This window comes from Biomphalaria glabrata, chromosome 2 (assembly GCF_947242115.1).
Source record: "Biomphalaria glabrata chromosome 2, xgBioGlab47.1, whole genome shotgun sequence".
NCBI classification, from domain to species: domain Eukaryota; kingdom Metazoa; phylum Mollusca; class Gastropoda; family Planorbidae; genus Biomphalaria; species Biomphalaria glabrata.
The window spans coordinates 12,408,789-12,480,877 of NC_074712.1; the positions used below are offsets into that span (position 1 = coordinate 12,408,789).

Here is a 72,089-nt window from a genome sequence, read left to right on the forward strand (position 1 = left end):
CAATTAAGAGTACTATATATATATATATGCGGCCCCCTGGTACTCACATTTTTTTAATGCGGCCCTCAGTAGAAAAAGGTTGCCCACCCCTGGTTTACATAGAAATTAGACGCTTTTGGCTTTATTTAGACATTTCTTTTTACTTTTTTTTACGATGTAAAAAAAACGTCGCCATGACTACGCTAGTCCAAGACACACCCACAATGCTTACTACTTAAGAAACTTTATAATTATTCTAAAATTTATCGCAAATAAATAGTAATAATGAAGAATTTGATGTATATATATCTAGATAAGATTGATTAGATCCAGGTAGGTCTAAATTTAGCGTATTTATATCTATATTATTAGTATTTAGATCTAAATCTATTATTGTCAGTAGGCTAGGTGTAGTGTAGATCGAGATTGACTAGATCTAAGCTTTCATCTCTAGATTTAGACTCTAGATCTAGATATATCTCTAGATCTAAGCTTATGATAAATAAAAAGAAAGGAAATGGTAGATCTACATGAAATAATCATCCACTGTGGGCATTATTTGCCCATTTTCTTTTTTTTTTTTTTTTTTTTTTATTATTGTTTATCTGTAAAAATCTACAACATCATGGCTATGCTTGTCCAAGACACACCCACAATGTTTACTACTGAAGAAGCTTTATTATTGTTTTATTTATACTTCTATGAATTGTAATAATGAAGATCTTGATCAAGATTTAGCATAGGATGAAGCAGACTTGGACATTATTAGCATTTAGATTTAGATCTAGTATTGTCCTTAGGCTTAGGCTAGGTCTGGAATGTAGATAAAGGTTGACTAGATCTATGCTTTTATCTTTACACCTGGGTAGATCCCTAAAGATATCCCTATAGAAGCCTAAGATAAATGAAAACAACAGAAATGGTAGATCTAAATCCAATATTCATCCGCCATGCTGGGCTTTTTCTTGGTCTATTTTGTAGCAATTGTTATTTAGTATTGTTTATCAGTAAAAATCATCACCATGACTATAGGCCTACAGGTTCAAGTTGCACTCAGTCTTGTAAGTACTCCAAACGGTTTACTACTAAATAAAAGTGAAATATAGAACTATTCTAGATCCATCATTTATTACAAAGGAATAGTAATAATGATCTAGGTCTAGATCTTAGGTATAATGAATTAGAATTTTTATTGTCCTTCATCTAGTTAGAGATTTATGCCTTGATCTCTCGCTAGCCTATGTCTTGCACTAGTCTAGTATTAGAATGAAAGATGTTCTAGGCAAATAAAAAGAAGATAAATCTAGATCTATATCCCATTGATTCAAATGTACATAATATTTGAGTACATTTGATTGATAGATTTAGTACTGGTATCTATTGTTATTGGTAGAAATAGTGCAATATTTTTTCCCTTTTCTGACTAAAAAGCCATGTAAAAATAATAATATAATCTGTGATTCATCATCTTTTATTGACTGTTTTATCACATTTCTTTTTGAAAAAGATGTCAATAGTCTAATATGATGTTTCAACAGTAATGAAAAGATCAAAATCTATATTTAGGTCTCAGAAGTTCTAAAGCTGGCATCCTTTTTTTTGAGGGTCTTATTATTTAGATTATAATTTGTATCTTATATTTAACTAGAAAGATGATTACATTTTCACATTCTCCATGTATTTACCTTTACTTTGATACCAAATATGTTACTATAGCTTCATTGGTACTTGAATAATAAATTTTTGTTTTAGGCATGTTTGGAACATTTTCTTTTTTTAAAAAAAAAAAGTAGCATTTTAAACACCGCACTCACTGAGTTTTAATTTAAAAAAGAATGTTACAAAATGACATCTACTTTAGTAAACACAAGTCACAGTTGGCTTCCTTCAGTCGTAGAACGATTCTGGTTCATCTGGTAGAACACTTTTTTCATGTGACTGTGGAGCCCTATTTTTGGAGAGACAGTCCCGTCCATATGAATAACAGGTTAAGTATTTTTTCTTCTAATTATCCCACATTAAGTATTCTTACTTCTAATTATCCTACAAATGAGACTTGAGTTTAAATTATCCTTATCCTGCATCAAAATCGTCACTTTGGCTGTTGAATTGGTTACGTCACGTGGTTCAGGCATTAAATCTAAAGGGTTTATCAGCTGTAATAATAAAACAGAAATTATAAGCAATTTTTGTTCCTTATTATGTATTAACAACATGATCTATATAACTTGAGAAACTCTTAAACAAATTAGACAATTAAACAAATAAAAAATACCACATCGAAACCAGAAGAAGTTAAAAAAAAAATTATCAGCTTCTCTTTTTGTCATGGTCTTACTGGTATGTCAATAGGTGAAAAACTTTGCATGTAACAACAAGGCCGGCCTTAGGCCACTGCAACCTATGCGACCGCAGTGGGCCCCGCGCTAATTCTAGGTGTAAATTATTAAAATAAAACCATTCTATAACTTATAACAGATTTCCCGCGGCCTACTGATTTACCAGTAGCTCCTGGAAATCACCTGAAATTGCAAAATATACGAAAAAGTCATGGAAATCTCCGGAAATTATTAAAATCTTTGAAAACTCATAAAAATCTCCTGAAATATAGACAAAATTGTCATTTTGGGATTTCATTCAATATGGAAAACTCCAATCCTACTCGAGATACAAAAATGGGATTCTACAATACCCGTAATTGTGGAATCTGCTGAAAGAAGCTTCTCGCGCCTCAAACTTATGAAGAATTACTTGAGGTCAACAATTCTCAAAGATAGATTGAAACATTTGGTAATTAATGCTATTGAGCGTGATCTATGTAGGAAATAAAACTGATATACTGTATGACTTCGCTATAACCAAGGCTCGTAAAGTAATTCTGTATGTAGTAACGAAGGAATAAAATGCAAAAACGAATTTATTTTCTAATACAAACTCTTAATTTTCACATTATCCCTACCCAAACTAGGCCCCGCGCAAACCGTTTCGCATTGGACCCCACATTGGTTAAGTCCGGCACTGTGTAACAGTAAAAGTTAGATCATTCCATTGGAAATTTTCTCCAGCTAGAAAGTGTCTTTGTCTTCGTTCCGTCTACAAGTCTACTTCTGTTTTGAAGACAATCATCAACTGCTCTGAAATCTCCGACGTCCATTCATCTTCTGAGTTACTTGAGAAAGTTGGTGCTATTATTCTTTTCAATTATTCACTACACTTACTGACGCTTCTTTATGCTCAAATAATAAACTCAACATTTCATATTTTATTTGTCATTGAAAAATAAATAGAAAAGAAAATCTGACCAGTATAGGGGATCGAATCCACTACTTTCGCGTTATCAGCGCGACCCTATATAAATTGAGCTATCCGGCCTTACGCCTATGTTTGAAATTTTAGCCAGAAATAATTTAGAAGTATTCAATTTTTGGCTTGAGTTTTTGACTTATGATTTCTCACCTTCCTTTCATCTGTAGGGAAAGTAGGAACTCTTCAAAGAAATCAAAGAACAAAAACAAACAAAAACAAAAAAACACAATCTTTGATTGGTAAATTGTATCATCTCACCGAGGCAATGCCCGAAGTGATTGAAGTGGAATACTTGGCCCTAACACAGGAGTTGCTGTTGGACCATTTGTTTTGGATACAACTAGGATACACGAATTCTGGACCTTGATCATCGCTGTCTGTAATAAGTATTTTAATTGATGTTTGGGTGGATTTCTGAGCTGATGGTGGGCTGGCATTGTCCTAAGGAGATACATAAAGATTTTAAATTAAAATTCTGTTATAGCCATACATTCGTGGTCATAAGAAATTGATTATATTGAATATAGCTATATCTAGATTGGTTCCATTGAAGACAGTTATATTGAGCTATTGTTCTGTTATTATATATGGAGTTTCAATTTGTATTGCACTCGGCTATTTGAGATATTTGTTCTAAATGTTTGGATAATCTTTAGCAAATAAGTTCTTCAATATATGAAAACTCTAGCTCTATCTTTATAATATAAAGCAGAAAGTAAGGCGTATGTATATATGTATGTATGTATGTATGTATGTATGTATGTATGTATGTATGTATCTATGTATGTATCTATGTATCTATGTATCTATGTATCTATGTATCTATGTATTATGTATGTATCTATGTTTGTATCTATGTTTGTATGTATGTATGTGTCTATTGTTTGCAGTCATTCTATTATATTTCAGATTTTTTTCGCGACATCCTCTTCCATATCCAGCAAAATATCTTTGTGAAACATGTTTTTTTCTGCCTGTTAGTTATCAAGCCTAAATTCAGAAATAAACTTGATGCAGATGATGTGAATTCCTAATCTAGTGAAATAAAAACAAGCTCAACCTTTGCACTAACTTTGGTGTGTTTGAAAATACTATCGCAACAATTGTCTAGCTTAAGTTTACTGTGTCAAAGACATTCGGTTTTCCAAGCTAAGCATAATTTTAAAAATTTTCATTTATGTATGCAACATCAGGGGCGGACTGACTATATGGGCATTTGGGCAAATGCCCGGTGGGCCGGTACTCAAATGGGCCGGTAGGGCCACCTAAAGGGTCTCATGAATGCCATAATGGCATGCATTAAATTGTTAAAAGTTTTATATTCTCATATATAACGGGCTATATAAGCGTCATGTTAAAAAACATCTTTTACAGACTACAGTGTAATGCTAAATTAATCTAACACATTTTCAAAAATAATGTAATAGCCTACATCCGTAGTCAGTGCTATTAGTAGGCTTCATCTTTTTAGGGCCTACAAATATAGCGATTAAAAAGCAACATAAGGCCTTTACTTCTTATAAATAAATGCATGCATACAGTTATCGATACATTAAAAAAAAATATAATGATTTTGAGAACTGATAGGCCTATAATTGGAGGCCCATCATATGATATACAATTTATGGGCCGTACTGTATAGGAATTCCTGGGCAAATTTGGACATCCAGTCCGCCCCTGTGCAACATGATTATAATTATAATGTGCAACAATATTATAAGCACGCAATAAAAAAGTAAATAAATGAAAATGATAAGAGATACATTTATTTTGTAATTGAAGCGTAAATCTATTTGACACAAACTAAAGCTCTTGCTAGGTTCAGACTCTAACAATGGAAGTAACATCAGTGATCTGCAGTTTGATAAAGATTTTATAACATTAGCTAAATCACATTTACCTAAGCTTACGAATGAAAATTTATGGGTCACCGCCTCTTGAAAAATTGTATTAGCGGGTCGCGGAGCTAAAAAGGTTGAGAACCGCTGGGTTAGACTGTACAATCTTTTAAAATCTATTGAATTAAATAAATGCATCCTCAAGTTTGTGTAAACGCATTCAATCATTCAATCAATTACTTTTATGAAGCTGTAGTGAATGCGGTTTACACTTACAGGAGATATGGATATGGTCCTACTTACTCTAGCAGTAATAGTTAGGTTGAAGTAAGTCAGTGAAGCATCTCAAGTTACTCTATACATGCTTTCAAAATCTATCGCATTCAACACAGCCAGAATACCATCTTGTTCTGATGGAAGATTGAAGTAAGCTGTCCCGTTAAAGTTAAACTGAAAAAAACAACAACAAAAAAAAAGTGATTCTAGTCTAAGTCAAGATCATTTCACTCAGTATTGACATGCCCCCCTTTTTTTTCTGACCTTGCGATCCACAGGGCAAATGATGCAAAGGTCATCTGTTTCAGCGACACACGGTTAACGAAGGTGTCCTGTAGACAGCACAACGACCAACTGCCTTTACTTTTACCCAACTAACGTCAGGAACCCATTAGGGCTGGTGGACTCGGAGGTGCCCTCAAGTTCCCGAAATTTAAAAAAAAACAGTCTTCATAAGGATTCGAACCCGGGATCCCTCGGTTCGGAAGCCAAGCGCTTTACCACTCAGCTACTGCGTAAAGATATGGTCGAGCATTGTAAACTATCACTTGGATTTGAACCTATGTGGTGTGACGTAGACGAATGGCAGTACACCAGCTTCGGGATGAAGTTCTGGTATTTTCTGTCTTCAGTCATTCTACGCCTACCGCCCTACAGACTGTTATGGTTTGAATTAACTTTATTCTAAACTTTCATTTGTAAACCAAATGAAGTCTAGTGACATAGAGGTCCTTTACATTTACTTCGGACAAAGTTGTATAGGACCAATACAAATCAATATTAAGTTACCAGTTTCGTAACAGCATGAATAAAGAACAACCCAGCAAACACTACTACCCCGCAGTCAATGAACAAAGGGAAAAAGGCTGCAATGGCCACTGGGAAGAACATAAGAAAAGTTTGCAAAGCTGGCTCTGGTTCGAACCTCTGGGGGAAGAGAAAAGCTGAGAGAGCTAACAAACTCGGAGGAGATCGTCTAAAATATCATGATGTCGTATTTTCACTATCTTTTCTATTATGCGAGATTTAAACGGGACGGGCGGACAGACAGACCACATAAAACAAAACTAAGATGTTCAATATTCTGTTGCGGCCCTATGCTCCACTTGGAATCATAAGTATAGTTACGTGAACTCGGGAAATGTGCTACAGTTATGAATGAAAACACCACTCGTAGCCTGGAGCTCGATACCTCCAGCTACATTCACCACTCGCCCTTTACATAGCTTATACTAGAATCCTATAAAAACAGCTAATCACCTGGGATGTGCCAACACTTAGGCTGTAAAAGATTTGCTTATTGGGACCTTCATCTAGGTCAGTGGCGCTGATTCCTCGAAACACAGTCATTCCTACGGGTGTGAGCTAAAAAAAAAAAGAAAAAAAAAGCAGATATAAAAACTACAATTTTATGAAAACTTGTAACTTTCGGTCTTTTGTATAACATAAGAACAAAACTATGATTACTTTATCAAAGGCTAAATTATGAAGAATAGAAAAACTTACTATCTTTATGAAGAAACATTGAACTTTTAAAATAACTTTGATCATATAAAGCTTTAAAGTGCGGCTAGTGTGGTAATCAATGTGTGAAAGAGTCAACACTGGCGACCTTTTTAAATGCAATGTTTACACTTACCTCATTAACTGATATAGAGTACGGAGCATTGATAAATATTGGTGCGTTGTCATTCACATCAACTATTTGAATCTTTAATACTTTAAAAATTGCCTGAGATAAAATAATTAAAAATGAATGTGTAAAATCAGAATTGAGTGTTTGGTAGACTGTGGTCTGATCATTTCTGTACCAATGGAAGAACGATTATGACTTACTGAATTAGAAGCGACGGAGCTGACATCTGGATAACAAACCAATTGGTATTGGAGAATATTGACATCGTCTTCTGTAGAAGAGGTAGTGCCCTACACAATGTAAAATATAAGGTCAGATTCTTCTGTAAGAACTATATATTTCTGAATGCTATTAAACAAGCCAACACTCTATCTAACATATACTTAATTGGCTCATGGAAGTTGTCTTTTAAAAATGTATCTATTTAATATAAAGGACTTTTCAAAAATAATTTTAAACAAGTAATAAAAAAAATTCCTACTTAATAATTAACTAATATAGTAAAATAAACATTCAAAATATTCAATTTTGTATCGTTATGTTACCATTCTAATCAATATATGATCTTATCATAGAGGCGGCCATATGTAAGGGGATTAATACAGATAATCAGAAATAAGAAAAATTTAAATATAAAAAAAGGTTTATTTTTAAAAAGTCCAACGATAAAGGAGACTAATTCAGCTTATGCCACCACTTCAGTCTAGTACACTTTCTTTTCTTTGTTCGATATAAGCTTTTTTTTTTAAATAAAAAGGATGTATCGCACTCAAGTTGAATAGTACATATAAATAATATTCCTTATAATTACTGTCCTCTATGTATTTTATAATATTGTATACATTGTTGTAAAATCAAAAAAACAACTCACATCTCGGTCGATCCCTTTGATCATTCTAATCTGCATCGCCTTCACTATAGTATTGTAGCTGATGGTGAAGTAATCATTGAATGGATAAAACTGCGTTGTAAATCTATCGTTAGGTTCGGAATTAACAACCACGTTAGCGGGTTGTCCATTCAACAAGGTCTGGATGAAGTCAACTGCAAAACAGAACATGCACCTACAGACAAGTGTTCATATTATCATCATTACCTGTCTTGAGTGTCGGGCGGGGCCTATTATGTTAATTGTATTGTTAGCGCTGTAATTAGTGTCACGTGATGAGCTGATTCCGTTATCATCTGGTCACGTTCTTTCGGACGTCGAATTGGTTAGTTGAGCTCTGGGCAAGCCACACCTCAAGCACCAAGTCTTGTCTCTAATCGTTGTCTATCAATTGATCGTTGAACCCTTTCATGCAGTGTATTTTCAAACATCGCCTCTATCCCTCACCTTTTCTTTCCGTATGTATGTGCATATAGGAGATTTTCATCCATTGCAAATAACTATAAATAGCCAACTATTAGGCGTATCCGGTGGACAGAAAAAAGTACTGATTAGCCATGTAATTTAGAAGGTTACAGAAAGGGCCCTACAGTTACAGGAGGGGGCCCACCGTTATGTTCTTGAACCGGAGCCACAGGTAGCTGGCTACGCCACTGGATGTACTTATCTTTCGTTTTGAACTCTCTGGCTACTAGTGTATAGCGTACAGTGTATAGTGTACAGTGTATAGTGTACAGTGTACAGTGTATAGTGTATAGTCCAGCTTTTCAACGAATGTAAGAAAGTAGAAATGTAAACAAATAATAAAAATAATAATAAAAGCCTTGACATGAATTCGACTTTTAAGAATTGTGCTTCCCTTTTCACAAAATTTGAGAACCCTTACTCTTGGGTGGGGAGGGGGGGAGCCGCATCTGGCCTGAATAATACGTCCTCATTCAGTTCTGCCTCTCTTCCCTTTCTTGCCTTTCCCCTTCCCCCATCGTTATACTTGCATTTAACAAAGATACAGGGTTTTTTTTTATCCTTATTTAAATTTGTTGTGATTACAAGGATTCTATTTTTTTTCCATTAAAAACAATAGCAACATTTAATAGAACCGACACAACACAAAGTGTTCATTGAGGGACGACACAGATACGCCTGGATTCTTTTCACGTTTTCTAGTCAAGGACTAGGAGGGCTGATATTGTCTGATAGACTCTACTAACAAACGAGTTGTTTTATTTATTTATTTATTTTACATTAAAGGTTTAAATGTTTGATTACCAGAAAAGGGTGTCGCCTGGGATGACAAGGACTCTGGAAATCTCACCACTATAGTTGATTCTGTACCACAGGCTGAAGATATATTAGACAGAATAATATAAATACATACATATTTATAAAAGATAAACACAATACAACAAAAAAAAAGTTTGGCGCAATTGCGGCGTTTTTGGGTGGCGAGTGGGGCAACCAGGTATACAGAGAAACTTTTGTCGCCTTCTGTTCATTGTACAAATTTTAGAAGGCCCTGTTAAGGCACTCGGCCAGGGCCCCTCACATTGATAAGGCCGCTTCTGTTACCTAGGTGGCAAGAAGTTCTGTTAGTGTATGTTATATTTTATGAATGTGTTAGATAATGTCCACAATGCTTTTTTTTTTTTTTTAAAGTTGATTCTTTTGCTGAAGCCAAGTACCCGTGTAGAGTTTAGTAAACTCAGGAACTTTGGTCCAGAATTCAAATTAGGAATAAACACCCAGGACCAAAAACCTGAGTGCTAAACTACTTAACCATCCCCTCCACGATCCAGCCCGTCCACGATCCAACACCTCCACGATCCAACACCTCCACGATCCAGCCCGTCCACGATCCAACACCTCCACGATCCAACACCTCCACGATCCAGCTAGTCCACGATCCAGCCCGTCCACGATCCAACATCTCCACGATCCAACACCTCCACGATCCAACACCTCCACGATCCAACACCTCCACGATCCAACATCTCCACGATCCAACACCTCCACGATCCAACACCTCCACGATCCAACACCTCCACGATCCAACACCTCCACGATCCAACACGTCCACGATCCAACACCTCCACGATCCAACACGTCCACGATCCAACACCTCCACGATCCAACACCTCCACGATCCAACACCTCCACGATCCAACACGTCCACATCCAACACCTCCACGATCCAACACCTCCACGATCCAGCACGTCCACATCCAAAACCTCCACGATCCAACACGTCCACATCCAACACCTCCACGATCCAACACCTCCACGATCCAACACCTCCACGATCCAACACGTCCAAGATCCAACACGTCCACATCCAAAACCTCCACGATCCAACACCTCCACGATCCAACACCTCCACGATCCAACACCTCCACGATCCAACACCTCCACGATCCAACACGTCCACATCCAACACCTCCACGATCCAACACCTCCACGATCCAACACGTCCACATCCAACACCTCCACGATCCAACACCTCCACGATCCAACACGTCCACATCCAACACCTCCACGATCCAACACCTCCACGATCCAACACCTCCACGATCCAACACGTCCAAGATCCAACACGTCCACATCCAAAACCTCCACGATCCAACACCTCCACGATCCAACACCTCCACGATCCAACACGTCCAAGATCCAACACGTCCACATCCAAAACCTCCACGATCCAACACCTCCACGATCCAACACCTCCACGATCCAACACCTCCACGATCCAACACCTCCACGATCCAACACGTCCACATCCAACACCTCCACGATCCAACACCTCCACGATCCAACACGTCCACATCCAACACCTCCACGATCCAACACCTCCACGATCCAACACGTCCACATCCAACACCTCCACGATCCAACACCTCCACGATCCAACACCTCCACGATCCAACACGTCCAAGATCCAACACGTCCACATCCAAAACCTCCACGATCCAACACCTCCACGATCCAACACCTCCACATCCAACACCTCCACGATCCAACACGTCCACATCCAACACCTCCACGATCCAACACGTCCACATCCAACACGTCTACGATCCAACACGTCCACATCCAACACGTCCACGATCCAACACGTCCACATCCAGGCCAAGGCCAATCATATTTTCATTTATCTGATGGCCCGGGCAATGTTTCTCAGCCTCAGCGTGGCGCTCTATTGAAAATGGTCGTTAGAGAATCATGTCATTATCTACACGCCGTTCCTCTAAGGGCCGTTTTATGGCGGACGCTTGCACGGCTAATGTGGTGCAGAGAAGAAATATGGGAGAGTTTTCCCGGTGTGCTTGGTCTTTGGCCTCGCTTCTGACCCAAGCGTCCAAGGATACCAAGAGAACAAATAATATTTTTTTTTTGTAATTTGTTTTATCATTTTTAAGGACAACAAAACGATTTTAAAAAGTAATATTTAAAAAAAAGCAAATATCTATTCCTAGTTTGTGTTCAAATATTGACATGCATATTTTATTTGTCATTGAAAATTTAAAAAAAAAAAAGAAATTGGCTAGTGTGGGAATCAAACCTTTGCCATTTGTGTTATTAGCACGACGGTTTAAACAACTGAACTAACCGGCAATACAATAAACACTCAAACAAAAAAAAAAAAAAGATCTAGATCTATAAAGGAGAAAAGTAAAAACAAACAAAAAAAACTTTTTTTTACAAAAATCGATATCTACTTTGTACAACTTTGGAGGGATTGTTTTGCTCTTAAAAATTAAAGAAAGTTCGGAACTTTTTTTTACCCCGGCCACATTTTCGACTTCCTCACCCCCACCCCCAACCCTTAAGAAAAAAAAACATTTATAGTCGAATGAATAAATGTACTCGACTTTAGAATAGTGTGGCTACTTAAGGGAGGCAACTCAACGCTATAGATGTTTATCCACGGGACATCACCACTACAGAGAACAACGTCTGAATTGAGCACAGCCTATTCATAAGTTCTAGACTGGGTCGGAACACTGTTCTCTTCTCCCTAATGTCAACATCCTTCTCACTCTAGTCTCTAACAGCGCGCACCTTCTCAGTCCAGTCTCTAATAGTGTGCACCTTCTCAGTCTAGTAGTCTCTAACAGGGCGCACCTTCTCAGTCAAGTCTCTAACAGTGTGCACCTTCTCAGTCCAGTCTCTAACAGTGTGCACCTTCTCAGTCCAGTCTCTAACAGTGCGCACCTTCTCAGTCCAGTCTCTAATAGTGCGCACCTTCTCAGTCCAGTCTCTAACAGTGTGCACCTTCTCAGTCCAGTCTCTAACAGTGTGCACCTTCTCAGTCTAGTCTCTAGCAGTGCGCACTTTCTCAGTCTAGTCTATAACAGTGCGCACCTTCTCAGTCTAGTCTCTAGCAGTGCGCACTTTCTCAGTCCAGTCTTTAATAGTGCGCACCTTCTCAGTCCAATCTCTAATAGTGCGCACCTTCTCAGTCCAGTCTCTAACAGTGCGCACCTTCTCAGTCATGTCTCTAACAGTGTGCACCTTCTCAGTCAAGTCTCTAACAGTGTGCACCTTCTCAGTCCAGTCTCTAACAGTGCGCACCTTCTCAATCTAGTCTCTAACAGTGCGCACCTTCTCAGTCCAGTCTCTAATAGTGCGCACCTTCTCAGTCTAGTCTCTAACAGGGCGCACCTTCTCAGTCCAGTCTCTAATAGTGTGCACCTTCTCAGTCTAGTCTCTAACAGTGCCCACCTTCTCAGTCAAGTCTCTAACAGTGTGCACCTTCTCAGTCCAGTCTCTAACAGTGTGCACCTTCTCAGTCCAGTCTCTAACAGTGTGCACCTTCTCAGTCCAGTCTCTAACAGTGCGCACCTTCTCAGTCCAGTCTCTAACAGTGTGCACCTTCTCAGTCCAGTCTCTAACAGTGTGCACCTTCTCAGTCTAGTCTCTAACAGTGCGCACCTTCTCAGTCCAGTCTCTAACAGTGCGCACCTTCTCAGTCCAGTTTCTAACAGTGCGCACCTTCTCAGTCCAGTCTCTAACAGTGTGCACCTTCTCAGTCCAGTCTCTAACAGTGCACCTTCTCAGTCTAGTCTCTAACAGTGTGCACCTTCTCAGTCCAGTCTCTAACAGTGTGCACCTTCTCAGTCCAGTCTCTAACAGTGTGCACCTTCTCAGTCCAGTCTCTAACAGTGCGCACCTTCTGCAATAGCTTGGATTGCTGTGTGCAGGGCAGGGTTATAACAATATTCTAACGAGAAGCTTTAAGATCTAGACTTCAAAATAAGTTAAAAGGCGATGCGCAAAATGTTCCTGTATATTAATATATCAAACTCTTGAATTAAAAAGGCCTACATTTGGTAGTACCCTAAGACGTATGGTCTGTGCAAGAAAAATATAAATTTAAATTAATTTCTTTTTAGACCTTGAAATACTATAACTGTCAAACTAAAGATATCCCAGCATTGCTAACGAGCTGTTAATTCTTTTCCCAGCGATTTATATAAAACCTCATGGTGATCTAGAAAGTCGTGAAACTGTTTTTGAGAAGCGTGTCCACCTTTTGCCCATAAGGTTTTGGACCACTCTGAATATGCGACTGAATAGAAGATAAAATGGCCGAAAATGTGATACTTCTTTTCACACAATGTCAAGCATTTATTTCCATTAATTCTGAAATTTAAACAAAATGTGACGTCACGACGCTCGAGTTTGTGGTAAGCTTCAACTCGATAGGGCAGTGTAAAGGTTGTCAGATTAAACCATTCGAATTTCTTACCAAGACTAAAATGTGAGAGTTGGCAGTTTAAACAAGCTAAAACAAAATATTTTTTTTAAAAGTAAGAAAAATCGTTCAATTACTGTCATATCTCTCAATACTGGAAAGTTTATTGACTTTTTTCTATCTTATATTACCAATAATCAATTAACTAATTGGTTAACTTTTTTGATTCATTCATGTGTTGTCATTGACAATGAATAATTGTGAAAAGTTTCGTTTAGATCAAAGAATTGGAAGTGGGAGAAAAAAAAGTGTAAAAGAGTCCTGGCAGACAGACAGACAGACAGACAAATTAGTTTTATAAAAAAAATTACCATTGCTTTGTGAAAGCACTGTAGTACTTCTCAGGATCAACAGTGTTATGCTGGCCAGTAGAAACATCTTTGAAATGAAGGTCAGTTGATATTACCAGTCACAGTGATGGCTGTAGAGTTTCAGTGCTGGCTGTAGAGGTACACTACTTTAAAACTGAAAATACATTGTTAAAAACATATGAGACCAGAAGGTATAAGGTGAGAGCAGAGAGCGTGTTATAGTATAAACCTGTTATTGTTGGAAGTGGTAATGAATATAAGCGATTCACTACCTCTAAAATACTTCCAATGACATGCCTCTCGAATAATCTCTGGCAGCCTGCCCAACACCTGACCTGTGGCTCAGATATTGGGCCCAGCAGAACTGTTATCATCTACAGGATTAGGAGTAAAGGTCAACAATCAGTAAGCTTCGAGCAGGATAGTTTCTTAAGCCTTAGCTGGCTACCCGCCTATAAGAAGAAAAACACTCAACTCAAACTTCTTGGACCTTATGGCTATATCCAAACATTGAAAAAGTCTTGGGAGTAAAACCTGAGGAAAAATCAGGAGCTGGCTACCCTTCCAACTTACAGCACACATTGGGAGAATCCGAGACGCAGCTGATCCCAACATTTTTCAGCACCATTTGTAAGCCTCCATGCACTAAGGCTCCGTGCTGGGATTAATCCCTTACAGCACGGTCCAGGTATCTGGTAGCCTTCTGTAGGGTTTGCCTGTCTCCTTACAGGGCGAGACCCCCGCATGCACCAGTTCTATCTGTTTTAAGACTAGTTGTATGTTCTACTGAGCAGTAAAATACATTGTGAACCTACCTCGCCCTCACAGGCTCTCTTTCATTCCCCACACTTCTAACCCATAAGACTTTTATCGTAAACTCTTTCAAGGGTCTACACGTTGCTCTGGGCATTCGACCCCCCCTTGCGTCTACCCGACCATTATACCATGAATAAAACTATGTCTTTACAATTGTTGCACATAAACACGCCCAAAACTAAAAAGAAAAGGGCAGGGAATTCTGATATATGAAGAATTCAAGTAGCACAATACCCTGACTTGAAGATCTCAAAACTATATATTCATGCTTTTCATTTATGGTTTTTAAAAATGTATTTTAACAAAGAGATTTTCTTCTTAAGATCTCAACTTTCAGATACTATTACTCAACTTTCAGATACTATTACTCAACTTTCAGATACTATTACTCAACTTTCAGATACTATTACTCAACTTTCAGATACTATTACTCAACATTTAGATACTATTACTAAACTTTCAGATATTATTACTCAACATTCAGATACTATTACTCAAAGTCATGTGGTGTCAGTTTTCTGTAAGTCTCAAACTTTATATAACTACATCATCTTATCATCTTATCTTATAGGTTACAGATGTTACTTCCAAATCGTTCCAAGTCGTCGGTTTTACTGGCTGATTCAGACAACCCGCTCCATGCACTAGCTACTAGTATCACTTGGAAAGAAGGAGCATTTGTAAAAAGTTTTCCTAGCATACGGAATACGAAATGAGCTTTGTGTCTTTCTAAGTATTTCTTGTTAGGTTTTGTTTTTCTATTTGTAAAGAATGATGCAGCAAATACAGCGAATACAAAGCCAACATGGAGGAGATCGGTAGACTAAAAAACTGAGGTGGCAAGAGATAGGTAGACTAAAAAACTGAGGTGGCAGGAGACCGGTAGACTAAAAAACTGAGGTGGCAGGAGACCGGTAGACTAAAAAACTGAGGTGGCAGGAGACCGGTAGACTAAAAAACTGAGGTGGCAGGAGACCGGTAGAATAAAAAACTGAGGTGGCAGGAGATCGGTAGACTAAAAAACTGAGGTGGCAGGAGATCGGTAGACTAAAAAACTGAGGTGGCAGGATAGACATGGACCCAACTGAGGGGAATAGTTCGATGGGAGTCCAACTTTTTCGGCCCTAAGCTCCAGTGGGAGTCAAAAGAACTAAGTTAAGAGACTTTACATGCGAACAAAACACACACACGCCATGGGCGCAGTCAGGGGGGAGTGTTGGGGGTTCAACCCCCCCCCCCACCGGGGGGGGGGAGACTGACTTTGGTGACTGATTTTTTGCTTTGATTTTGTTTATTTTAGGTGAGATTTTAATACTAAACCATCACTTGCCCCAGCACAGTCTAAGGGGTTTTAAGTTTAAAACCCCTACCAGCGGGTTTTGAGTTTTAAACTTCCTACTGTGGGGTTTTAAGTTTAAAACCCCTACCAGGAGTTTTTGTAGTTAAATCCCCCTCTTCTATAAAACAAAACAAAACAAAATACAAACGACAATTCCCAAATTCCAAGAGCACAGTTAAGGAAGATTTTGATTTTAAAACCCCTCCAAAATTTACGATAAACCCCTTGTTCAATATAAAAAAAAAAGCAAATTATGCACTCAAAATGTTATGAGCGTAGTTAAATGGGTTTTGACTCAGTTTTAAGTTTTAACTCCCCTCCAGTGGAGTTTGAAGCTAAAAAATATATCTTCAATTTTAAAAAAAAGCAACTTACACACTCTAAAATCTATGAGCGTAGCCAAAGGGGTTTTGAGTTTAAACCCCCGCCAGCGGGGTTTGAAGCTAAAAATACATCTTTAATGTAAAAAAAAAAAGCAAATTACGCACTCAAAATGCTATGAGCGTTGCCAAAAGGGGTTTTGAGTTTAAATCCCCCTTCAGAAGAGTTAGATACTAAAAAATACCTCTTCAATACATACAAAAAGCAAGCTACACACTAAAACTATTTGAGCGTAGCCAAGCCAATTGGGGGTTTTGAGTTTAAACTCCTTTCCTCTAGATGGTTTTGAGTTTAAATCCCCCTCTATCTTCAATATTATTCTAAAGCAAACTACAGTTACCAAATGTTATGATCGTAGCTAAATGGGGCTTTGAATTAAAAAAAAACAACAACAAAGTCCTGAGATTTTTTAGTTTAAAACCCCCAACAAATGATTTTGACGATAAACTTCCCTTTTCGATATAAAATCTAAAGCAAACTACAGTCACCTAATTCCAAGAGCGTGTTCAAGAGAGGGTACTGTTATGACATGATTAGGAATTAGTTATTTGTTTCGGGAATAGGGTAAAGTTTTACTTAGCGACGATGACGTAAAGTTGGTTAAAAAACAAGAACGCTCTAAGTGACGCTAAAAAGAAGACGCATCTTGTAGAGCAGTAGAATAGATACGGATTTACGGACATAGCTGACATCGGACGATTCCCTTCTTGATTATTAAATATATTTGTAGAACAACATCAGCGTCGACTACATATTTGATTGTTTCGGCCTTTCGCCGGTGTTACTGAAGTAGTTTGAGTTTGGCATTACTTCCAGTCAGACGTAGATCTACACTAGATATATTTCCAAGAATCAACACCGCGCGGAAGCCTTAACAGTACACATTTCTACCAGTGACGGGGCTAAATTAATAAAGTGCAGTGAATAGTCATCTGCGGAAATTGAAAAACACTAAATGTGGCTCAACAAAGATGGCTAAGACAGATTTTAGGAGTCAGGTATAAAGATCGGGTCTAAATCAAGGAATTCCTATGCCGAACTGGGAGTCGACTCCTTAGTAAGATTATGACAGAGCGTCGCATGAGGTTTGTGGAAAAATTGAAAAATTGACAAAATGAATTACGCATAATAAGAGTTGCGATGACATCCTAGTACAACTTGACGCCACACATTCGTGGAGGTCCTCAGAGCAGGTGGAAAGAGGCTTCAGACATTACCAGTGACAGATTTTTGTGGAAATAGCTTGACGGCAAATGCGCCGAACGGCTCGGGAGGGTCTAAGTCAGTAAGATTAGCACATTAATTTTTTAAATAAGACTTTTTAATTGCAGGAAAATGCACTGTAGATACCTCAGAATATGCATTTTGTTGGCATTCAATACCAGAAATAGTGTTTGGCGGCGGGGCTCCGCCCCGCGCTGGGGGATCTCCTAGCGCTACTCCAGACCCTCTTGCTGGCAATGGTTGGGAGTCAACAATTTTTCAAGTAACTACAGGAAGAACCTATTTTAGGGCACAATAAACGTGTTACAAAAGAATGAAGGGTCAGAATGTAATAAAAATTATGTACACATACATACATATATACAAATATTTTTTTTCGCAAGGGGGGCGGGGGGGGGGAGGGGGCTAACCCTCCCCCCCCCCCGAAGAAAATCCTGGCTACGCCCATGACACACACACACACTCAGCACACCTACCAACGTGAATTCATACAAAGAAATAGCCTGGAAGGTAAATGTGAAATGTAGGCCGAGCGGGAATTTGTTCGATGCTGTTAAAATCCCCCACTTTTTTTTTTTTTTTGGATTGAACTTTGGCTGAATCAATCTTTTGTTGTTTTGGGGTTTGGTCAAAGTGAAATAACCTAGCCGGAAGATTTCTAAAGATTGTTTCATAACTTCTTTTTTTCAAAACGTTGTATGCCCCCAAATCCCTCTCCTGTTTCTTTTTTTTTTGTGTGTGTGGAAACTACAAACACTTGAACAAGGGCGTTTATAGATCAGACATATCATATTTTACACTCGTCATAGCATAAAGAAGTTCAAAGCGTCGAGGACAGTCTGCTATTTGCATTACATTTTATCTTTACCCCCCCCCCCCCCCCACCCCATTCACCTTAAAAAAATTTCAATATTTGATTTGAGCTAAACATCTACCCTGAAGAAATGGAAAGTGAAATGAAAAGTACGGATTGCTTAGAAAATGTGACAGTTCTTTTGACCTTGTCAACAAAAGTAGCGTGCTCGAATTTTTTTTAAACTCTTTTTCTCGTTTATGGACTAGCTTCTGTACCCGGCATTGCTCCGGGAAGGAGAGACTATGAAGTGTTATGTGCTATGTTTATCTTTCTTTTTTTTTATCTTTATAGATAGCTATAATAGTTTAGTTACCTAGACACGGTATACTCTACCAACTCTACCTATGTACAGATAAAACATTAATAATGCTATAGGCATCTTAAAAAGAAAACCATCATTTATTACCTATAATGTTTTCTACTATAATTTTGATTACGCATCTATCTTTATATATAATTCTCTTCTTCCCTAATCAGGTCAGACGAGAAGTAAATGGGAAGATCACTCTCTTATTTCTGCGGATAGTCAGCCCACGAAAAAAAAAACAAGAAAGGGGGGGGGGGGAGAACACGTGGGTATTCACACGTCGCTTCGGATGGCTGCGCGATGGTATGTCAAACGCTGCCCGCTCCCATCCCCCTTCGTCTTTCGGGAGCTTTGGACTAAAAAGTAAACTATCTTCAACTCTGAAGGAACATCCGAAACATGTTAAACATTTTACAAACAAACATTTTACAAACACTAAATATAAGGGCCGGACTTAAACATTGTGGGGCCCTATTCAAAACGGATTTCGCGGGGCCAGGTTTGGGTAGGGAAGCCGACAATAATTAAAATTTAAGAGTTTGTATTAGAAAATAAATTCGTCTATGCATTTTATTCATTTTTTACTACGTACAGAATTACTTTACGAGCCTTGCGTGTAGCAAAGTCATACAGTATATCATAATAATTATGTTTCCTACATAGATCCCGCTCAATAGCATGAATTAACGTTTCATTTATCTTTGAGAATTGTTGACCTCAAGTAATTGTTCATTAGTTTGAGGCACGAGAAGCTTCTTTCACCTGATTACACAATTACGGCTGATGCATAATGCCGTTATTATTAATGGCGAGTAAGATTGGCGTTTTCCATATTGAATGACAACCCAAAATGACATTTTGTTTCTATATATTTCCGTATATTTTAACGACTTTTTCGTATATTTTGCAATTTCGGGAGATTTCCAGGAGCTCCTGGTAAATCGACAGGAGGGCGCGGGAAATCTGTTTTAAGTTATAAAATGGTTTAATTTAATAATTTATACACCTTGAATTATCGCGGGTCCCATGAAAGTGCGGATCCTTCGGTCTCTAAGGATGCAGTGGCCTAAGACCGGCCCTGCAAAATAGCGGCGTATGCTACGCCGCCGGTTGACTAGTGGCTTATAATTTTGGCCTTCTTGAATTTAGTCTTTAGGTCATTATTTTAGCCACAAAATTTTTAGACATGCTTTCACCGTGCTTTATATAAAAAAAAAAAGTCCAAACTAGCATTAGTATTAGTTCTCAATGAAACAGCTGCATACTTGAGTTATAGTCTAGTACCAAAATAGTATTCTTCTTCTTCTAGCCAGCTTTATTGCTGCTGAGCTGTGAGCTCTTTTGCAGACTGTGCCAAGGAAAAAAAGTGTGCTGTTTTCTTCAGTTGTTCAGCACTGCCGTACAGGGTGTTGGTTATGTTGGGCTGTAGTGGTAGTAGGGTCTGGCCTAAGGTGGATTAGGGAGGGGCATTCAAAGAGAATATGGTTTACGATTTCAAAGGGGTGGGCGCAGTGTCTGCAGAGGGGGAGTTGTGTGGAGTTTATTTTGTTCAGGTGGTAATTTAATAGTGGTGTGTGTCCTGTTCTTAGTTGGAAAATTGTAAATTGTTAAGAAGTTAATACTGTCCAGTTTGTTAAAGGCGTAGTCATTTCTCTGTACATGGCTCTGCCTGTGTTTCCTGAAGCCCATTGGTTGAGCCACTCCTCTTTGTGATTGTTGACTAACATTGACCTAAAAATAGTATTCAAAATAGCAACACGCTTTTCTATATATTCTACATGGAATCATTCTGCCACATCTGCGAGAAGACACCATTGACGGAATATCATTTTCAGAGATGTGTATGGTTTTAAGAACTTCCTATTCTGTTTCCATTGTTTGCTGTTTTTGTGGGATCTGAGAGTCTACCCAGAAGGTTGATCATGACGCAGCAAAAATAGATAACATATTTAACCGTAGTATAGAAAAAGAAAACGACCTTCTAAAATACTCACAAAAATACAAGGATAATAGACACATTTCTTATTTCATACTGTAGCACATAGTAAGGACAGAGTGATATTTTAAACATTAAAAAAAGCAAACAAAATATAAAAAATATAAAAAAAAGGCTTATCTAAAAGGGAAGAACTCCACCCTTAAAACTATATCTATCAATAATGTACGCGTTATTTACCTTATTTGATATCAAACATAATAATTAATTACCAGTAATTGATTAACTAATGAGTTACTTTTTTTTATTGATTCATGTCTTGTCTATGCCAATGAATAATTGTGTGAAGTTTCAACTTGATCAGAGATTGGGTGTTTGAGGAATGACGTATACAGACTTTTTACTAGACAGACAGACAGACAGAGTAAGTTGATATAAGCTTTGTTATTTAAAAAAATACCTTTCTTTCCTAGTTCTAAGTCTCAAAAACAAAGATTTACTGCTGCAGGGGTAAACCACTGTATAGAAAATATGAAAAGCGTGCACATATGTAGCCCTGGTCTGGCAGGGTTACATATATGCATGTTTTTCGTACTTTCCTAGTTCTGCCGTAAGTGTTTGAATCAGATCTAAAATCAAAAGAATTCAGGAAATCTAATGGAACAGATCATCGGTGCACAACTTGTTTCGAACTGAAAAAGGGGAAGGGGGCTAGTTCTGCCGTAAGTGTTTGAATCAGATCTAAAATCAAAAGAATTCAGGAAATCTAATGGAACAGATCATCGGTGCACAACTTGTTTCGAACTGAAAAAGGGGAAGGGGGGGGGGGAGTCATATAATATTTTCAATAGTGGCTGATTGGTAAAGCGCCTAGCTTCCAGACCGAGGGGTCCCTGTTTCAAATCTTGATAAAAATTGGGACTGGGATTTTAATTTTGGGGATTTTTAGTTTCGATATCTTAAGGGCGCCTCTGATTCCACCAAACTCTAATGGCTTCCTGACATTCGTTTAGGAAAAGGAAAGGCGGTTGGTCGTTGTCTACATGTCACCCTCACAGCTGTGTGCCACAGACCTTCACATCATCCGCGCAATTGATGTAGCTAATGGCTACCTGACATTCGTTTGAGAAAAGGAAAGGCGGTTAGTCGTTGTCTACATGTCACCCTCATAGCTGTGTGCCACAGACCTTCACGCCATCCGCGCCATTGATGGCAAGGTCTGAAAGTGGACCTTGACTGTCTCAAGCCATATCACCACAAGAAAGTCCAATAGAATCCAGCATCTCATAATTCAATATGCATTGAAATTAGTAAGCGGTCGGGTAGCGTCACAGGTCGGATGTAACCCGCGGGCCGTTGTTTAGGGAGAGTCACTTTAGATTGAGTACACAAAAACAAAAAAAAAGCTTGTTATTTGTAATGATGCAGAGAATTACAGGACTATGTGAATAGATTAATGTATTTTTTAAAGTCTGTAATGTAGGATAAAAAAGATAATAGTGTTCTCACCTGTTATACACAGAGTAGTGCAGCCGTTGTAGACCAAACCCGTTTCACACACACAAAAGTAAACTATAAAAAAAAGTAAAGTTACCTTAACAGCATGTAGGCGTATAAGTCTCCTTTCTTTAAACGTCACGTGTTTGAATCGCTGCAGCCAATCAGATGTAAGACCTGAACATGAAGATCTGCTTTTATGTACCCAAACTTTTAAATTTTAAGACATCATAATGCTCTCTCTCTCTCTCTCACTGTCTCTCTCTCTCTCTCTCTATCTCTCTCTCACACACACACACACTTTCTGTCTGTTTCTCTCTGCGTCACTTTTCTCTCTCCCTCTCTCTCTCTCTTTCTCTTTATCTCTGTCTATCCCATCTATCTCTCCCTGTCTCTCTTTCGTTGTATGTCTATTCCTTTCTATCTTCCCCTTTCTCCCACTTTCTCTCTCTCTTTCTGTCAATCTCTCTTTCCCCTCTCTTCCTTAACTGTACCCTTTACAACCTTCAATCAGTCACAAATCTCTGTTGAACTCTTTCAGTCTTTTAGTAATATTTCTTTAAAATCTTAGTCTCTCGGTATCTCTTACTCTTTTTTGTTACTCTCTCTCCATCTCTCATTTTCTCTCTCTCTCTTTCTTTCTCCCTTTATCTCACTCTCTCTCTCTCTCTGCCTTTCTTTCTCTCTCTCTCTCTCTCTGCCTTTCTCTCTCTCTCTCCCTCTCTCTCTCTCTCTCTCTCTCTCTTTTTTCATGTGTAAACATGTGGAGCTTAAAGGGACAGACATCTTGACGAAATATATCGTTATAACCTAAAAAGCTGTTTGTTTGATGCATAAGCCGCTTGGATACCTGTACAGAAAGCCCCAGACATATGTTTGCTGACAGCCTTAGGCAGCTCGGAGACCTCTCAGATACTCCCTTCCCCACAGGACCACAAAATAGATCTGAACATAGCGCAGGACCACAAAACAGATTTGACCATGGTGCTGGACCACAAAACAGATTTGACCATAGCGCAGGACCTCAAAACAGATTTGACCATAGCGTAGGACCACAAAACAGATTTGACCATAGCGCAGGACCACAAAACAGATTTGAACATAGCGCAGGACCACGAAACAGATCTGAACATAGCGCTGGACCACAAAATAGATTTGAACATAGCGCAGTACCAAAAAAACAGATTTCAAACATAGCACAGGACCACAAAACAGACTTGACCGTAGCGCAGAACCACAAAACAGATTTGAACATAGTGTAGGAATTTTTTTTCCATGTTTTCAAAAAGAGTAGGGCCCTCAACAAAAAATTCTGTCCCGGTGCCTCCCCCTACTTCAATCCGGCCCTGTTACTAATGGAGGTAGAGAGTGAGTAGGCAGCTAATCTACTGCATAACAAGCTTCGTTGGTTCGTCTTGTGAAGAATGTTCACTTCGCAGAGCTAACGAAAATCTGTTTCAGAGGTATTATTTCATGGTGAATGTTACTTTTCACATAAATGAGCCTAATTTTCAGTTACAAGGAAAATTAACCAATTTTTTTCGATGTTAGAAAAATAAATTTCCTTTGAGAAGTCGCTTTTTGCCAGAGTTGTGAAAGAGAAACTCTGATTCACTTTCCAAGCCGATCAAAATATTGTCGAGAAAATAATTCTAGAATTGATATTTGCTATTAGCTGATAACTATGAAGTACTAGATCTACAAGCTTTTCTGGACAGAATGAAATACTTCAGAAACAGCAAAAACTTTGTTAAAGAAAAACACTTTAAATGTGTCTCTTAAGTTTACGGATTTTACTAAAGGTGTTACTCTAATAAAATGTATTTTGTATTGGTTCTAGTTGCTTAATGTTTTCTTGAGTTGAGGAATCCCAAACGGAGGAGACCTATTCTAATATTGGCCTAATCATCATCATCAAACTCCATTTCAGTGAGGGTTTGAGAGGCTCTAATCCTCTCTTGCAAAAGCCCTGGACAGAAACCCTGCTGTTTTGCGTACTGCTTACATGTCACCATACAGGTCGAGAATTTTTTGGTTTCCCAGACCTGTCGAGACGGAGATCAGCAAGTCTGGGGCAGTCAAACAGAATATGAGACACGGTTTCTTCTTCTTCCCCACAGCGGGGGCACCGTGAATCCAAATATTGGCTTAACAAGGGTTAAAATAATTTAAGTTTTTGTTCTTGTTTGATTTGTATTAACTCTAATATTTTTCTTGATGTTTACAATATCTCCTATTCATCGCCACTCCATCATGGAAGAGCCTGATACCTTCTCTCTATTAGAAAATCCCAAATCTATTGATGTAATGTAAAACAAGGCTAGAACAAGTCCTGGAAGCCCCTACTACCCGAGAGTAACTGGTTTCGGTGCCAGTTCCTCGCTTTGGCTCCTTGTCTGATCAATTACAAGTTCAAATTGACCCAAAATCACTTGGTACATCCAGGAGTTAGACTTGTTGTCCGAGGCCAGACGAGACACATATATGTAATTGAAAGTATTTTCTAGGTACTGGAGTGCTTTTATTCATTACCATCATAAAACTAAATTTTTCTTCAAGATCAGATACTGAATAAGAATGTTTTTCATCATTGAAATGATTTGCTTTTGCTTTGTGGAGTAGGTAGACCACCTATAAAGTAAATAAATAGGCCTACTTATTGAATAATTCACTCTATTAGATTTATAGTTTTTAATGTACAAATTAAAATTGCAATAGATAATTGTTTTAAAAACTTCACCATGCAAAGTGGATGATTATTTATTCCGTGTCATAAAATATGTTCCATATCAATATGTGTGGTTTAAAAATGTCAAAATCACTAAGTATTTTAACTTTCTAGTATTGTAGAGCAGTTCAGGGGGGGGGGTAAATAACCGTGGGATAAAGTTGATGTTGTTATTGTGAATTTCGCTAATCTATAGCGTTTGCTAGATACGAAAAATAATCCAGAAATTCATGACTAATTTTTTATTTTGCCAGCCTGTAGTAGTTCACAAAAGAGGAACAACATATTTTTTTAAAATTAAGACAAAATTGATGGAAGAGAACAATCTTGATTACGGTAGATGTGTTGGGACAAGCTTAAATGGAGTCCAATAGTATTGTCAGAATTAAAAAGTGAATTAGTTGCATGAATTCCAAATAGCCTAAATGGCAAATCCACACCTTTTTGCCTACACAGAGAGGATCTGGCAACACGTAAGATGTTCACTGATCTATAGAAAGTTCTGGGTGAAAGCGTGAAATTGTTCACTACATATAAAACCGTTCTTTGAATGCACGACTTTTTCCTCAAGTATATAATTGGAAGTTGTCACACTCAACTTATAGTCCATACTGATGTTCGTTGGCTATCTCGAGGAGAAATTCGAAATCAATCATTTGATAGTCCATACTGATGTTCGTTGGCTATCTCGAGGAGAAATTCGAAATCAATCATTTGATAGTCCATACTGATGTTCGTTGGCTATCTCGAGGAGAAATTCGAAATCAATCATTTGATAGTCCATACTGATGTTCGTTGGCTATCTCGAGGAGAAATTCGAAATCAATCATTTGATTGTCCATACTGATGTTCGTTGGCTATCTCGAGGAGAAATTCGAAATCAATCATTTGATTGTCCATACTGATGTTCGTTGGCTATCTCGAGGAGAAATTCGAAATCAATCATTTGATAGTCCATACTGATGTTCGTTGGCTATCTCGAGGAGAAATTCGAAATCAATCATTTGATAGTCCATACTGATGTTCGTTGGCTATCTCGAGGAGAAATTCGAAATCAATCATTTGATTGTCCATACTGATGTTCGTTGGCTATCTCGAGGAGAAATTCGAAATCAATCATTTTATTGTCCATACTGATGTTCGTTGGCTATCTCGAGGAGAAATTCGAAATCAATCATTTGATAGTCCATACTGATGTTCGTTGGCTATCTCGAGGAGAAATTCGAAATCAATCATTTGATAGTCCATACTGATGTTCGTTGGCTATCTCGAGGAGAAATTCGAAATCAATCATTTGATAGTCCATACCGATGTTCGTTGGCTATCTCGAGGAGAAATTCGAAATCAATCATTTGATAGTCCATACTGATGTTCGTTGGCTATCTCGAGGAGAAATTCGAAATCAATCATTTGATTGTCCATACTGATGTTCGTTGGCTATCTCGAGGAGAAATTCGAAATCAATCATTTGATAGTCCATACTGATGTTCGTTGGCAATCTCGAGAAGAAATTCGAAATCAATCATTTGAATATAGACATGAACTTCAATGTTTTATGATTGATAGATTTTAGTTGCGAAATTGTTGGCCAGACTGAAAATGACTTTGTAAAAAAAGCAAATGTATCCGATATATTCTCTGTTTTAGATTGCCTGTGCTATAAGGAGATGAACAATTCATTGTGTTCATGTTCAAGATAAAAGTGAACGCTGAGAGTTGGTAATGGAGAATTAAAGCCTGCTCCCCTCATTTCCGTGAGCTATCTTATCTTCTCATCTCATATGAGCTATCTTATCTTCTCATCTCATATGAGCTATCTTATCTCATATAATACAGACGTTACTTCAAAAAAAAAAAGATGATTACGTCCTACGCATCATGCTTTTAGTCACGCATATTAACCAATGACCTAAATTCTGCCAAGTCACTGGTTTTCCTGACTGGCTCATGCAACCCATTCCATGCTCTAATAGCACTAGGAAAGAAGAAGCATCTGTACAGATTTGTCCTAGCATATGGGACGAAGAGTGTGGCTTTATCTTTGTGTCTTTCTGTGTATCTTATTAAATTTTATTTTTGTATTTGAAGATTTTGATTCAGTGTTTTATATATAGTTGCTACTTTACTTTTAAGTCTTCTGTCCTGAAGGCTTTCTAAATTTAGTGATTTTACTAAAGGTGTTACTCTAGTCAAATGTGAATATTCGTTTGTTATGAATCTCACTGCTCTATTTTGTGTCTGTTCTAGTTTCGTGATGTTTGTTTTCTTGAGTTGAGGGGTACCAAACAGAGGATGCATATTCTATTATTGGCCTAACCAAGGTTAAATAACATTTTAGTGTTATATTCTTATCTGATTTATAGAAATTTCTTTTAATAAACCCTTATGCTTTGTTTGATTTTTTTTATAGTTTCATCAATATGGGGATTCCATGACAGTTTTTCATTTATTATAACACCTAGGTATTTTGCGTTTTTAGTCTGTGTTACTGGTTTATCATGAATAAAATAAGTGGAATTTATTTGTTTTAGTTTTTTTTTTTTTGTTACTCTTAATAACTGACATTTTCCTAGGTAGAAAGCTATTCTCCAATTTGATTCCCATTTCTGTAATTCATCTAATTTTTTTGTAAGGATTCTGTATCTTGTGTTGTTTTTGTCGTGCCATATAGTATGTTGTTGTTTGCAACCTATAAGGTGCATAGGGAGTATGTTCAGGAGATAGGATTTATATTTAGAAATAATGATACATTTGTGATTGAACAGTTATTAAATGTATTCTAGGATCAAAAATTGATTATTTACACACAAAAAATATTTGACATAGTTGATTACATTATTTTTTTATCTAAACATCTTAGAATGCCGATGACAAAATTTTAGAATATGTCAAGGGGAGACAAATTAGAAAACAGAGTATTGACTAAGAATTATCTTATTATCTCCCTTTGTGGTACCATGTATATTTAATGTCAAGGGAGATAACATAATGAGAGGCAAGTTTTTTTTTTTATTCCAAAAATTTGTTCTTTAAATTTGTTTACATAATAAGTGTATTAAATTTAATTAAATGAATTTTTTTTAATGCACCGTAAAATTTGATTTTTATTACAAGTAATCTGTCAACATGAGTTAAATATAAATAATATAATTGTTTTATCATTAATACTATCAGACACCATAATGTAGTTACCAAAAGTTATACGAACTATATAAAGCTTCTGTAACCTTCTTGATTCTGTACTGTTAACGCAGTACATATACTAAAATTGGAACGATACAGAGAAGATTAGCATGGCCCCTGCGCAAGGATGACACGCAAATTCGTGAAGCGTTCCATATTTTTTTTTTGTTTACCGAAAAATTCAATTGGCTGCTTAGGATGAAGCCCGTTTATTGTTGTTTTTTATGTTTTAAGAACTGTGAATAAAAATTAAATTTATGTAAGAAATTATTAAAAGTACTTGTGTTTTGTAGGCATGTCTAAGTTTTTGCAATAAATACTTAGGTTTTAGATAACATTAGGTAGTCAATATTCCTTTATAGTGTTCGCAAAAAAAAAAAAAAAAACCTACATAAAAAGCTTAGATACAGTTCCATAAACATGGGTTGGTATCTTTTCAATCAATCTAAATCAAACAAAGACACTATATAAACCAAATATTTTATAAATAACTTGGTTTATATTTGATATGCATCTGGATATTTCCTGGATATTTCCTGTTATAATATTCTATTAATTACAGTATTAAATGTTAAAAAAAGAACTTTTAGAAAATGTTATAACATATTTTTAAGTACGTTTATCTCCGGCAGAGAAACACTCATCTGCACAATTAATACATTAGCTATAGACAGGGACAGGACAAATCATTTGGTCGTGCGGTTTGCGCGCTGGACTGTCGTTCGGACTAATGTCTTCCTGCGGAAGGTTTGGACTAGGAAGTAAATTATCTTCAACTCTGAAGGAACATCCGAAACATGTAAAACATTTAAGAAACAAACATTTTACAAATCGTGCAAGACTATTAATTCACCCGACAATTCGTTCACCCTACGTATAGCTCACCGAAAAGTGGCTCACAGACAACTTTTTCACCGACAGTCGGTGAATGATTTGTCTTGGAACCGCTGTAGACAGAAAGAGTGAGAAAGGGAGACAGATGGTACATAACTCTTACCTAAACAAATCGTACAACTTAATTTACTTGATCACGTCCCTTCAATTGTAGATTTTTTTTTTCCAACAGCTACACGACTCGTATTTGACGTACTTATTGGCGTAGGTAGGGGGTGGGTCCTAATTCGAAAGTCCCCTCTCCCGGGCCCCAACTTGAAGGGGGGCCCACAAATGAATTTTTGAACTTTTTGTTTTACATTAAATATTAAATATTGCGCCACTGCCATGTAATCTTGCTGTTCACTTGGAGTAAAAAATTCTAAACAGTATTGATCTAGATCAGGGGTTCTCAACCTGTGGATCGCGAGCCCCTCGGGGGTCGACTAACAAATTATCAGGGGTCGCATAAGACCATCAAAAATATGGATTTTATTTTTAGTCTATTTTAACGCAAAACTTGACACAAAAGTTTTTTTTCATTGGAATGTACAATTTTTATTGTTATTTGAGGATAGATGTTGCAGACAGCTGAATCATTAATTAATTTTAAACATTTTTATAGTGACAGCAGAAACAATGTTAACAGTCCAAACGTCACAAGACGCTAGCAGTGTGCTGGCGCCTGCTTCAACTGGTCGTTATCTAGCCGACTGTTGACGCTGGAACTGTGTATTTGGTGATTTAGCCCTGTCGCGATTGAGGTGTTTGTGTAGACAACTCACATATAACTTTGTGTAGGCAACTCACATATAACACTGAACACCAGAATAATAGTTAAAAGCACGTAGCGTATACCTTTATTGATATAGAATATAGAATCATCCACAACGTTTCAAATATAGATACATCAATGAAACTGATAACAACTTAAAGGGAAACTCCGATGGTTTTGACAATTTTTGATATAATATGTGTTTTGATTTACAGATAATGAATATATTTGCAATAATAACTTAGTAATTGATGTTTTTCCGACGTAATTTTCCTGCGCATCCAAAACACTCAGACTTTCACCGGGTTTCTATGTGACGTCACAAAGGTGTTTACATTCTCGTAAAAGAAATATATCTTTGTCTATGCAGTTAGATCTAGGATCTTGTAAGCAAAGAAAAAATGCGTATTAAAAGTAGATTTACATGCTTGACTAACCACGGCAGTGTGTATTTTCTCGCCAGACCACTCAACACACAACAAACACTATCGCTTGGTTTTCTTGTCATGACCGACTACACGTTGTCTCGACTAGCCTTACACTGACCAGCTATTTACTTCTTGGGATAGGGAGAGGCTTAGATGAAAATGTTAGTTTTTTTTCTAGAGTTCGTTATCCTAATGCTTTTGGATCTATCTATACATGCTTATGTATATAACTGTATCATAGCTCTGGACTAGGACGTCACTAAGCCTAACAGCCTAACAGCTAGTGTAAGAATGAAGCGATACGATTGGTTAAATCAAGTTTCTCTTTCAGTATTGTTTAGGGAAGTGACGCATGAAATAACTTAAAACAAAATCTCAAGGAATCCCGTTTTTTTTTTTGAGATTTCAAGAATTTACCGACTAATTTATTAAATATAAAATTTTCTAAGCATTTAAATAAAAAATGATATAATGTTTACTATTACAATTTTTTACGCAGAATTTAAATATGTCAATAACTCAAATTTGAAAAACTATCGGAGTTTCCCTTTAAGTTGTCCAAAATGACTGTACCCACGCCAAGTGCCGCTTTGTCCCCACAGTACCCAGGTCACCCTGCCTCGATCAAGACCAGGTCGCCTGGTCACGTGACAGTAAAATAAAAGGGAAAAATATACAGGTGCTTATTTCTTTTCCCAATAATAAACTAAGTCCAATGTAATTAAATAAAATAGATTAGAACCACAAATAATTAAATAAAAATAGAAATAACAATAACAAAATAAAACATTCCACAATAACTAAGGCCATGATGGCGGGTAAGGGGTCAGTTGGGTCAACATTCCATAGCCAGGCCCTTCTTATCTTATCTTATATAATACAGACGTTACTTCAAAAAAGAAGATGATTACGTCCTACGCGTCATGCATTTAGTTATGTATATTAACCAATGACTTAAATTCTGCCAAGTCACTGGTTTTCCTGGCTAGCTCAGGCAACCCATTCCATGTTCTAATAGCACTAGGGAAGAAGGAGCATTTGTACAAATTTGTCCTAGCATATGGAACTAGGAATGTGCCTTTATCTTTGTGTCTTTCAGAGTATTTTATTAAATTTTGTTTTTGTATTTGAAGATTATGGTTCAGTGTTTTATGTATAATTGCTACTTTACTTTTGAGTCTTCTGTCCTGAAGGCTTTCTAAATTTAGTGATTTTACTAAAGGTGTTACTCTAGTCAAATGTGAATATTCGTTTGTTATGAATCTCACTGCTCTATTTTGTATCTGTTCTAGTTTCTTAATGTTTTCTTGAGTTGAGGGGTCCCAAACGGAGGATGCATATTCCATTATTGGCCTAACCAAGGTTAAATAACATTTTAGTTTTATGTTCTTATTTGATTTATAGAAATTTCTTTTAATAAACCCTAATGCTTTGTTGGATTTTTTTAATAGTTTCATCAATATGTGGATTCCATGACAGTTTTTTATTTATTATAACACCTAGGTATTTTGGGTTTTTAGTCTGTGTTACTGGTTTGCCATGAATAAGATAAGTGGAATTTATTTGTTTTAGTTTTTTTGTTACTCTTAACAACTGACATTTTTCTGGGTGGAAAGACATGCTCCAATTTGATTCCCATTTCTGTAATTCATCTAATTCTCTTTGTAAAATATCTGTGTCTTGTGTTGTTTTTATTGTTCTATATATTATGCAATCGTCTGCAAATAATCTGACTTTTGTTCCTGAAGTAATGCAATTTGGTAAATCATTTATGTAAATTAAAATTAGTAGTGGACCCAAGACTGTTCCTTGAGGTACACCTGAGTTTACTGTTATTGGTGTTGATTTAAAGCCATTTATTATTACAGTTTGTTCTCTCCCTATCAGAACATCTTTAATCCACTGATGCAGTGGACGGTATAGACAGTTTCGTTTTGGAGCTTGCTTTTGGACAGCATGTTTAATGTATCTGGGCCAAGGCGTTGCCGACTTGAATTGTTTCTCAAACCATTAGCGTGACACAATGTTAACTTTAGTTGCGATTATTAGCCAGCATGGGGGCATTATTAATGGCTTGAGTAATTAACATTGTTGATTTAAATATTTGTATGTTTCATACCAGCGTAATTCACAAGTGAAAGTGAATCTAAATTGACCACCGGCTGACAATGGTTATGTCTGCGCTGGTTGTGGCACAATATGTGGGTCATTAATCTTCAGACTCGAAGACAAGCCTTACATTATTCCCCATATTGTATTTATTTCTCAATAAACATTTTAAACTGCTACGCTTTTACCTTTCATTGTTAGAGGACAAAAAAAGTCAGAAGACTGTCAGGAAACAGACTCATCCCCTACATCATATTACATACAAACGCCAAAGTCAGAACTTAACTCACTAACGAGTCGAAAATAAATTATCAAGCGAGATGAGAAAGCGGTTAACTGAATAGAAAGGTAGAAGTCAGAACGTAGAAGATGTAACCAAGGGGTTGTTCCTTTGGGATTTGATCCAGACCTATCACTGATTCTTCAGCTTGTTTTCTCCCACTCCAGTTACTAGCGGCCAATGAAATAGTCGAAAGACAAATTGACACTTCTCGATCTTTCCCAACGCGATTCATCTGTTTCTGTGGCCTACGGTTAACAAGGGTGTCAAATCCCAGTATTCAGGATTCGAATACGGGACCCCGGTACGGAAGCCAAGCGCTTTGCCACTGGGCCAGCGCTTTTGCTTTGTGGTACTAGTATACCTCCGAGTATGTATTTATCCTACATAATGAAACACTGATACACTAGTGATTGAACTGTTAGTAAATGTATTCTAAGATCAATAATTGATTATTTAGAAATAAATAATATTTGACATAGTTGATTACATTATTTTGTTTTAATCTAAACATCTTTCCTTTCTTTTTTAGCATAACATTGACAAAAACCTGAGAATATATCAAGGAGAGACTAAATGTACAAAACAGAGAATTGACTAAGAATTTGTCTTATTATCTCCCTTTGTGGTACAATGTATTTTTTTTATATCAGGGGAGACGATGCCTGAGAGGCAAGGTTTTTTTCTACTTCAAAAATCACTTTTATTTTTTCTTTAAATTTGTTTACATAATAAATATATCTAATTTAATTTAATGCATCTTACAAAATATTTCGTTTGTTAACTGTAATCCGTCAATATGAATTAAATATAAATAAATATTTTATCGTTAACACTACTAAACACCATAATGTAGTTACCAAAAGTTATACGAACTATATAAGGCTTCTGTAACCTTCTTGTTGTTGTACTGTTAACGCAGTACATATACTAAAATTGGAACGATACAGAGAAGATTAGCATGGCCCCTGCGCAAGGATGACACGCAAATTCGTGAAGCGTTCCATATTTTTTTTTATGTTTACCAATATTTCATAGGTCGGTGAGGATGTTTGTTGTTTTTTGTCTATTATTATTATTTAAGATCAATATATTATCTGTGGCCCGCTAACTTTTATCTGCGTACCACCGATATGGTGTATTAGAAACAATAAAAATAATGATGTTATAAGTAAGGCGTCAAGACGGATAAAGTCGCAGCATTAGGGAACGAATTTATGATTAAATGCTTTTAAAACACAGATTTGAAGTTAATTTGATTTAATAAAGATATGAATGGACTAGATATGAAATGTTCATGTGTTAAAGTAAACAAAAACAAAAAAAAAACTATCATTGCGAAGAGTAGGTCTATCATCTTAGAATTAGGTAGATCTAGATCTATCTTAGATTTAGCCTTCAAGAGATTTTCTGATGTGCACATTTTGGCTCTATGACCTAGATTCATATAACCAACTAGCGTTTGTGTTTGGCCATCTGTCTTTTGACGGTCTTCAGTTTGATTTGATGTTACTTTACATGAGTTAGTTTTCCAGTTGGTATCTATTGAACATGTATGTCACGTTTTATAAAGATTGGTCAAATGGTTTTTATTTTCATACATTTATTCATTCACACATACAAGCATACATACATATATACATATGTGCGCCTTACTTTCTGCTTTATAGTATAGATAATTGTTCTTCTTTTTTTTTTTCTTTTTTACATAAGAAGTTTAAAAATATAAGAACTTTAAAAATATAGAGATATAGATGGTGGGTTTATTTATTTTGACCTACGGGATATACCGTATATAAAAAATGTATGTTCAAGCTTTTACTATGAAGTCATGAGTTTTACTAAATCTACTCTTCTATCATATGTCCAATTTTTTTTTAATTCTTAAAGATTTTTATCTTTGACTGATAAAGAGCTAGACTTTTTTTGTGCATCAGGCGTATAGGAGTGTTGATAAGTTGTGCTGTACTTTTAAAGCGAGAGAGAGAGAGAAACCTTACATACAAATACTTACAATTTAATTTACTGGGTTATGTCCCTTTGGCCTTCCTCGGTAGTGTCTTATTTTGGTGTTATCTTATAAATACAGAAGTTATTTTTAAATAAAAAGATTATTACGTAGAGTACTATATATTTTAAATTTACAGACGACAGATTTTAAAACTGACTTCCTATATAGAGTGCATGTCTCCATTAGTCTGTTATCTGACTGCTTATGTGTCAAGCTGTGTTAATACTATTCCTTTATTTTTCTCTTCATTTGACTCAGTCACAGTCAATGTAAAAAACTGCCATTTCTACCCGTGGCTTCTTTTGCATTTTGTATTATTGAAAAAGTTTAAATCAATTCTGTCTATCTGTCTGTCTGTCCGGTACAAATTTTGAACAAGTTATTTCTCCCACTTCCTATTCTCGGATGAGGTTGAAATGTTGCACAATTGTTCATTGTCAAGTACAATACATGAATTCATCAAAACGTTAACCATTTGCTTAATTTTTTTGTGGTTATTAATTTATTTTGTTTTATATACAAAAGGGAGATAAATCTTGCAGTATCGTTACATATGACAGTACTTGTGCGGTTCTTTCCTTTATGTAAGCTTTGCTTTTTTTTTTTTAATTTGTTTATTTGAATCTTTTCAACACATGTGTATTTACAAGACTCTCCGTTAATTGTTGTATTTATTTATCTCAATAAATAAGCTCTATGCCTAGATGACATAAGATTCACTATCAACTGACCATTATCAACCTACTTAAAACTAACGTGATTTAAATGCCCACCACTGATACATTCATTTCAATGAATTTAGGCATCGCAGAATTTGTCGATGTTTTATAAAAGGGGTGGGGATAATAGTATTCCATATGTTTTCTAATATCATTTCTAATCCAACAAAGATCTCTAAAAAATGATACAAGTGATTCATTGGCATTATACTGTATTACATTTGAATAGATATTTGAATCAGTGTATCCATATCTAGGCCTATATTAGCAAGTCAAATTCCTCCTTCAGATCTTCCGATCTATTTTGCAGATGATGTAAGGGTCATCGGTTTCTGTTAAAGGTTAACGATGGTGTCATGTGGCCAGCACAACGATCAACCGACTTTACTTTTCCCAAGTAATCTCAAGTACCCATAAGAGATGGGTGAGCTCTGGGGCGCCATAAAGATGCCGAAATTAAAAAGTCCAGACTTGACTGGGACCCGTCGGTTCGGAAGCCAAGCGCTTTACAATTCAGCCTTTGCGGCTCCCAAATATTTATACTAGGACCTTTTTTTGGGCCATTTCTAAATCTTTAAGGGTCACAGTGGAAAGCAGACACCATAGACATTATCTGTCTGTTCGTCTATCCCCTTTATATCTCATCAATGAATTTTTGTTTTAAATTGGCTTTGCGGTGGGGTGAGCCTACAAAGTCCCTTCTTAACAAACTGCCTTTTCTTTATGATGTTATGAGTAATTACTGTTTTGAACGGGATATAGATCGGAGGTTGGATATGATGTAATGTTTGAATGCGACTGTCCCGCGGGGGCCGACTACGAGTTTGTGTAACACAAACACACTTAATCACTCCATTGTAATATGTCAGGTGTGTGTGCACAACGACAACATCTTTGTATTTTGTACTTCATGCCCGCTTCTCTGTTTTCGTCAAATAAAAGCGTGGAACAGCTTTAAGTGTACAAACTTTAACCTTGATCCTAACCCGAAGTCGATTGTAACATTGCCAACACATTCTATTGAATATTGTTTTTAAAGCACAAAGGAAATGTTTACACCCGATTCTTGGTGGACTCGGTACAATTAGATAATGCAGTCAACCAACTGTCCCGCCTCCCCGGGTCCATCACCCACTATAGACTTTCCCAATAAAAACAATTCCTGGACCTCATTTACCCAACGTAAACATCTTCGAGCCACGTGCTTACCTTTCTATTCGAAACAATTTACGACATAATTTGAATCAAACGTGGATATCACGTGTTTTTATAAAATTTAATCACGTGACAGTTCGTTTTGGTGAATGAGGTCCAAAGTTTAGCCGCCTGCCTGGTCGTGTGGTATACGCTCTGCCCCTGCCAACACCCACCATCCTGGTGGAGGCCCGGAAGAAGGGGTTTCGCAGTCTACCCCCCACCCCCTCCCCCATCATAGCTACGCCACTGCAAACAAACAAACAAACATACAAAGAAACAAACTTGGACTGGTACACGTTTGTAGCACGAACTCATTAGTTGATTCTGACATTTTGATTAATTGTGTGTCCCATCTCAATGGTGTCCACCGCTGCGGTTCGAACCCTTCGCACCTCTTTAGCGACGCCATGCATTTTGGAGCTGTTAAAATTACTATTGTATAGATTTTCTTTGTTTCGGCTCTGTAATCTACATGATTAAATCATTTAGACTAAAACAAAACTATCTTCATCCTTTGTACAAATGAGTATCTACCGTCTGTTTAAGTGTGTGTACAGAACAAAGTCTTTCTCTACGTCTCGTATTTGTGTTGTGTTTGTGTTTGTGTGCGAATGTTTGCCCTGCATTATTCAGAGGGATACCTTGTCAGTCAAAGGACGTGACCACTGACCAGTGGCCAAAGATGACAGAAATCTTGCCCCTGTGATATCCACTGGGCGAGAAATCTCTCGTGTCAACACCAGATCGTGTAGCACCTTAAGCCACAATAAAAACAAAACTGAGAGAGATGGAGAGAGAGAGAAGAGAGAATGGGAGACTGAGATCTAGAAGCCAACTGTCGCTTCAGCGTGGATAGCTCGGGAGACTGGTCAACACCAGGTGGACAATGACCAACAGCTCGAAATGTCGGAAGTGAAGTCATTAATATGTTGGGAAGTCTCCTAATTCAAAGACGGGGAGCCAGGTATAATTACTCTGGAGGTGGGGGGGGGGGAGAAGGGGGAAAAGGCGAGATAATAAACGTCCGCCTGAGAGCCTGTCATTGCAGGATATAAAGAGAGTCACTGGCTTGGTATTAACTTTTACTAACAGACATTTTGTTGTCGCCACTGAACAAATGACCTGTTTCCTCTTTCACAGCAAGCACACGTGGTCAGTAGAGGGAGAAACGGGGAGGCGATAGCATGGACAAACTAACTACGAGCATAAACATTTGATCCACCGAAGTCCATTGTCCTTTTTTTTTTTATCCCCCGAATCTTTTCCTGTCTTAGGGCCACTCACAAATACGCAGTTTATCTGATTTCAAGCCTGGAAGATTAAAGGGAACAAACTGTGGAAAATGTGTTATCTAGATTGTGTCCCTTGAGTAGTGATACGAAATGAAGCACATTTACATAGTTTTAAGACCAGGACACCCTTCCCCTCCCTCTGTTTACTGCCATTTCCCCAGGCTGGGACATACAAAGAAGACCCTGTCCGAACGATCTTTTAACGAGCTATTAACCTCATTTTTCATAGTTTCGTCATCTATTCCCACTGCGGCACAGAATGACCGTTGGACAGTAATGGTCAGTTCTCGTAAATGAAGGTCTGATCTGTCAATCTGATACGAATAAAGAAGAGGGATGAGTCTTCTCTTTTTACCCCACCCCCACCCCCTCCCCACACACAACCACACATACAAACGTTCATTTCTGCCACCACCCCATATAAATCATATTCGGGTTTTTTTCTTTCGCGCCTTTATTTTCTTCCAAACGATCATACTGGTGCACTTTAACTCTTTCTCTCCTAATCGACCATACCATCGTTGATTTGACCTCATTAAATTAAATATTAATTTTATAAGCTTGAATTTATGTTATATAAAAAGAGCATGCATTTCAATTTAATTCTATACCAAAAAAACATTTTCTGATAACAAACAACAAAGCTATTGAAGCCCAATCATAACAGGGGAGTGAAATAGTAATTAGCAAAATGAAGAATTCTTTCGAAACGTGGACAAAAAATAACGGAGAGAAAGAGTTAAACAGCTGTTAAAACAGTTATCGAAGTAGTGAAAAATACGAAATAGATTGTTTTAAAGTAAATTTTACAACAAACAAATTGAAATTTAAATAGACGTATAATGAAAGCGGCTTATTTTCATTTCCTGGCTATAAATGTATTAACATGTTTAAAACCAAACCAATTTATGATACATAGTTATCACTTTAGAAGGACTCAATTTGAATTCTTCACTAATTCAAAATATTAAGAATAATGTTGTGCTTTATTTTTTTTTTTAATGTAAGGTACACAACCTAATACAGAAATGTGTATTTATAATTTATGTAGTTATTTCCCTTACAATAACCCTACAAATAAATGTCGAGTTCCTTTATTTTTTTTTAAATAAAGCTTCTTTCCCTTACACATTGAGTCTGTGTGAAACAACGAACACATCAACACAGTCCTATCAGGCTATACACCAGCACACTGATGCATTCGAGATAAGTCTTACATCATACGTCTGCACTTCACGCGGAGACACGTGGTATCTTCACCAAATGATATCCAAGTAAAAAAAAAAACAACTTCAAAGCAATTAGTGCGTTCACATACACTTACTGAGACACACACACACGAACACACCCACACACATACGCGCGCCAAAATTACAGGGCATAAACACTAACTGCTAAAAAGAAAACCGAGATAACTGCTGATCGTCTGCAAGGCGAGTACTTGCGATTGTATCGCAGTAAACTCCCCTTGCATTTCAAAAGAATTTTTTAACTTCTTCCACCAGATGCGCTACATCTGTAGCCATAAAATGTGCAGCGCTAAAAAAAAAAGCTTTATGCAGAGTTTAGGTTTTAATTTTGTAGTAGCGTGTGTGTAACATGATCTTCTCCGATAACACCGGCGTGGTGAATACGTTTTCATGTATAGTCCACTGTTACATTGGGCAAAGTTACAACAGCTAGTTGACTTTGTAACATGGCTAAATATTTGTAACTTATATACTAGTCCTCTTTTACCCGTACCTCGTGGCTAAAGGACTAGGAATATATAATATTAACAAAATGTTACTATCCAGTGAACGATTTGTCGGTGAACGAATTGTCAGTGAACGATATGTCGGGTGAACGAATAGCCGTGTGAACGAATTGTCGGGTGAACGAATTGTCGTGTGAACGAATTGTCGGGTGAACGAATAGCCGTGTGAACGAATTGTCGGGTGAACGAATTGTCGTGTCCCCAACCAAAGGGGGATTCAAAGAAGTTTGAACATAGAATATAAGCTAACATTGAAGATCAGCTTTTTTTATGACAACTCCAAGAGGAAAAGTTATTGGGCTAAGAAGAGGCCAATCGTTATAGAAGCCCTGAACACTGACTTGCAACGTCACAACATATGGGCAGTCTAGACCAATTGCTCGTTGCCATCTCACAGGTCTGTACGACATGGCGATGAGCTATTGATCTAAACTGCCCACAGTTTGGGACGTTGCAGGTCAGTGGTCAAGCCTCCTATAACAAATGGTTTCGGGCTAAGCCCCAATCCCTAGGTATCTGCTCTTTGACAACTGAATTATATGAACCATACAGTGATTGTAAACAATAAACATTTTAAGTAGAACCAATACAGTTGAATCAAGAAGAAGGACCTAATAGAGACACATCTCGTAATGTAGTGTCGGTAAACGTACTAACCCTATGACTTAGTTTACATGGTTTTGCTAATATCAGCATCGTATTGTGATTGATAATTTTATATCACTATGTTTTGTCATTGTTGCTCTACCTGGTGTATACCTGGTGTATACCTGCTGCTACTTGTGTAAGGCAAGGGAAAGAATTGAAGCTACGGCTGTGCCTCCAGAAATAAAGACGAGGACGTTCAAGCCAAAACTTTCTACGGGGCTGCTGGGAATGATAGAGAGACGGGTTCGAAAAATGGACCATAGCGTCTTCAGTTCAATAAAGCATAACAAAAGCTGTCACAACACCTGGTAGATCTGCTACGACAAGGAAGGGGGGGGGGGAGGCAAGAGCTTCTTCTTTTCTTCCTCATAGTTCCCATTTTACATGTGGTAGGGTTCAGATCAGTAATCTTATACCTGAGATGATCTGTGCAGTGGTTTACAGATCAGCCAGTTTAGATCAGTAATCTTATACCTGAGATGATCTGTGCAGTGGTTTCCAGATCAGCCAGTTCAGATCAGTAATCTTATACCTGAGATGATCTGAGCAGTGGTTTTCAGATAGCCAATTCAGATCAGTAATCTTATACCTGAGATGATCTGTGCAGTAATTTTCAGATCAGCCAGTTCAGATCAGTAATCTTATACCTGAGATGATCTGTGCAGTGGTTTTCAGATAGCCAGTTCAGATCAGTAATCTTATACCTGAGATGATATGTGCAGTGGTTTCCAGATCAGCCAGTTCAGATCAGTAATCTTGTACCTGAGATGATCTGTGCAGTGGTTTTCAGATCAGCCAGTTCAGATCAGTAATCTTATACCTGAGATGATCTGAGCAGTGGTTTTCAGATAGCCAATTCAGATCAGTAATCTTATACCTGAGATGATCTGTGCAGTAGTTTTCAGATAGCCAGTTCAGATCAGTAATCTTATACCTGAGATGATCTGTGCAGTGGTTTTCAGATCAGTCAGTTCAGATCAGTAATCTTATACCTGAGATGATCTGTGCAGTGGTTTTCAGATAGCCAATTCAGATCAGTAATCTTATACCTGAGATGATCTGTGCAGTAGTTTTCAGATAGCCAGTTCAGATCAGTAATCTTATACCTGAGATGATCTGTGCAGTGGTTTTCAGATCAGCCAGTTCAGATCAGTAATCTTATACCTGAGATGATCTGTGCAGTGGTTTTCAGATAGCCAGTTCAGATCAGTAATCTTATACCTGAGATGATCTGTGCAGTGGTTTCCAGATCAGCCAGTTCAGATCAGTAATCTTATACCTGAGATGATATGTGCAGTGGTTTCCAGATCAGCCAGTTTAGATCAGTAATCTTATACCTGAGATGATATGTGCAGTGGTTTCCAGATAGCCAGTTTTCCGTATAGTTTTAGTTCTATAGGAAGGTTTTAGGGCCAGAGTCTTGTTCGGGCCTCTTAATAAAGTATACAGCTTTGAAGGACATGGTCAGCATTCTCTGGTGATGCTCCACAAGGGCAAGTTTCGCTTGTCTTCTGTAACATATGTTGTCTCATTCTGTTGTGTCCGGCTGAGAGTCGAATAATTATGCATTGGTCATGTCGAAATAGCTTATAATAGGCGTCCTTGTAATTGAGATGTGAGCTAGTCCGAATCTCAATTATTCTACACTCTATCATTTTCATCATTTATTCTGGGTAGGAATTTTCATTTGTTTGTTCATTCTCCCATCTTTGACCAGCTTTTCATTGCCTTCTAATTGAATGTGTGCTGGAGTCCATTGTTTCCTTGCTGTTGATGTGAAGGTTTACAAGAGCTCTTCGATATTAGAAGTATCCGAGTTTTTCAAGCTTTGAAGGACTGTTTTGGCATTTGTGAGTAAGACAATTTGACTGTCTTTGTGTACATGGGTAGTTTATTAGTGTAGTTAGTAGTTACAGTGTAGTAACTGATGGTTCACGTGCTTGTCTTTGGCTGTTCTATGCCTGGGGACAAGAGCAAGTTGCCCTATTATTTCAATAAGCGCCCAAAACAAAAAGGGTATTTAATTTTAAGGGAGATAAAAAGAGAGTTTCTGAAGCTCCACCCAAAACGAAGATTATTACGCCATAGACCAAACTTCCCGAAGGACGACAGGGGATGGAAGTGTCTAGGCTTCGAACTCGCGACCATTGTGACCACAGACCAAAGCGCATTCCGCACGACCCAGCAGCAATTTTTGGGGGGCTCTTTTATACAAAAATCGACCTGAGATTTAGCGGACAGACCGTGTAATTTTGTTGACAAGTTATTACTTTCTGTGGTGAACTTTTTATTTGAAATATGCAATTTGATAAGCAAGATGGCCTTTTGACTTGGATATACATCTCATGAAATAAATAAATAAAACTATATAGAAATATATATATATATAGATCTAGAAATCTATGTTCTTGGAAGAGAAGGACTGCAATGATTGGCAATACTGAATTGAAAAGGGAAATGTTGGCGCCACATCCCGGGTGCATCTCGCCCTCTCTTTTGCAGTTAATTATTTGACTTCTCACAAAAGTATACATTCTCAAAGTTGCCGCTCAGTATAAATCAAGATTGATTGACACCCACGCCGTCAGGGTGATTGATGGGTTGGGCCGAGAGGTGACGGTTGGGTGACTGCCAGATAATTACCTTGTCGCCTTCCCATTGGCCAGATCCAGCCCTCGACAGCCGTCAATCAAGGCGCGCCAAATTTATTACGAGCAGACTACAACCTGCGCGACAGCGAGCCAATCGCTGAGAGCGGATTCGCCTAATTTGCTATTTCATTGGCTTGTCCGGAAAGCGGCGTTTTTTTTTTCTTCTCCCCCCCCCCCCTCTCTCTCGCTTCATCTTCCTTTTCGTCATCTGTTTCCCCCCCTCGTCTCCCACCAAATCCCATTGTGTTGTCGGCCCGTGTTATCCGTCTTGTCGACTAGGGTGGCTTTATTCACTACAGCTTTGCACTGCGGCGAGCGAGGGCTGAAAAAAAAAGAGCGAGAGAGCGGGGGGAGCAAAGCTGATTGACAGCGGCCGCAAGAAGGTTGTACACCGCGTCGCGCACTCATCACCTCTTGCTACTCCGAGAGAAACGTGAAAGGAACACACAAAACCCCCCCTCCTCTTGTCTCGACATCGGCTGGGAAGTCAGTTGTATAGCAGACGTTGAGCCTCGCGCATGTTGGGAAAACTTGTTGGCGCTCTGAGTGTTACTTCTGCTTCGACCACGGACAGACTCGGTTACAAGTAGGCCTACATCGGTTGTTGTTGGGTTTTTTTTTACAAGTTGTGGCTGTCATTGGATAAACAGTCTACGGCTTTATTTTTGTATGGATATAATGATTCTTTTGGATTATCACATTTAAATGACGTGCTATTTTCATCAGTATTAAATCGAAATTGGATACAGTGTCTATCTTGGAATATTATCTATTTCATAAGATCTAGATTCTAGATCCACTTCTAGAGTTTACTAAAATCTTCCAACACTGTGCGTGGATTGTTATTACCTAACGGATGCTACTCAATACATTGGACGTCTGATTACTTTTTGTGTTTTTCTAAAAAGTTTGAACTTATCTGGAATAAATGACGTCCTCATCTTCAGGATTGACCATGCTGACCTCGGGTGTTAGTCAGTACCTGCACCCGGACTATCTTCAACCACTGCCAACAACAGTAAGTCTTCCCGTTTGAAAACTTTTCTTTTATAAAGACATTTTCAAAGACTCATTAGATTTAGAGACATTTGGATTTGGAAAGATCTAGATCTAATTCATCAGCATTTTAGACTAAAGATTTAATTCTCTCAAGACATAAAGTAGATCTACAATATATTCTAGTATAGATCTCATTGTAATTTAGATGTAGATTTGTTGTGGTAACTAAACTCTTCAAATGTAAACTTCAAGTCAACAATTTCGTTTCGTTTTTTCCTGACAATCCGAGAGAAACGATCTCGACACTTGGCTTGAATAGCATCAGAGCCCGCCATGTGTACTCTTAATGTCGTCTGCTGCGCGGGGGCTTCCATTTGTCCTCTGTATCGACTGTTATGGCTTCCTTGCGCTTAGAAAAGTTTTAAACATCTTTAACAACAATTGTTTCGTGGGGTTCTAAATATTTTCTGAATACTTTTTAGAATTTGTTTTTAATCAGCGAAATACCAAAATGAATGTTTGTTTTACATTCTATAATTAAATATTGAAGTTGCATCTGTTCTAGTAGGAATAGGAACCGTTCTAATGAATGCCTATTTCTAGATCTTGATCTAAATCAAGATATCTGTAAGCATGAGTGAATTAAATCTTTTTTTTTTCTCCCTATGAAGTGGTTAATTAATTCTTTTAAAGTAGAATAAAACCTAAATCGACATTTTATCTTTCTCTCTGAAGCTTTCACTACAAAGATTCTGGATTGAGATATGTAGATCTAAAAAGATGTGTTATTGTGTATATTTAGGTACGCTTACAATAACCACTCTACTATTATTAGGTCTAGTGGCCAGTGCTGTACAGTTTAAAGATCTTGAAATGTGAACAGAGAGTATGGCCCATGTCTAGTTGACTTCGCTTGAACGCCGTAGTTCGACTCGGCTTTAAAAATAGTTAGGAAATATCTTTAATATCTTGCGAATAATACTTAGAACTTAAAGGCCAATATATAGACTACGTCGTGCTATGGGATGGAGGGGGGCACTGTCTATGGGAGAAGCTTTATCCTGCTTTTATACATCCAACATTTAGATGAAAAGTTTTGATCCGTCTCTAAGTTGTTAACCCATCTCTGTAATGAGTTAAATCTATTGGAAATGATATATTTCTCATATATGCTCCAAGAAGGAAGTTTAACATAATGGAATTATTGTGCTAAAAGTTGAGCTTAAAATGACAAATTTAGATTGAATGATGTTGACTTGAAATACAATTTATGTGTTGGTGATTAGTCTTGCTATTCACATTCTTCATAGTTTAGATGGCTCAAGCATTCTGTCGATCTTGCTGACCCTAGAGTATGAGAGATCTCCATTCTCTGGTTTTCTCGCCATTTATTTGAAACCTGCCCTGCTACTTCGTCCTTATTATCCACGGACCCAGTTGCGCTTAGATTTAGAAGGACCGTGGATTTGTTCAACTTTGGCTTCCGTTCAGATCTCCCTAGAAAAACTTTGTGGCCAGGAGCTTCAAATAGCAGCTCATCGCCCACAAGCATTAATCCTACTCTGTCCTTGTAGGAATTCAGGTTGTTTTTTTTTTATTTTGTTAGACGGCACATGATTAGTACATGTTGATTTCATTCAAGCATTAACACAAAATACGTTTCAACTGGTAGATCAACACAGTATTATCAACTTCACTTGCCAGTCACTGCAGCTAGTGTTAGTTTGTAAAGGAAGTCACGTGAGCTGTAGTAGATATAGACAAAAGTGTCTGTTTCATTTAGCAAGAACTTCAAACGTATCGTAGTCGAGTTTTTTGTTGTTGTTGTTGTTGTTTTTCCTGTTCCTCTAACCTTAATACTTCTTCCTCTTTATTCTTTCCTTTGCTCGAGAGACGCATCTGAGGGTCTTGGGTAGCATAAGGACAACGTAGTCTCGGGAATCTCCTTCAGAGTCTCTCAGACCCAATGGCTTTGCACCGCACTTCTTCTTCCCCATCCACTTTAACCTCAACAGTAAGTCCGAGTTGGACAATAAACATTCTTGTCCTGCAATGTATGTAGCACATTTTTAGCAAATAGTCATTTCACTTCTTCGTATCTCGACTTCTTGCACGTGATAGCCTCAATGCGTAGAAACGTTTTCGAAAAAAACGGAAAATATTGTAATGGTCCCTATGAGTCTTGGCCTTCTGCGCCACCGAGTGAAAGCGCCATAATATGCCCACAAGCCCCTAAACTCTAGCTGACAAAAGTTCCCTAAACTCTAGCTGACACAAGTTCCCTGCACTTTAACTGACAAGAAGACAACCACTTATTAGTCTATTGGCTTATGCATTATGTCTCATTTGTGCGAGGCAGATTCGCGCTGTCAGTTCCAGCAGAGATAAAAGCCTGCACACAAAATATTGCCGGAGTGTGTGTGTGTGGGGGGGGGGGGGGGAGGAGAGGGTCGCAAATGGAGACAGACAGACAATTATATTATATGAACAGAAAGGGGTGGGGGGGGGGTAAATGCTATTGGCATGTCACTGCCGTCGCTGCCAATATACAGTGTCAACATGACAGGCTGTTTGATAGTTAAACTTGTCATGACCGAAAAAAAAAACATAACAGGGCGGAGGGGAGACGATTTTGTTTTGGCGTGAGAATAAAAAGGCAAGGGGCGGGGGGAGATATTTTTCGGCGTTGTGTATGTGTGTATATTGGTGGCGATGGTGTGGAGGCGCAATGAAGAGACCATGTTAACAGGGGAAAGGGGAGGGGAGCAGTGAGCCAGGAGACTGGAATGGTGTTGTCCATTTATCGATTACCAGAACAGAGCACTCGGGAGGCTATTGAGTTTCTGTCAAGCCTAACAGGGGGGAAGGGTGCCTGGAGTTCGCGCCATATGTTATCTGACCACAGGCCTGTCACTTCGGCATTTGGGTTCCTGAAGGCCTTCTTTATGAAATGGAAATAATTTTCATAGCACAAAACAAAGTAATCGCATTGTTGAAAGTAAAACATAAAACTAGTCAGAAGAACAACATTTGAATGTAGTCCTTACACAATCAAAGTCACGAGTTGATGTTTACAATATTTACTTATAGTAGAGTTTCTTCCCTTTTAACGCATTAACTACACTACAAGGGTGTTATGTCGTCAATGAAAGCAGTAAATACATCGACTGCCACCCCCCCCCCCCCTTTTATTTTTCAACTGACGTTTATAGAAATATATCTTTGCATGTTTTTGTTTTTATATAAGTTTGAGTCACAGCTCAAACCTCCGGAACGCGCAATGAAATGACAACAGGCATGGTTAGATCACAAGCCCATTTTCCTCTGTCCCGCGTACATATTGTGTTTTTAAAAAATAAAGCAGCTTTAACCCACGTCATTCCTTTCCCTGCTATACCAGTCTTCCCTCAAAGAAAAGATCTGTACTAGGCCAAGTAGGGTATATAAGAGGTTCAGAAGAGGGGGACAAGAAGGTATAACCTGTTGACAATGTTTTGTCTACATTATTGACTAGGGCAATAAAGTTCATGGCTAGACATGTCATGTGTCATTTAATTATCCATTTGACATCACATAAGAAAACATCTTGTACTAGTGTGTACACATAGAACTGTCACATACATTGTAAGACATACACGTACACTTTGTTCCACGCGAAGCTGTTGTTCCCGTTTTGTAAAGCGAAAAAAAAAAAATAGAAGGAACATGTAATTTCATTTTACACAAAGCTTGTGTCGAACGGAGACAGTTAAAGAGCACGAGGTTCAAAGCTAATCACAAGGCTGACACTCCCGTAATATGGCACGATCCGATTTCCAGTAATGGTCGATGCCATCATAAAACTAGGAGTGAAGAGCTCCTGGTCCAAGCCTGTCTACTTTGAGAAATCCTTTTTGGTGGTCAAGTGGAAAATGGGGCTGTCTGGCCTCTCTAACTGGACACTTTTTAAGGTTCTAAGCTATAAGGTCTGCTTTATAAAAAGATTTAGAAGTTTTTCTAGATGGTCGATAACTTCGGCTTAATGTTTTCACTAACAACAGTGTTGACATCTTAAACGACGTTTCTTATTCTTGCTTCAGTCAGTGAATGATATTATTCGAAGCCTGCGTTGTTTTCTTTGAGAGCACTCGATCATTGGACAACAATACCAGATAGTCCAGGGACTAGAATTTTAGTCTTTTGTAAAAATGAGATTATCAGACTTCAAGTGGCCAACTGGCATGTTTATCTGATTCATTCCGAATGAAGAAGTGCGCCTCGTGAAACGTCATAAGTGCCAGATTTTTGTTTTTCTTTTTTCTGTGTGTGTTTTATTTCATTTCTGAGCGCTAACGCTGGCCTGTCAAGGATGACACTTTGAGCTTATCTTAAACAGTTTATCTATTTTTTTTTTTTTGGGCTGTAAATTGTGGGACAATGTAAGAAGAAATTGCCTTGGGGGCTAATAGTGTCACTTTCGTCTTCTTACACCTCGGCGCCACACCACCCCCCTCTCTTTTCCCACACGTGCATTTACAACTAAGTCTATATATAGATCAAGTATTATCTGCGGAATAACTTTAACCTGTTTCCGTTTCTTACTAATATTACTTTTCCTCAATAACATTTACTTTACTTTATGTTGTTGTTTTTTTCTTCTTTCCAGTTGGATGCAAAGAAAAGTCCCTTGGCTCTTCTGGCACAAACATGCAGCGCCATCGGGAAAGACACATCGCCCTCCAAGCCTATCATACCCCCACTGGACAGGAAAGACGTGGAGAAATCTGACAGAGATTGTGATTCGTCTGCCAACAAAAGACCTGGCTCTCATGGAGCCAAAGATTCGGGTAGAGACTCCAAACCAGGGTTCAGAACATTTCCGCCCAAAGAAATCCCTCCGTTGGTTCCCATCAGTTCCAGCGAGAAAAGATCAGCATCCAGCATCGAGCCAAAATCCTCAACCTCTCCCAATGGAAACAACGGTATGAATCTATCGAGCTCATCATCGTCTTCGTCTTCCAGGCCCGTCTCAGCAGGAGGTCATCACTCCATGGGTGGGCAAAGGTCAAGCTCCAGGAGCAGTAATGGAAAGTCTGAAATGTCTTTGGGTAGTGACCACCATCAGCACAGTAGCAGCGGAAGTCATCACCACTCACATCACAAGAACCGGGACTCACCAGCGTCCTCGGGATCTAATTCTCACACTAACACGTCCTCGCCATCTTTCTCAAAGCCTATTAGCTCTCACTCAACATCTGTGATGCAGTCATCCCCCTTGAGCAGTTCGTCCAAGCTCTCTTCATCGCACCAGTCCATGCTCGGGGCTCTTCCCTCCGCCGCCCATCTGGCTGGCTACCCGAGTCACCTGGCGCTGATGACACATGGGCTGGACGCAGCGAGCTCCAGCTACCACAGTGCATTAGCCGCCCATTCCAGCTTGTCCAGCTACACTGCTGCCGCCGCAGCCGCACAGTCATCTGCCCTGAAGGCAGCTGCCGCCGGCAACCCCTCTGCGTTGTCTTCCTTTGTCACCTACGCCAGAGTAAGGACGCCGTCGGGAGCGACGACACTTGTACCCGTCTGTCGCGACCCGTACTGCACAAACTGTCAGCTCACCTTGCAAAACTCACACTTATCTTCCACGTGCAATGCGCCTGGATGTGCACAGTGCGCCCATGAGAAGTCCTTAACCAGCCTTTCAGCATTAGGCCTCCACGGAGCTGGAGCTTCATCCATGCTCATGCCATCATTGTCTTCAGCAAGCTCCTTGTCCTCAATGTCAGCCCTGTCCTCTCTCCATTCTCTGTACCCCCACAGCGCACTAGCTGCTGCGGCAGCAGCTCACCAAGGACTTCCCTATATATGCAATTGGGTATCCGGCAATGACTACTGTGGTAAAAGGTTCACTTCTTCTGAAGAGCTCCTCCAGCATCTGAGAACCCATACATCATCCATGGACGTTTCTACGCTAGCGGCTTCCTACGCTGGGCTGGGCCTTCCCTCCTTGGCTGCAGCCTACCCTCACCTTTCTGCCCCTCTGAGCCCTAACTCCCTCCGCAGGTCTTATCCAACGAGCTTAAGCCCAGTGTCCAGCATTCTAGGGGCCAGTAGGTACCACCCTTACAAGAACCCTTTGTCTGCTGTGGGTGGCACTCCCCCGACGCCACAGTCCTTCCCAGTGGGGCCATATTACTCCCCGTACACACTTTACGGACAAAGACTCGGGGCTGCTGTTGTGCCGTGACTATACTCAGACGGGGATAGGTCTCAGGATCCACCCTCTGCTTCATTGTGATCTACTAACTGTGTTTGGTGACTTATTTCTATGTTTTAGCGTTTTATTACCCCCCTCACTGGATGAAGACTCTGTTCTCACACAATCATCACTGGACACTTCGGACACATTTTATTTATTTCTTATATCTTATGCTTCGATCATTTTATCTTCACGCCAACATTAGCAAACATAAATTATGGTTTTAGTTCATTACATGGAAGAGAATTCTCACGCTGCAAGAGCAGGCTGCTCACCTTTAACATCTATCTCCTTTTTCTCTTCCCCCCCCCCTCCTTCATCAAGAGTTAAACTTTTCAGTTCTTATTTGTTTTTGTCCTCAAGGGGAAGTGAATTTAGTGGCTTCCAAAATGAAATTGAAAAATAAACATGGAAACAATAAAGGACGCACTTTATTTAAAACTTATGACTCCGACTGTAACACAAGGCACAAGTTTTGCTATTTCTTCTCTAACAAATGTTTTGAGTCCTGTGCAATGTTGCCAACGATATACATTGTTAGCCAGATCATGTCTTTTAACTCAATATCCTGTTAGCAAGATTATGGCTTAACATAAACCCTAACCTTGGCAGAATGACACATCTAGTTAACAAAGTCCTGATTCTGGTTTTATGTCACACATGACATAACACACCTTGTAACACACTCTGCTAGGTGGGGGAGGGGGGGGGGTAACCCAATACCCAAAATACTTTAAAAAGCCCATTTTTATATCACTGATCTTTTATTTAATACTAACAAAGCTATGTTTATTTATCTTGTTCAAATTGCGAATACTTACTTCTTGATTTAAAATTTGACAATTTTAATGACTGCTACATTATGTTGACCAATCAAAAGCTGTTCAATTGTTTTGAAGTTTAAATTAGATCTTGTTTGAACCTGTTGAGAGTCAGAGGGTCTAAATAACGCAGTCTCATTGCATTCATTAGCCCACTTGTGTTTGTTCGGGTTGGATTTTTTTATATTTTTTTTTTTGAATTTCCTGCCAACTATCAAAACAAACTTCCAAGTTATTCAGATGCAATTTTTTTAAAACATGAAATGACTGCAATCATATTTGACTTGTGTGAAATGACTGCAATCATATTTGGTTTGTGTGAAATGACTGCGATTATGTTTTTATTACAATGTTCATAAATTGCCGCCATGTCTGACTTGTGAATATGAATGAAGGGTATTTTGTATTTAAAATAAAACAGCTCTTTGTTTCATGTATATATTTGTTCTTCTTCTTACAGAGCTGTTTAGAAATACTATGTTATACTTGAACTTTATTATTTATATCTTACGTCTTTTAAGGCCCGAATTATTGTGTGAGATTCAATCTCATTGAGCCCCACATGATTGGGACAGATGAAACGTCTCTGGGACACAATGCTTGTGTGAATTTAAAGTCTCTGAGACCCAATGATTGAGACAGATTTAAAGTCCCAATGATTGTGTGAATTTAATGTCCCTGAGACCCAATGATTGTGTGAAAAATTACTTCGAAGCTGTGAATTTATTTTTTTTCCCTTACTTTATTTTAAGTATTCAAATTGGAGTAATTCTTTATGTTTGGAGTGCGTTCTGCTATCTACAATGTATTTGATTAGTTGAATGAGCTGCTGAGTGACGTCATAAAGACGGTAAAAAAAAAAGGAAATTTTTAATTAAATAAAATTATCATATAAATTATTCATTCGTTCCTAGTGATTATTTCACCATTGTATTGGTAACTGTTTGTGTATATGTTTGTTATTGTCCTGTAAGGTATCTGTGCTATAGAGACAGGGTTGGTGTCTTTCTTTCAGTCTTAACTATGAGGATGAATCAGGGACATGCATGTGAGAACTGCTGGCTAAGATTCGCTATTCATAGATAATGTTAATTTTTATCAATTTCAAGCAGTATTGGAAAATGTAGTTCCTAAACTGAAGGAAGATGTTCAAGGCTCAAAAGGGTTAATGAAACGGAGTATTTCGATACCAATGTACTGCACAACTAGGACTGATCATTTTAACTCTTTAAATACAGAATGGTGTTCTGTCTTTTATTTAAAATGTTTTTCTGTAGTGTTGCCATTGGGCAGTCTACATTCTGTAAGCCGGCGTTGCTTAAAGCAGATAATGATCAAGGACCATGCAGTGACACAGGAAGTACTTACATCTATTTTTAGACACTGCAAGGTCAAGGGGGATCATTTAACCTCTTGTTAACTGAGCAAAAAAAAAAAGTTTCAAATAATACAGGTAATGATTCCAAAAAAAAAAAAAGCTTAGAACAAAACAATTGTGCCAAGATGTGCTACTTTATTATATACTATTTAATATACTAGAGCAGAGGTTCTCTTTTGTTTTACCCGGGGACCTCATTATATAATGAAAACTTGCCCATGGAATTCTAACTGAAAAAGCTACTTAAATGCATAGTATACCAAATTATAGACAGAGCCATATCTCATACAAAAAGAGTATTAACGAGAATGGAATCTATGTCCAGCTACATGCTTGTAAGTAGCAACCACACACCCACGATCTCCACGAGCACACATTTCTTGTCGATTTCTGTTTTTTGTGATGAGGCTCACTACGGCAACGAATGCCCACTGTACCAAAGAAGAATTCGGGAAAGCAGTCAACAACTTCTGTACAATCAATGACAAATAAAGAAGGATATAGAGTTGGAATCTGTTTATGTAACCAGACTTTGGGGTCTCCTTGTCCAATAGTTGGTTGAAGTTCCTTGTTTGTGGATATTTCAATAAGCTGCTTCTTTATTATGGATTGATCTGTGATTGTGATCTGGGTTAATCCATGCGCAAAAGGGTACAGCAGACAGTCAGTAATATCTAATGGAAGAATGTCTTGAATCTTGGTTTGGGTCGCGACATAGAATAGTAACAGTAAAGAAGGGACAATGGATTGAAATAAACTTTATTAAAATTATACAATTAAATAATATGACATTTAGAGAAAAGTTATTTTTTAATTTTATACCATTTTCATCTTTCTTTATTATAAGAACCCGTGGGGTTCGCGGACCACATTCTGAGTACCTCTGTAGGAGAGAACCTAAACCGATCACCAGCAGACTACGGTTATGTCTGCGCTGGATGTGTCAAAATATTTAAATCACAGCTAGGACAGCTAAGCCACGAGAACTACTAGGTGGTCGGACACGAGAGGAGCATTGTTAATAATCCAATATACTTGGAGGCAACCTGTTATTAGTCGACTTTCTACTGTAAGCGCCTATTGAATCTGGACAGCGGATTACTTACGATCTTATAGAAGACATCCAGAGACTGTCAAAGAACCTATTAACAGCTAAATACATATTTAAGTGTACGCTGTGATAAGCTCTCTCTCTCTCTCTCTCTCTCTCAGCTATGATGTATACGTCAAACATACATTTTAAGACATATATGCATTCTAAGTCAACTATGATTTCTAAGTCAACAGTCTTAGAAACAGAAACGTGTATAGGAAGAACTAGAAACAACTTTTAATAGTAAGAGAATTTAAAAAAAAAAAAGAACTTTAAACAGTAACCGGGGCTTAAAACTATCCTATGTACAGTGATGGTCTTGTAATATTGTTGTAGCGGGTCTTATATCTAATTTATAAGAATATGTATTTCTCATAACGGTTGTGTAAATGAAACTGCAACATGTGACAAGGACTTCAGTGGAAGAAGTCTGGGAAAGAAAGTGACAAGAGTCTTTGTTTAGAGCAGCGATACACCATGACCTTCGTGATTGATGCGGCCTTGGAGATACACAGTAGATAGTACGCATGGTATGTGCTACAGAGGATGGTACATTGTGTAGGTGTATTATATATCATATATGTATTACACAGTACATTTAGGTAAACAGTGTGTCAAGACCAACACAGTACATATAGGTAAACAGTGTGTCTACATCAACACAGTACATATAGGTAAACAGTGTGTCTACACGAACACAGTACATTTAGGTAAACAGTGTGTCAACACCAACACAGTACGTATAGGTAAACAGTGTGTCTACATCAACACAGTACATATAGGTAAACAGTGCGTCTACACCAACACAGTAAATATAGATAAGCAGTGTGTCTATACCAACACAGTAAATATAGATAAGCAGTGTGTCTACACCAACACAGTACATATAGATAAGCAGTGTGTCTACACCAACACAGTACATATAGGTAAACTCTTAGGCAGGGTGTCTACAATAACACAGGATATATATAGGCAAGCTGTTACACATTGTGTCTTCACTATCAAAGTGCACATTCTACTTCAAGGATTTCCAATGGTTCCAAGATTTCGTTTTTTTTTTTGTTTGTTTTTTTTCAATTTCTCATTTGTTCATAAGTACCTGCGTACCTACCAATTTTAGCCCCTTTCCCAATCTTCCCCCCTCCCTTTCCGCAAAGATTTATAGAAGCTATTGAGGCCGAACGAAATCATTCGTTAACTTTGTAGGAGGCCTCTACCCTGACCTGCAACATCACTACATGTGGGCAATTTAAACCAATAGCTGGTTTCCACGTCGTACAGACCTGTGACATGGCAACGAGCTATACGTTTAAACTCCCCCAGGTCTATAACGATTGGTCTCTGGCCGAATGACGTTATGGCCCCGCTCGCCAGTTTCCTCTAGTTCGGGAGCCCTACCTCTTTGAAATTGTTCATAACCCGAGTGACGAGCCTTTGTCCTCTCCAGGGGCGTGTCGACAACTCACCAAGACGTGGGAGAGGAGACGATAATATAAACTAACTAGGAGAGGAAGAGGGGTAGAACAACAAGATGACGTTTTGTTACACCGTGTTGTCCACTTTTGTTTGATATCCTCGCCCTTAATCCTTGCAAAGACTCGGGTTATCTCCTTTCTAGATCTCCCACTCACCCCCCCCCCTAAATTGTACACACACACACACACACCTCGCGTCAGAAATAATAGCCCCCCCCCCCCATCCAGCTCTAAATGATGTTCGCCATCGTTCTGCTTCTAAATGGGAAAGGATTCGTTAAAGCCTTTTGTTTAGTGTTGTTGTTGTTGTTGTTGTTGTTGTTGTTGTTTGAACTTTGTCTGGCTTGCAACTATTACAAGTGATGGACGAGGAGGAGGACACAGGGAGGGGAGGGGGGGAGAGAAAAGAGGAAAAGCTGAGTACTTAACCTCTTGTCACCAGGCTATTCCATAAGGGACTTATTTAACAGACTCGGTCAGAGACGATGGCTTCAAGCTTCAATCGCGGTGGATGTGTGTAGTATGGGGTGGTGGGGGGTCGAAACGCCACTGTAACATCCCATTAAGTTAAATCGTGAGTTTTTAACATCTTTTCCTCTTCCCCCCCCCCACCTCTCCTATATTGTTGATGTCTTTTCTCTTTTGTTAAGCTTGTATGTGAGTCTGCGGACAAATGTAGGCGACAGACATCAGAGCCGTACAATATGTGAGTCTGCGGACAAATGTAGGCGACAGACATCAGAGCTGTACAATATGTGAGTCTGCGGACAAATGTAGGCGACAGACATCAGAGCTGTACAATATGTGAGTCTGCGGACAAATGTAGGAGACAGACATCAGAGCTGTACAATATGTGAGTCTGCGGACAAATGTAGGCGACAGACATCAGAGCCGTACAGGTCATTTACCAAAAGTGATCAACGTTCGAGAGCTTAAACTTAAAGAACGTCAGGGCTGGTCCACGTGACTATGTCTCTACTCACACCTCTCTCAGTTAATCCGTTTGAATTTTGTCTGACGTAATTACAAGCAATTTAATGTTGGTGTTTTCTGACTCTTTTTTTTTTCAATACCCCTCTTTCTCTCTTCACTCCGCCCCCCTCTCCTCATTGTCTAGCTTTGCATCCATCAACATCTCCTCCCTCTTTTTCTCCTTCTCCCTCTTTCTCTCCCTCCCTCTTTCTTCCTCTCCCTTTCTCCCTTTCTCTCTCTCTCACTCTCTAGCTACCTGCTCCCCTCTATCCCCCTCCATCCCTTGCTCTCTATTTCTATCTCTCTCTGAATAAATACAGATATAAATGTAATGTATAACTAAAAAGAGAGAGAGAGATTAGAGACGTAGTCAGAACACGCATGAGGACTTGGGCTTCTCATTGAAGACCTAATGATTACATCAGTAAGACCTAAAGTTTACATCAGCAAGACCTAATGTTTACATCAATAAGGCCCTAAAGTTTACATCAGTAAGACCTAAAGTTTACATCAATAAAACCTAATGTTTACATCAGTAAGGCCCTAAAGTTTACATCAGTAAGACCTAAAGGTTACATCAGTAAGACCTAATATTTACATCAGTAAGACCTAAAGTTTACATCAATAAGACCTAATGTTTACATCAGTAAGACCTAATGTCTACATCAGTAAGGCCCTAAAGTTTACATCAGTAAGACCTCAAGCTTACATCAGTAAGACCTAATGTTTACATCAGTAAGACCTAATGTTTACATCAGTAAGACCTAATGTTTACATCAGTAAGACCTAAAGTTTACATCAATAAGACCTAAAGTTTACATGAGTAAGACCTAAAGTTTACATCAGTAAGACCTAAAGTTTACATCAATAAGACCTAATGTTTACTTCAGTAAGACCTAATGTTTACATCAGTAAGACCTAATGTCTACATTAGTAAGACCTAATGTTTACATCAGTAAGACCTTAAGTTTACATCAGTAAGACCTAATGTTTACATCAGTAAGACCTAAAGTTTACATCAGTAAGACTTAAAGTTTACATCAGTAAGACCTAAAGTTTACATCAATAAGACCTAATGTTTACATCAGTAAGACCTAAAGTTTACATCAATAAGACCTAATGTTTACATCAGTAAGACCTAAAGTTTACATCAATAAGACCTAATGTTTACATCAGTTAGACCTAAAGTTTACATCAATAAGACCTAAAGGTTACATCAGTAAGACTTAAAGTTTACATCAGTAAGACCTAAAGTTTACATCAATAAGACCTAATGTTTACATCAGTAAGACCTAAAGTTTACGTCAATAAGACCTAAAGTTTACATTAATAAGACCTAATGTTTACATCAGTAAGACCTAATGTTTACATCAATAAGACATAATGTTTACATCAGTAAGACCTAAAGTTTACATCAATAAGACCTAATGTTTACATCAGTTAGACCTAAAGTTTACATCAATAAGACCTAAAGTTTACATCAATAAGACCTAAAGTTTACATCAATAAGACCTAAAGTTTACATCAGTAAGACCTATTTCCGATACTTTCAACAAATCTAATATTCTTAAACGTTATTCTTTTTTTTTTTCAGTACATATTAGAGCTACATGGATACAGACGTGGCAATAACACCAAAAAACGAGACATTCAAAGCTCACACTGAGCTTCAACCTAGGACGCTTGGCTTCAAGACGTAAATGAGGCTCAGTGTAAATTGATCAACAGGTACTTTCATGCGCTGAAGCAGACATAGAAATAAGCACCCAAACCCATCTTAAGAGAAGGAAGTATATAACCGTTCTACACAATATAAAGCAGGAGAAGAGGGAAGTCTAGCGATTTCATTGGCATGACATTTCCCAAAGCAGCGATTTCACGTCCTCCACTCCCACCCCCTACACACACTTTTCTCTTCTTCCCAGTACCCAGTATGATTTACTGACGCAGCTGTGCGCAATGGCGTTTTACACTCGCTTGACTCACGTTCAGAGAATTATGGCTTGCCATTTAATTCTTCTCCAGACAGCTATTAACAGTTGACTGTTTGGTCCTCGTGTTCTGTTGGCCAGATCACCTCTCTCCATTGACATGCCAAATAGGCTCGCTATTTTATGGACAAGGCAGCTGTCACAAATTGAAAATCCATCTTCTGATAGTTCTGGGGAGGCCAAATCGAATACCGCCGCCATGAGCCTCTCGCACGATACCTATTGAGCCGCTATTGCTAAGGATTATTCGCTACTCCATTTTCTTAAAATGACTAAAGTGGGTTAAAGATAAAAAAAGATAAGTAAGCTGGTATTAAAAAGATAGATTTACATATTAAGTGAGTTTGCTTTTTAAATGTGGAAAATGTGTTTCCATTTTGTTTCGATCAAACGAATATTTCAAACATAAGCTAGGCAGGCCTACCCCGTATTAGGCAGTTAATGCGTAATCGAATACGTGTTTCGAGCTATTCAAAATAAGAATCGCCTGAACGAACACACATGATTACTGAGTGCAGAAGTCGAAAATAATTTGCGGTGATTCCGCATCCCATCAAGTTCTTTTATTCTTTGCGCAGACACACACACAGACACAGCTACACGCACAGTTGCACACACACACACACACAGCTACACGCACAGTTGCAGACACACACACATAGCCTCCTCTACTCAGTAGTGCCTTCCCCCTCCTTCTCCTCACGGCTGTTGATTTGTTTTGTTCTGACTGCAGCAGACGTCACACTGTTTATTCCCGAAGGTGTCTGCGGATGTCAAGCACGTCATGTGGTCAAATACCATGAATGAAGGTGTCGTCGATGTAGGCGAGTAGCCTCATCCAAGTCACGCTGACACACTAGGACACTCACACCCACGTACACTCACATACACACACGTACAATAACGGAACGAAACTGGTACATTGGTTCAGATAGTGGTCTTCAGAATCCCAGTATCTAACTGGCCACCGTGAGACTCTACGGATACAAGGATCATGTTCTCTATTGGGCTAACCTGTGCCTCCGAGGTTATAGCTTTTGGTGAACTAATCAGAGAATATACTGAAGAACTCGACGAACATACTAAAAAAAAACCTCAACGAACATATTGAAGAACTCAAAGAACATACTGAAGAACTCAAAGAACATACAGAAGAATTCAAAGAACATACTGAATAACTCAAAGAACATAATGAAGAATTCAAAGAACATACTGAAGAACTCAACGAACATACTGAAGAACTCGACGAACATACTAAAGAACTCTACGAAAAAACAGATAACTCAGAAAACATACTGAAGAACATAAAGAGCATAATGAAGAATTCAAAGAACAATGCGTTTTCAATGTCAAAGTGTTTTTATGTACTTGAAGCTCTTAAGTCAGATAGGTAGTCGTAGAATCATCTGTGGAGTGATTCCTGGCCATAAAAAAAAGCAACAAGGTGCCAAGCCTCATTGTCTGGACTTTGAAGGAAACACCAGCAGTGATATTGTCAGAAAAATATATGCGTTGAGATACAATGAGTGTTGTCATAGTTGAGAACATCCATGACCTTGCAAACATTTGCCAACAAACCCATGTCCTGCGTCATTCAAAACACACAATTTCATTCATATTTTCTAATCTATTCAGCTCTGAGATACGTACACCATCTCTTTTTATGTCCAAACTGTACTAACCTATCTCTCAAACGAATCTCTTCGGTTTGTTATTTGTGTCCAAACTGTACTAACCTATCTCTCAGTTCCACAAAATCTAGGTGGTATCTTTCCCGCCCAAATAATATTATTATAAGTTGACCTTATTTATTTATTTGAATTTTTTTTTATTTTTAAGAGAATCATAAAACTCAACTGCATTCATTCCAGTCCTGCTTTTTCCATCAGAAATGGCGCCTGGTCGTGTGGCAAACACTTCGGACTGTCGCCATGATGGTCCTGCGTTTGAAATCTGACTGCTAGCATCTCTGCCGTCCTGCAGGACGAATAGACTAGGATTTAATAACCTTCATTTCTAATGGGAAGTCAGAATCTTATAAAAGAAGCCAAACAAAATCCTCAAAGGCTAAATTCGTCTGGTTGCCTGGTCTACGGACACACGCGAGTTTAACAAACACAAATAGCCTCAAACTCTTCATTAAAGAAAATTGATTTGATTCATTCTGTCAAACAACGAAAAGGAGTTGGGGGGGGGGGGGGGGTAATGAGTCGAGAGGGTAGGGATATGACTGGAAAGGGGGGGGGGGGTCTCTGGATGTATGTTTGGACTATTCCCACGTGAATAGCGTACGTCCCTATTCCCATGCAGTATGTCCGTAATGCTGTCGTCTGGATACGAGGGTCTCGTCCCTTATGACTTTCCCTCCTAATGATGTAATGACAGAACGTTATCAGCACTGGGGCCAGCCATGAGAACACAAGATTGGCCTCGGCCATACAGATGTATCCCGCTCGTTAAGCTTGTTGTCCACGTCTCATCCAAAAAAGAACTAGGAACTTCCGATTAAATGGCTGAAAATTGTAATGAACTGTAAAACAGATTAAGGTCATCAAGGTCACCTGTTCGAAGACAAGGTCAAATTGATTGATAATTTAAAAAAAAAGTAACTGAATTAAAATTCATTTTTTAAGAATACACGCTTAGCCAGCTTAAACATTGTAATCTATGAAACAAATAGCTCGTGATACGGTAAGTTGGCCTACTTGGGGTCGAAACCTCAGAGATAGTCTAAACATTACTGCAGTTATAAACGCTGGTTGCGAAAAGTTGGTTCGTTGTTTGAATTTCATTTCAATTGAAATGTCGCCAAAATAAAAACAAAGTGTATTGCGCTGTTCATTGTTTCTACTGTCAAATTTTCATTATAGGGTTTGATAATAGAATCATGACAAATATATTGAATGTGCTAGCATGATACAATTTTGTATGTGCTTATATGAAACATTATTTTTTCTTGTTTGATACATCATATGTGCATTTATTATATATTATTTGCTTGTATGATACATTGTATGTGCTTTTATGATACATTAGTTGTATATGTGATTGTATGATACTGTGAAAAGCACATATACATCATACAAGCAAATAATGTGTCATAAATGCACACATAATGTATTATACAAGCATATACAATCTGTCATACAAGCAAATAATGTAAGATACAAGCAACTAATTTATGATACTGTGATAACAGATGCGAATAAAAATGAAAAAAAAAACAAAACAATAATGGTCAGGCCTCTCTACGTCTAAAACCGGCCCTTTTCAAATGTCCTCCTACCTGTTAGTGTCGTGTATAGTCTTCAACAACGACTTCTGAGAAAACTATTTGTCTTTTTGTCGTGTTTTGTTTTGTCTTTTGTCCCCACTATTCCATTCTAACCAGCTTTGACTATTTCTTGTTCTCTAAACGAAGTCCATTCGTGTTTCCATATGTATCGCTTTGAGGGCGATTTGAAATGTAACAACGCTTGTATGTTTTGAGAACAAACTCGTCTAACAAACATGGCGAAATCATGTTAAAATCTACTTGATTACTTATGGCACTTGCACACAGTCATGATAATAATAATAATAACATGTAAATTTGAAACTTTAAGCTTAAGGTTTTAAATTCCAAAGGGTAAACATTAAGGAAAATTATCCACGACTCTTCCATATGCTTGGACAAATTTGAACTAATGCTCCTTCTTTACTAGTGCTTTTAGAGCATGGAATGGGTTGCCTAAGTCAGCCAGGAAAATAAATGACTTGGCAGAATTTAAGCCATTGGTTAACATGCATGACTAGATTGACCTAAGAAAGCGTAGAAGGTAATCATCTTTTTTTTGAAGTAATTTCTGTATTTTATAAGATAAGATAAGACAACTGTAAACTCCACATTTAGTTGTTTCTAAATTACTCTCTTCATGTCAACCTGCACATCCTCAAGTCTTCAGCTTATGTCTTCCAAAAATAGACTACTACTGAGCTGGTAGTTTGTGTGTGCGTGTCTGTGTGTGCTCACTTCCGGTTCGACCGTAGGTCAGACGTGTGTGGCGCTGACGGTTGAGCAGTGTCACGGACAGACTGACAGGCTGACAGATAGATCACAACAATTGCAACTTGTAAAGGGCCATCATCCACTCTCAGAGCGTGAGAGAGGGCAGGCTACTCCATCCAGCGGTGGTCGCTCCCATTGACATGGCGATAAGAGTTTGCTCCCTTCTAATGGGATGAGATAGCAGTGTTGGTCAGAGATATATGATATAGTGAGAGGGACAGAGAGAAAGAGAGAGAGAGAGAGAGAGAGAGAGAGAGACAAAGATAAAGAGAGTGGGGGGAAGAAAGATATTTGGCCAATCAGAAAAAAATATCCACAGCCTAACAGTGAAGACGAAAGAGAGAAAAAGAGAGAGTAAGAGACTGAAAGAGAGAGATAGAAGGATAAAGAAAGAAATGAAGCCAATTTTCCAATGTAAATACAAAGATACACTGAGATACCAACGGATGGATGGATGGATGGATTGGTATGTAGTGTGCATGAATGGATGGATGGATTGGTATATAGTGTGCATGGATGGATGCATGGATTGGTATGTAGTGTGCATGTATGGATGCATGGACAACATATAGACCAAGACGTGGAAATAGGGAGTTGAAGAATAAATGAGAAATAAAGAGAATGGAAAAGAGAATGAACTGGAGGGAGAGAGGGAGAGAGAGGGGGGAGAGAGAGAGAGGGAGGAAGAGAGAGAGAGAGAGAGAGGGGAGAGAGAGGGACAGAGACTGTGAGAGAGAGGAAGAGAGAGAGAGAGGAAAAGAGAGAGAGAGGGGGAGAGAAAAGGGGAGAGAGAGGGGGGAAGAGAGGGGGAGAGTGAGGGGAGAGAGGGGGAGATAGGGAGAGAGAGGGAGAGAGAGAGGGAGAGAGAGAGAAAAGTAAGAAAGACGTATATGAGACTAAAGGCTTGAAAAAAAAAAGAAGTGAAGAAAGAAAGAGATGAAGATGTTCAACAAGAGAGATAGAGAGAAGACTAAAAAAGGCGCAAGGAACAAAAGAAAGAAAGATTCAGAAAAAAAAAACTGTGTATGTGGTGGTTGGAGGGGAGGGGGGTATCTGTGCGTCAAAAAGCAGTACATTTCCCCGCTGCAGGGCGCTGCAAACACTACCGTTACTGACAAGTTAATCCCTGACATCAACTGTTAATGGCCAGCCATTGTGTGGGGGACTAACAGTCTGACATGATCCCCTTCCAGATCGGATTCCAACTAATGACTTTGTCCATCCGAACACACAACACACAACAACACAGGGTGTGTCAGAGCGTCGGTCCGTGAGTCTGTACATACTCTGTGCTGCGTTAGGCCTACACACACACACACACGTGTTAGAAAGGGGGAGGGGGCGGGATAGTGACATCTCGTTTCACTTGAAAATGTCACTAGTTCAAAAGACATTTAAATCTTAGGTGACTTGGAAGAGTCATTGCGACCAGGCTTCTGTGCCTTCACTCTATTCCTCTCTCATTTTGAAACCTTTGAATCAATCTATAAGACCGCTAGCCACTACAGTGATGATACACATTGCCATGTACATACATATTTTTTTGGGTGGTGGGGGGGTATTTTATTTAGATGTTTTTTGTGCTGAATTCAAATCCAGAATGGACCTCATTCACCAAACGTAAACAAACAGCAATTAGTCACGTCATAATATTGATAAAACAACAAAACAAAACTGTCACGTGATAGCCATTGTGTATTAAAAATAAGATCGTAATTTGTATAGAAGAGATAGAGAAGCACGTGACTCAGTGTTTGTTCACGATTAGTGAATGAGGTCCGTTGAAAAAACAACAACTTGTAAAAACACAAACAACTGAAGCCCCTAGGAGTGTGTTGTGTTCATAGTATGTATTTTTTAGTTACACAGAATAAAAGAAATATAGTCAAATAAAACAGTACTAAATATAGGTAACACTATTTTACGACAAGCATACGATCTAGGACTGGGCAGCTTCACTCAAATGGTACTTCACATGTCTCGTTGGTAAGGTGTACTTGATGACTAAAACTATCACTCAGGACTTGTGGTGGTGAATTACCTGATTTAGCGTTGACCTACTGTAAGTCACATCACCATTCCGCTCCATAGCATCGTTGGGTCTAATTTAGCACTGAGATATAAGCCCACATAAACACCGGCCCTACAGAGTAAAGACCAGTGTTCCCAAACTGTGTTCCATGGAACACCGATGTTCCGCAATGTCTGAATAGGTGTTCCGAGAACTACTGGAATAATTAATTAACTAGCAGGCGACGATATGATTAATATCTAAAAAAAAAAAAGGCAGTGTTCCGCTAAATACTGAGAATGCGCGAACTGTTCATTTAGGGGAAAAGTTTGGGACACACTGGACTAGACAACAGATCTCTAAGTACAAAACAATATATTCTCAGTCTGAACAACTAGACGATATCTACTTTAAAGCCGTGAAACAAGATCCCCGAAAAAATCAATTCCCCACTAAAAGTGGATAGCAATCCAACTTGACAAGGGTTATAAACAATAAATAGTGTTTAGTGTTTCAACCAGTGACAAGAAAACAGGACATTCACTTCTAATCGTCCCGAGACATGACGTTAAACTGCGCTCCTCTTTCCTTAGCACTTTTGGAGCTCAAAAGTGCCCTACTTCTTTTCTATCATTGTGTCTGCCTCCTCTTTTCCTAAGTCTGCCTTCATTGATCATCACACTGTCTCCTTAACTTTAAATTCTCACTACGTCCTAGACCAGTCCGTTTGCCGTGGACTGCGACGGGTAAGGGGGGATAAAGAGATCCTGGTGTTTGAGTGGTGGCTATCTGAGGATAAACCACAACAACACAATACTTTGGCTCCAAGTTCCCCTAGACCTGAGACCCAGATGGCCCGCTCTGGGTCAACCGGCTGGTCATGCCGAGCTACCAGCATAGGTCGTCGACCTATGCTGGAGGGCGGTGGCTGGAGGGTCAATCAGGGAGCTGCTGTATCGGACACATGTCCGATGTAGCAGCTGACTGAGTATAGCACCTGTGTAGCCCTGGCGGGCTCATTCTGGACATCCGAATGGCCCGTCCCCTTGTTGGACTCGATGGCGGGTGGGGAGCACAGGTGCCGAATTAACCAAAATATATATGGACAAAAAAACACACACAAAACTACTTGCCCCAGACCTATGTCTGGGCAAGAAACGACGAATTGACGATAAAAAGGAGGAGGTCCCAAAAAGCTGTGCCACCTGGCCATCATTTCTGGTGGTTAGATGCACAGAGGAGGGAAAAAGCCTGACCAAGTTGAGCCCTTTTATTATCTATAAGGGACTCAAGTCAGTAGTGGGAGAGCCCAAGAGTGTGTCTAAGCTACACAAAACAATGGAACTCCTTGTAGAAGTAGACAGCAAGACACACTCTGATGGGCTTTTAAGATGCAGAAGACTCTGTGATCTCCAAGTGGAAGTCATGCCACACAAGAGTCTGAACACCAGCAGAGGTGTAATCAGCTCTAGGGACCTACTGGAATGTTCCGAGAAGGAAATAGTGGAGGGCATTGAAGGAGTCACCCATGCCCGGCGCATTACCAGGCGCAGGGAGGGTGAGGAGGTCAAAACCGCCACTATTATCCTCACATTCGGAACTAGGACACCGCCAGAGTATGTGAAGGCAGGATACCTACGAGTTCCAGTGAGGCCCTACATACCTAACCCCATGAGGTGCTTTAAGTGCCAGGGTTATGGACACGGCGCGGCAGTCTGTAAGAGGAACACTGTGTGTGCCAGATGTGCTGGAGAGGGTCATGAGGACAAGGGCTGCACAGCCCAGTTCAAATGCCCAAACTGTCAAGCTGGCCACTCAGCCTACTCCAAGGACTGCCCTGTGTGGAAACAGGAGGTTGCCGTGCAGGAGTACAAGGCAAGAAACGGATGTACCTTTAGCCAGGCGAAATCGGCCGTACTGGCCCTACCCAAGGGCCAATTCGGCTCGACAAAGACCTACGCCCAGGCTGTTGCTAAGAAAGGAAGATCCATAGCCACACAGACGGACACATTGACCCCACCACCCCCTCCTCCTCCCCCAACTCAGAAGAAAACACCGCCAAAGAACACACCTCTGAAGAAACAAGAAAGCCCTGTTGTCATGCTAAAGAACAGGTTCTCTGTGCTCGCTGATGAGAGCATGGAGACTGAGCAGCATGTCAAAACCAATACTCCGGGAGAACCCGGAGACATCATGTCTGACACAGGTTCTCCTCAGAGAACCCAGCCAGACACCCCAACCTCTACTGAGTTAGAGGTTGACCAACTCCCTAAGGGGAGAAATCAAAGCGGAGAGGATGCCCGAGGTGAGAGAGGAGGAAATAACCTCCGCTCTAACCAGAGGGATCTCCCCTCTCCAGAGAGAAAGACTTCCCCCAAAAGGGGGTTGTCCTCCTCTCCATCCAAACCCAAGAATAAAAATACCAAGGTCACTGGAATAAAGGAAAACCCCTCCGGGGGCCTCCCAAGGTCAAATAGCTCTAAGTAGGTCATCTAGAATAAGCCATGGATTCCAGAATTGTACAGTGGAATTGTAGAGGCCTCAAGGCCAATTACGAGGAAATGCAGCTACTGATGGACTCTGAGACTCCTGTAGCTGTCTGCTTACAGGAAACATTTCTAAAAGATTGCATCAGCTTCCGAAGCTACCGTGCTTACACCAAGAATGTTGAGGATGCAGAGAGAGCATCAGGTGGTGTCTGTATCCTTGTGAAGGATAGCATCCCCCATGAGAGGGTAGAACTACAGACCACACTACAGGCCGTAGCAGCTAGGATAACCCTTCACAAGGTTATCACTTGCTGCAGCCTGTATCTACCACCAGGCGCTCCATTAAACCGAACAGACATGGAGGACCTATTGAAACAACTCCCCCGGCCTTATTTAATCCTTGGGGATTTCAATGCCCATAACACCATGTGGGGATCCAACAATACCGACACAAGAGGTCGTATGCTGGAGGATATCTTCCTCCAACATGATTTATGCATACTTAATGATGCATCACCGACCTACTTGCACCCAGGAACTGGATCATTCACATGCATTGACCTCACCGTATGCGTCCCCGGACTTCTGGACGATTTCAAATGGTCAGTTAGCAATGATCTACGATCACTTCCCAATCATCATTACTAACAATCTCCCTTCATTGGGACGACCTCAGCGGTGGAAACTGAATAAGGCCGATTGGGAACAATTCCAAAAAAAGATGCTCTGAGGATATCACAGAAAATATCCTCCATGAACAGAACCCAGCTGATACCTTTGCTAGCAAGCTACTAAGTATAGCCAGGAAAGTTGTACCCCTAACCTCTGCAAATCCAAAACGGCCTAGCAAACCATGGTTTGATACAGCTTGCAAAAGTGCTATTGGTGATAGGAAAAAACGACTGGCTGCATTTATAAAGAACCCTTCCCAGGAAAACCTAAAGCTATTCAGGATAGCTAGAGCAAAGGCTAGACAAACCATACGGTCAGCCAAAAGGAATTCCTGGAGAAGTTTTGTCGGCAGTCTGGATGCCAAAACTTCTGCTAGAGCGGTTTGGAAGGCAGTAAGGCGAATCAAAGGGAAAGAATCAAATGCAATAGGGCATTTGAAAAACCAAGGACGAACTGTCACGTCCCCCAGAGAAATAGCTGACTGCCTTGCATCCTCAATAGCAGAAAAATCATCCACTGCACACTACACGCCAGAGTTCCAAAAAGTCAAAACCAGGGAGGAAAGACACCCCATTGATTTCAGGTCAGAGAACAATGAAGACTACAACAAACCGTTCTCGCTTGAGGAACTGAGGGAATCGCTGGACAAGTCACATGACACAGCGCCTGGAGAAGACGAAATCCATTACCAGTTCCTCAAGCACCTTCCCGAACCCTCATTGGCAGTCCTGCTAGGGGTCTATAACTGTGTGTGGCAAACAGGCGCTTTCCCAAACAGCTGGAGGAAAGCCACAGTTATACCGATACCTAAACCGGGAAGAGACGGCTCTGACCCAGCTAACTATCGACCAATAGCACTAACAAGCTGCATCTGCAAAACCATGGAAAGAATGATTAACAGTAGGCTTGTCTGGTTCCTGGAAAGGAATAAAGTGATCTCAAACTACCAGTGCGGATTCCGGCAGGGGCGGACAACAACTGACCACCTGGTAAGGCTGGAAGCTTATATTAGAAATGCATTACTCAGAAGAGAACATCTAGTAGCTGTATTCTTCGATATAGAAAAGGCCTATGACACAACCTGGAAACATGGCATTCTACGTGACCTGGCGCTTATGGGGCTTAAGGGACACCTCCCCTGTTTTGTGGAGGAATTCCTGAAAGATCGAAAATTTCAGGTCCGAGTGGGCAACTCCGCTTCTGACACTCATGACCAGGAAATGGGTGTACCCCAGGGCAGCATTCTGTCAGTCACCCTGTTCAACATTAAAATAAATAGCATCATAAATGCGCTGTCCCCTGGCATAGAGTGCTCTTTGTATGTTGATGACTTTGTCATTCTTACTTATGGGAAAAACATGAACACCTTAGAAAGGAAATTACAGTTATGTTTAAACAAAATTCAGGGTTGGGCAAACTATAATGGTTTCAAATTCTCTGACTCCAAAACAGTTAGTATGCATTTTTGTAATCTAAGGGGGCTCCACCCAGACCCTGAACTATTTATACACAAAAAGAAGATCCCTGTCGTGAAAACTACAAAATTTTTAGGCCTCACCTTAGATTCCAAATTTAATTTTCTCCCCCACATTAAGGAACTTAAGAAGAAATGCCAAAAGTCATTAAACATACTAAGAGTACTCAGCCATACGGACTGGGGAGCTGACAGAGATACCTTGCTGCTGCTCTATCGGAGTCTAATTCGATCCAAGCTAGACTACGGATCCATAATATATGGAGCAGCAAGGAAGTCGTACCTAAAAATACTGGAACCAATACAAAATGCTGCCCTGCGTCTCTGTCTCGGCGCGTTTCGTACATCACCTATCCCAAGTCTCCATGTGGAGGCTGGAGAACTCCCCATGGATATAAGAATGAAAAAGCTTGCAATGCAGTATATAGTCAAGCTAAAATCCAACCCCACGAACCCTGCTTTTGACTCCATATTTAACCCCACAGAGGTAGAATTATACAATCGAAGGCCTAACGTCATACAGCCTTTGGGCCTTCGAATGAGAGAACCCATCCAAAATTTAACCCCACCCATTGACCAAATCTCTAAAATAGAAACCCCTCAGAATCCTCCTTGGCTAATGAATAAACCTAAATTAAATTTATCCCTCCTTAATTTCAAAAAAGAAAATACAGACCCAAGCATACTACAAGTCCACTTTAGGGAACTGCAGGAGAGCTACGGAGATTGTGGCACCATCTACACAGACGGATCCAAAATGGAGGGAAAGGTCGCGTGTGCCTGCTCCTTTCGGAACAAAACAATCTCCCGTAGACTCCCCGATGGCTGCTCCATCTTTACGGCCGAATTGCACGCAATATTGCTTGCACTTATGGCCGTAAAAGCATCAGAAAGGAGTAAATTTATAATCTGCTCCGACTCCAAATCTGCATTGCAAGCTTTGGGGCGGATGAAGACTGACATCCCATTGGTACATAAGAGCCTGAAGCTGTTGGACCTAATAACAGCCGACCGTAGGGATGTCACCTTCATCTGGGTCCCCTCCCATGTTGGCATTGAGGGAAACGAAGCCGCAGACAGAGAAGCAAAGAGAGCCCTAAATCATGCGGTGTCAGGAACCCAAATTCCCTACTCGGACCTGAGACAAAGTATTGCCTCTGCCACCTATCGAGAGTGGCAGAACCGATGGGAGGCTGAGACTCACAGTAAACTCAGGCAGATTGTGGCGGATGTCAGGTGGCGGCCCACATCTAAGGGTCTGACAAGGCGTGGTAGCACAACCATGTCCAGACTTAGGATTGGCCACACCTACATCACGCACTCTTTTGTACTGAAGAGAGAGGAGCCCCCACTTTGCGAGTACTGTGACTCTCGCCTCACCGTGGAACATATCCTCGTTGATTGCCCCAGATACCAGGATGTCAGGGCGAAACATTTTAGAGCCACTAATCTAAAAACACTATTTAATAATGTCGACCCTGGGAAGGTACTGGGCTTTATTCGGGAAGTGGGGCTATCTACGAAGATCTGATTTCTGAATTTGTGAACATGCACTATTTACATTAGATTTTTACCAAATATTTAAATTTTTACTACCTTTACTATTTTAACTGTGAATAGACCTTAATTTTAATTATATGACTGTATAGAAACTGGCCCTTGTTGTTTAGAGAGAGAGTAGTCCTTAAGGGACTGCAGGCACGACATGGCCTAAATTGTGCCGATGTGCCTCAAATCAACAAATCAAAATCATTCACTTCTAAGAACAGCAGTAGAGGTACACAGGTTAGGGAACAAGGTTGAAAGAACAAGTTAAGTTAATAAACCTCAGAAAAGGCCCATTACCTTGCAGTGACCAGGCCCCATCTCCTTGTTGTGACAAGGCCCATCACCTTGCAGTGGCCAGGCACGATCACCTTACACTTACAGTGACCAGGCCCTATCACCTTGCAGTGACCAGGCCCTATCACCTTGCAGCGACCAGGCCCCATCACCTTGTAGTGATCAGGCCCCATCACCTTGCAGTGATCAGGCCCCATCACCTTGCAGTGATCAGGCATTAGTCTAAAATCTAGCATCCAGGTCCCCCATCCCCCCAAAAAAAAGAACCTTTAAAGTGACTAGAGCTATATGGGCCAGTATGTTTATAAAACAAGAAACATTAAACATCAAGAAAAGGCCATTCAAAATACTAAAGCCAAGAGCGTGGCCTCCTGTTAAAGCTTTCAAGGCAGACCACTTAGCTACAAGGCGACTTAAACAAACGCTGGCCATCATACAACTCAAAACATTTAGGAGTCCTCCATTTATAGGTCAAATGGAGTCTTCCAGACAACTAGTCGCAATCTATAGTTTTTTAGGCCTATAAAAATAATCAAGTATGAAGATAATTGGTATTTAGGGCTACTATAGACTATATTATATAAAGACAAGAGTTATTGAGTCATAATATACATACACATATAATAATAAAGGATTTATTGTGCAACGTGATCAGGCTGGGGAAGAGGAGGGAATGTTCAAAACATATTTTTGTCTCAAAGACGTTTGCAAATCTTCACATTGTAAACACGTCGAATACCATATGTCTAAGTACAATGATCATTTGCAATATCTCTTGTTTTGTTATCCTCTTTTTCGCCCTTTGTGAGAGTTAGCCCGCGACATCGGGCCTCGGGTCGTCCAGACCTTAGCAAACCGTGTGACTGGAACAGAGCGACACGTTGTTATGACGGCGACAGATGGATATTATAGCATCCTCCGATGCGTTGTGACATTTGAGTTTACGCGGTGTGACATCTGACGATTCTCCGCTACAGCTATGCACATACATGACAACTCAAGGTGGTCCGCCCTGATCATGGCCCTCTCCCCCCACCCTCCAACTACCGTACCCCTCTCCCTGTCTTGTTTTTTTTTGTTTTGTTTTGTTAGTGTCTACCCTTTCATTCTAAACACAACAGTGCGACTGTTAGCATCCAAGCAATATGTTCACGTCTGTTCACTTGATGACCTTGTGAGAACTTTCACGAGTTGCTAGCAGAAGTCACTTGATTCTGAAACATCGCGCAATACACTATTGGATTTTTTGTTTTCTTTTAGATTTTCATCTGTGTCTCTGTGTCATTGGGGTGTCTGATGTTTGGTTTACTCTCTCTCTCTCTCTCTCTCTGCATTTCTCTTTCTCTTAATCTCTTTGTATCTCTGCATCTCTCTCTCTCTCTGCATTTCTCTCGCTCTCTTTCTATCTTCATTTCTCTCTCTCTCTCTCTCTCTCTCTGCATTTCTCTTTCTCTTAATCTCTTTGTGTATCTCTGCCTCTCTCTCTCTCTCTGCATTTCTCTCTCTCTCTGCATTTCTCTCTCTCTCTCTCTCTGCATTTCTCTCTTTCTATCTGCATTTCTCTCTCTCTCTCTCTCTCTGCATTTCTCTTTCTCT

General features: G+C 39.2%; 2 protein-coding genes and 2 non-coding genes across 6 annotated transcripts; 3 read left to right on the plus strand and 1 right to left on the minus strand.

Moving 5' to 3' along the window:
- Positions 1–1,986: 1,986 nt before the first annotated feature.
- LOC106050156 (cadherin-99C-like) lies at positions 1,987–22,586 on the minus strand. 3 transcript variants are annotated; one of them, XM_056019120.1, is made up of 10 exons: positions 22,441–22,586; positions 13,988–14,141; positions 9,194–9,265; positions 7,907–8,079; positions 7,236–7,325; positions 7,039–7,131; positions 6,660–6,764; positions 5,427–5,573; positions 3,544–3,726; positions 1,987–2,135 (listed from the first exon to the last, which is right to left on the minus strand). In XM_056019120.1, the coding sequence occupies exons 2-8, from the start codon at positions 14,052–14,054 to the stop codon at positions 5,469–5,471; spliced, it is 705 nt and encodes a 234-aa protein (XP_055875095.1). In that variant the 5' UTR covers positions 14,055–14,141; positions 22,441–22,586; the 3' UTR covers positions 1,987–2,135; positions 3,544–3,726; positions 5,427–5,468. The 3 variants fall into 3 exon arrangements, with proteins under 3 accessions (XP_055875095.1, XP_055875096.1, XP_055875094.1); XM_056019121.1 differs by lacking the exon at positions 22,441–22,586 and adding an exon at positions 14,260–14,416; XM_056019119.1 differs by having other exon boundaries at positions 1,988–2,135; positions 22,356–22,483.
- Positions 22,587–28,310: 5,724 nt separating this feature from the next.
- Positions 28,311–28,416, plus strand: LOC129924861 (U6 spliceosomal RNA). Its single transcript, XR_008776770.1, has one exon. It is a non-coding gene; the product is annotated as a U6 spliceosomal RNA (small nuclear RNA).
- Positions 28,417–33,626: 5,210 nt separating this feature from the next.
- Positions 33,627–33,732, plus strand: LOC129924854 (U6 spliceosomal RNA). Its single transcript, XR_008776764.1, has one exon. It is a non-coding gene; the product is annotated as a U6 spliceosomal RNA (small nuclear RNA).
- A 9,610-nt stretch (positions 33,733–43,342) lies between these two features.
- On the plus strand, positions 43,343–51,947 carry LOC106080230 (zinc finger protein Noc-like). The gene is made up of 2 exons (XM_056019122.1): positions 43,343–44,011; positions 48,638–51,947. Exons 1-2 carry the CDS (start codon positions 43,922–43,924, stop codon positions 50,213–50,215), a joined length of 1,668 nt encoding a protein of 555 aa, XP_055875097.1. The 5' UTR covers positions 43,343–43,921; the 3' UTR covers positions 50,216–51,947.
- The last annotated feature ends 20,142 nt before the right edge of the window (positions 51,948–72,089 follow it).

Bases quoted from the DNA above. Each gene is read 5' to 3' on its own strand.
- LOC106080230 (XM_056019122.1), top strand. From the start codon at position 43,922: ATGACGTCCTCATCTTCAGGATTGACCATGCTGACCTCGGGTGTTAGT. The intron at 44,012-48,637 runs GTAAGTCTTCCC...TCTTCTTTCCAG, and splicing joins TTCAACCACTGCCAACAACA to TTGGATGCAAAGAAAAGTCC.
- LOC106050156 (XM_056019120.1), bottom strand. From the start codon at position 14,054: ATGTTTCTACTGGCCAGCATAACACTGTTGATCCTGAGAAGTACTACA. The intron at 7,326-7,906 runs GTGAGTTGTTTT...TACATTGTGTAG, and splicing joins TCAAAGGGATCGACCGAGAT to GGCACTACCTCTTCTACAGA. The intron at 7,132-7,235 runs GTAAGTCATAAT...ATTTTATCTCAG, and splicing joins GCTCCGTCGCTTCTAATTCA to GCAATTTTTAAAGTATTAAA.